General features: G+C 35.1%; 3 protein-coding genes across 6 annotated transcripts; 2 read left to right on the forward strand and 1 right to left on the reverse strand.

The window, feature by feature from the left end:
• The first annotated feature begins 12,493 nt into the window (after positions 1-12,493).
• On the forward strand, positions 12,494-22,495 carry LOC11428787 (copper-transporting ATPase PAA2, chloroplastic). Of its 2 annotated transcripts, XM_003603170.4 has the most exons (17): positions 12,496-13,265; positions 13,611-13,688; positions 14,072-14,169; positions 14,281-14,334; positions 14,544-14,630; positions 15,385-15,549; positions 15,832-15,942; positions 16,085-16,153; positions 16,771-16,880; positions 17,724-17,829; positions 18,279-18,345; positions 18,584-18,663; positions 19,405-19,856; positions 20,623-20,797; positions 21,544-21,675; positions 21,854-22,004; positions 22,205-22,495. In XM_003603170.4, exons 1-17 carry the CDS (start codon positions 12,617-12,619, stop codon positions 22,297-22,299), a joined length of 2,679 nt encoding a protein of 892 aa, XP_003603218.1. In that variant the 5' UTR covers positions 12,496-12,616; the 3' UTR covers positions 22,300-22,495. The 2 variants fall into 2 exon arrangements, 1 of the variants encoding a protein (XP_003603218.1); XR_003010408.2 differs by lacking the exon at positions 22,205-22,495 and having other exon boundaries at positions 12,494-13,265; positions 21,548-21,675; positions 21,854-21,994.
• Positions 22,496-25,761: 3,266 nt separating this feature from the next.
• On the forward strand, positions 25,762-47,004 carry LOC11432428 (myosin-15). Of its 3 annotated transcripts, none has more exons than XM_024778334.2 (38): positions 25,762-26,115; positions 26,195-26,344; positions 27,044-27,189; positions 27,273-27,429; positions 27,520-27,578; positions 28,247-28,403; positions 28,559-28,708; positions 28,811-28,947; positions 29,676-29,822; positions 29,921-30,022; positions 30,969-31,026; positions 31,157-31,258; positions 31,701-31,738; positions 31,827-31,953; positions 32,033-32,206; positions 32,358-32,489; positions 33,160-33,269; positions 35,061-35,121; positions 35,232-35,409; positions 35,741-35,946; positions 36,229-36,348; positions 36,440-36,538; positions 37,006-37,227; positions 37,305-37,444; positions 37,648-37,759; positions 37,992-38,042; positions 38,129-38,218; positions 39,229-39,399; positions 39,583-39,735; positions 41,811-41,987; positions 43,026-43,163; positions 44,260-44,330; positions 44,427-44,526; positions 44,669-44,725; positions 44,816-44,872; positions 45,777-45,857; positions 45,938-46,020; positions 46,447-47,004. In XM_024778334.2, the coding sequence occupies exons 1-38, from the start codon at positions 25,996-25,998 to the stop codon at positions 46,565-46,567; spliced, it is 4,554 nt and encodes a 1,517-aa protein (XP_024634102.1). In that variant the 5' UTR covers positions 25,762-25,995; the 3' UTR covers positions 46,568-47,004. The 3 variants fall into 3 exon arrangements, with proteins under 3 accessions (XP_024634102.1, XP_013461848.1, XP_024634103.1); XM_013606394.3 differs by having other exon boundaries at positions 25,996-26,115; positions 37,995-38,042; XM_024778335.2 differs by lacking the exon at positions 25,762-26,115 and having other exon boundaries at positions 26,205-26,344; positions 27,290-27,429.
• Positions 47,005-47,615: 611 nt separating this feature from the next.
• LOC11428788 (uncharacterized) lies at positions 47,616-48,956 on the reverse strand. Its single transcript, XM_003603173.4, has 2 exons — positions 48,560-48,956; positions 47,616-48,252 (listed from the first exon to the last, which is right to left on the reverse strand). The coding sequence occupies exons 1-2, from the start codon at positions 48,793-48,795 to the stop codon at positions 47,856-47,858; spliced, it is 633 nt and encodes a 210-aa protein (XP_003603221.3). The 5' UTR covers positions 48,796-48,956; the 3' UTR covers positions 47,616-47,855.
• Between the last annotated feature and the right edge of the window lie 6,303 nt (positions 48,957-55,259).

Here is a 55,259-nt window from a genome sequence, read left to right on the forward strand (position 1 = left end):
AATGTCCCACACGTCCTCGACAATCCTCTCCCAAATCATGCCGCTGTGAATATGATCGAAGTGTGTGAGGAAGCTCCTAGACTTGATGTCCGCAACGTCGCAACTCCTCTGGTACCTCTACACATCAAGCTGTGCAAAGCTTCTCTGTTCAGCCATGATCATGCCAAGTGTCTAGGATGCCTCCGTAATCCTTTGGGTTGCCATACTGTTCAAGACGACATCCAAAGCTTGATGAATGATAATCTTCTGACTGTCAGTGATGTTTGCGTGATTGTGCCAGTTTTTCACGATCCGCCTGTCAAGAGTGTACCTTTGAAGAAGAATGCTGAGCCTTTGGTGATAAGGTTGCCAGGACCAATTCCTTATGTTTCGGACAAGGCAGTCCCATACAAATACAATGCTACTATGGTAGAAAATGGAGTAGAGGTGCCTCTAGCTTCCTTTGCCACAGTAAGCAATATTGCCGAAGGGACTTCTGCAGCGCTGAGAAGCGGGAAAGTCCGTCCGCCGTTATTTCAGAAGAAGGTAGCTACGCCAATCACTCCACCAGTTGAAGAAGCAACTCCAACCGTTGTTTCGCCCATTGCTACAGATGTGAACCAGTCCGGCAAATCTATAGAGGATTCGAACTTAGATGAGATTCTGAGGATAATAAAGAGGAGCGACTACAAGATTGTTGATCAATTGCTGCAGACTCCTTCGAAGATATCTGTCTTGTCATTACTCTTGAGTTCCGAGGCTCACAGGAATACCTTGTTGAAAGTGCTGGAGCAGGCTTATGTTGACCACGAAGTTACGGTAGATCGTTTCGGTGGCATAGTGGGAAATATTACTGCTTGCAACAACCTCTGGTTTAGTGAAGAAGAGTTGCCGGAAGTGGGAAAGAGTCACAATCTGGCTTTGCACATCTCGGTGAATTGTAAATCAGACATGATATCAAATGTGTTGGTGGATACCGGTTCCTCACTCAATGTAATGCCCAAGATAACTCTAGATCAGCTGAGCTACCGAGGAACCCCTTTGAGGAGGAGTACTTTCTTGGTCAAAGCTTTTGACGGATCTCGAAAGAATGTGCTGGGGGAAATAGACTTGCCAATAACCATTGGCCCTGAGAATTTCTTGGTTACTTTCCAAGTGATGGACATTAATGCATCCTACAGTTGTCTGCTGGGAAGACCGTGGATACACGATGCGGGTGCGGTTACTTCCACCTTACATCAGAAGTTGAAGTTTGTGAAGAATGGAAAACTCGTCACAATCCATGGTGAAGAAGCATACTTAGTCAGCCAGCTGTCTTCCTTTTCTTGTATTGAAGCAGGGTCTGCTGAAGGGACTGCTTTCCAAGGTTTGACCATTGAAGGTGCAGAGCCTAAGAAAGCTGGGACTGCTATGGCTTCTTTGAAGGATGCACAGAGAGCCGTCCAAGAGGGTCAAGCTGCCGGTTGGGGCAAGGTGATACAGCTCTATGAGAACAAGCGTAAAGAAGGTCTCGGGTTCTCCCCGTCATCAAGGGTTTCCTCGGGAGTCTTCCACAGTGCTGGGTTTGTTAATGCTATCTCTGAAGAAGCCACTGGATCTGGTCTCAGGCCTGTATTTGTTACACCAGGAGGCATTGCAACAGATTGGGATGCCATTGACATTCCTTCAATCATGCATGTTTCTGAGTAATGTGTCTTGTTGCTTTAATGCTTTGTTTTCAAAATAACAATCCTCTCGCTCTGCCCAAAGCGAGAGTGATATTTTCTGTAAGGGCATGTTTGTTTCGGCATTGCCGTTGATTAATAAAATTTTGTCGTTTCTTCCACGACTACTTTTTTTAAGTGCTTTTTCCCTTGGAAACAATGGTAATGCCAGAAAAAAACCAAAACGTTTGTATTTTCTTATTAATTTCAAAAATCCGCATGAAAAAAAAAACTCTTTCTAAAATCATCCAATCATTATATGCAGGTTGAACCATAATAAACCCGTTGAACACAGTAATCCTACGGTTCCTCCAAGTTTTGATTTCCCTGTGTATGAAGCCGAAGATGAGGAAGGTGATGACATACCATATGAGATCACTCGGTTACTTGAGCAAGAAAAGAAAGCCATTCAGCCTCACCAGGAAGAGATTGAGCTTATCAACATAGGTACCGAGGAGAACAAGCGAGAAATCAAGATCGGTGCTGCTCTAGAGGAAGGGGTTAAAAAGAAGATCATCCAACTCCTCCGGGAATATCCGGATATTTTTGCATGGTCGTATGAAGATATGCCAGGTCTAGATCCTATGATTGTGGAGCATCGGATCCCCACCAAGCCTGAATGTCCTCCCGTCAGGCAGAAATTGAGAAGGACTCATCCAGATATGGCTCTCAAGATTAAGAGCGAGGTTCAAAAACAGATTGATGCGGGTTTCCTCATGACAGTTGAGTACCCTGAATGGGTTGCCAATATTGTACCTGTGCCAAAGAAGGATGGTAAAGTCCGGATGTGTGTTGACTTCAGAGACCTGAATAAAGCCAGTCCAAAAGACAACTTTCCATTACCTCATATTGATGTGCTTGTTGATAATACTGCTCAGTCTAAGGTGTTCTCCTTCATGGACGGTTTCTCCGGTTATAATCAGATCAAAATGTCTCCTGAAGATAGAGAAAAGACATCTTTTATCACTCCATGGGGTACCTTCTGCTACAAAGTGATGCCATTCGGTCTAATTAATGTTGGTGCTACCTACCAAAGGGGAATGACTACTCTGTTTCATGACATGATTCACAAAGAAGTCGAAGTATATGTGGATGACATGATTGTGAAGTCAACAGATGAGGAGCAACATGTTGAATATTTAACGAAGATGTTTGAAAGGTTGAGAAAATACAAGCTTCGACTGAATCCCAACAAATGTACATTCGGCGTCAGATCCGGGAAGTTATTAGGCTTCGTTGTCAGCCAAAAGGGCATTGAAGTCGATCCTGATAAAGTCCGGGCCATCCGAGAAATGCCAGCTCCACAGACAGAGAAACAAGTCATAGGTTTCCTCGGGCGTTTGAATTACATCTCCCGATTCATATCTCATATGACCGCAACCTGCGGGCCGATCTTCAAGCTGCTTAGAAAGAACCAGCCTGTTGTATGGAATAATGAATGCCAAGAAGCTTTTGATAGCATCAAGAATTACCTGCTGGAACCACCTATCCTTGTCCCACCCGTGGAAGGAAGGCCGTTGATCATGTATTTGGCAGTATTTGATGAATCCATGGGATGCGTGCTTGGTCAACAAGATGAAACTGGAAAGAAAGAGCATGCTATCTACTATCTAAGCAAGAAGTTCACCGACTGCGAAACTCGGTATACAATGCTTGAGAAGACTTGTTGTGCTTTGGCCTGGGCCGCTAAACGCCTGCGTCATTATTTGGTGAACCATACAACTTGGCTGATATCCAGAATGGATCCGATAAAGTATATCTTTGAGAAAGCGGCCGTTACTGGAAAGATTGCGCGCTGGCAGATGCTTTTGTCTGAATATGATATTGTGTTCAAAACTCAAAAGGCAATCAAAGGTAGCATTCTTGCCAATCATCTTGCTTACCAACCTCTTGATGATTATCAACCAATTGAGTTCGATTTCCCCGATGAAGAGATCATGTATTTGAAATCAAAAGACTGCGAAGAACCGTTGATTGATGAAGGTCCAGATCCCAATAGCAAGTGGGGTTTAGTCTTTGATGGTGCTGTCAATGCTTATGGTAAAGGAATTGGGGCAGTCATTGTATCCCCACAGGGGCATCACATTCCTTTTACCGCCAGAATCCTGTTCGAATGTACCAACAATATGGCTGAGTATGAAGCATGTATCTTCGGGATCGAGGAAGCAATTGACATGAGAATCAAACACCTCGACATCTATGGAGATTCTGCGCTCGTCATCAATCAGATAAAGGGTGAATGGGAGACCCACCATGCTAAGTTGATTCCTTATCGTGATTATGCGAGACGTTTGCTGACATATTTCACAAAGGTTGAGCTGCACCATATTCCTCGTGATGAGAACCAAATGGCTGATGCTCTTGCTACTCTATCCTCCATGTTTCGAGTAAACCATTGGAATGATGTGCCAGTAATCAAAGTGCAGCGCCTTGAAAGACCTTCGCATGTGTTTGCTATTGGGGATGTGATCGATCAGGCTGGTGAAAATGTGGTTGACTATAAACCCTGGTACTATGACATCAAACAGTTCTTGCTAAGCCGTGAGTATCCGCCGGGTACTTCCAAACAAGATAAGAAGACCCTGAGAAGATTGGCCAGTAGATTCCTGTTAGATGGAGATATTCTGTACAAGAGAAACTATGACATGGTATTGCTAAGATGTGTTGATGAACATGAAGCGGAGCAGTTAATGCATGATGTACATGACGGCACCTTCGGGACCCATGCTACAGGGCATACTATGTCAAGGAAGTTGTTACGAGCAGGTTACTACTGGATGGCCATGGAGCATGATTGCTACCAGTACGCCAGAAAGTGCCACAAATGTCAAATCTATGCTGATAAGATTCATGTGCCTCCGCACGCTCTCAATGTTATTTCATCCCCATGGCCGTTCTCAATGCGGGGCATCGACATGATTGGAAGAATTGAACCGAAGGCTTCAAATGGTCATCGTTTCATCTTAGTGGCAATTGACTACTTCACCAAGTGGGTTGAAGCAGCATCTTATACCAATGTGACCAAGCAAGTGGTAGCTAAGTTTATCAAGAACAACATCATCTGTCGATATGGTGTTCCCAGCAAGATTATTACTGACAATGGTACCAACCTGAACAACAATGTGGTGCAAGCTCTTTGTGAAGAATTCAAAATTGAGCATCATAACTCTTCTCCCTATAGACCTCAGATGAATGGTGCAGTTGAGGCCGCCAACAAGAATATCAAGAGAATTGTCCAGAAGATGGTAACCACTTACAAGGACTGGCATGAGATGTTACCCTATGCTCTGCATGGCTACCGTACTACTGTGCGCAGTTCAACAGGGGCAACCCCTTTCTCTCTTGTATATGGTATGGAAGCAGTTCTTCCTTTGGAAGTGGAGATCCCGTCTCTCCGTGTGATCATGGAAGCAAAGTTATCAGAGGCTGAATGGTGCCAAAGCCGATATGATCAGTTGAATTTGATTGAGGAAAAACGTATGGATGCCATGGCTCGTGGACAGTCATATCAAGCAAGAATGAAGACTGCCTTTGACAAGAAAGTCCATCCTCGAGAATTCAAGGTAGGGGAACTTGTATTGAAAAGGAGGGTAAGCCAGCAACCCGACCCAAGGGGCAAGTGGACGCCTAACTATGAAGGTCCTTATGTTGTCAAGAAGGCCTTCTCCGGTGGTGCTTTAATCCTTACACACATGGATGGTGTAGAACTTCCAAATCCAGTGAATGCCGATATAGTCAAGAAATACTTTGCCTAGAAATATGAAAAGAACAGCGTGGTAGGTCGAAAACCCGAAAGGGCGGCCTAGGCAAAAATGCGCTTCCCGGTGGATCGAAAACCCGAAAGGGCGGTCCAGGCAAAAATAAGGGACAAAAAAAAAACAAATATGAAAAGCTCGCTGAGATTGTAAACAACTCAGGCAAGAATGAGCGTCTCGATGAGCCGAAAACCCGGAAGGGCGGTTCATGCAAGAATGAGATTGAAACAAAAGGCAAGTAACTATATCTGGCTAACCACCGTCCCCCTTGGGGCATCTGCAGCTGTTAATGACTATCTTCATCAAAAGTTCCTACGCTTGCGAATTCAAAGTTTCCAGGAAATGTAATGATTGATGTGTTCAATGTACCACCAACCAATAAAATTACCATTTTCCAAGCTTTGTAAATCCATGGAGTCACGCCCTCGGCTGACCACCACTCTCATACATCAATTTGAGCTTGTGCTTTTGTTTGAAACTCTATTTTTCTTCTACTTTCAAAGCTATATACAAAACATTTTCTTTCTATTTTGATAATGACAATGCTTGAAACAAACATTTTTTTTTAAAAATTGAAAACTTTCTGTCTATTTTGAAAAGCAAACCTGAGCAACAGGGTACATTCAAATGAAACATGCATGAGCGAGAGTATGTTGATGTCTATTTCAATATATGTTACAAGCAGGTTCTCCTCCAGGATAGTCTGTGGTCAATGGCAAGAATGAAAAAACAGAATGAAAATGCATGAAATTGAATAGGCTCGCTAAGTTGAAAACCCGAAAGGGCGGCTTAGGCAAAAATGAGCACCCCGCTGGATTGACAACCCGAAAGGGCAGTTCAGGCAAAAATGGGGCATTGAAAAGAATTTATTTCCCCGGTGGATCGAAAACCCGAAAGGGCGATCCAGGCAAAAATGGGATGCAAAAAATGAATGAATGAAAGTTGAGAAAATAACATGCAAAAAGCATTGACCACAGATGCGACATCCACGGTACATCCGGCATTATTTCCAGTAGAGTCTCCCAAGATTCTATCCCCAGCAAGTTGCATAGCTACCGGCCCTCAGCCTAGGTCCCGAAACGTCTCCCAACGACGTCATCTCCAAAGAGGATTTCCAAGAATGTGTAATATAGCACGAGCCACTACGTGCCCAATACTCTGATGTCTTGTCTTCCCCGTGAAGTCGTGCCTACAAAATGCCAACAGTCATGCATTACAAGCATTCATACATGCATAATCATGCATATTACGTGCCCATGCATTTAATGAAACTGTTATATCATCCGTGCATATTGCATTTCCAATGTCAACATCAGTCTCAATTCGATACTCATGTCAGGTTCTCTGTCAAAACCTTGTGAGCCAATAATATCGGTCAATTTCTGCCTTTCAATTCAAATCGACGTCAAGTCAATCTCAATCTATATTTTGTCAAAAAAAAACCAATCCCCAGTGAATATGTTTCTGTTTGGTCAAGTGGCTAGTTCAAGTCCAAGAACAGCTTGTACCTATCAATTTGCTTATGTTATCGGTCGAGTGCCCAGCTCAATCCAAGAGCAGCTTGTACCTGTCAATATGTTTCCGTTTGGTCAAGTGGCTAGCTCAATCCAAGAGCAGCTTGTACCTGTCTATCTGTTTCTGTCCGGTGGAGTAACCAGTTCGCATCCAAGAACAAGCTCACACCTGTTTATTTGCCTTTGCTTTCGGTCGAGTGACCAGTTCGAAGCCAAGAACAACTCGTACCTATCTACTTTTCCATGACCCCGGTCGAGTTACCAGTTCGAATCCAAGAACAGCTCGTACCTGTCTATGTGTCTATGATTTTGGGTCAAGTGGCTAGTTCAAGTCCAAGAACAGCTTGTACCCGTCTATCTGTTTCTGTTCGCTCAAGTGGCTAGCTCGATCCAAGAGCAGCTTGCGCCTGTCTATTTTGTCTTTGTCTCCGGTGGAGTAACCAGTTCGCATCCAAGAACAAGCTCGCACCTGTCTATTTGCCTTGCTTTCAGTCGAGTAACCAGTTCGAATCCTTAAGAACAACTCGTACCTGCCAATTTTACATGTTTTCAGTCGAGTCACCAGTTCGAATCCATAAGAACAACTCGTACTTGTCAATTTTCTCTTTTTCCAGTCGAGTCACCAGTTCGAATCCGTAAGAACAACTCGTACTTGCCAATTTTCTCTTTTTCCCAGTCGAGTCACCAGTTCGAATCCATAAGAACAACTCGTACTTGCCAATTTTCTCTTTTTCCCAGTCGGGTCACCAGTTCGAATCCATAAGAACAACTCGCACTTTCCAATATCCCCAAGTGAGTTACCAGTTCGAATCCATAAGAACAACTCATGTTTGTCCAGTAACCTCTATCCCCTGTGAAGTGACCAGTTCGAATCCATAAGAACAACTCGCAGTTGTCTGTTTGTTTCATCCCCGGTCAAGTGGCTAGTTTGAATCCAAGAACAGCTTGTACCTGTCCAACTTGTTTCTAGTTTCCCGTTACTCTGCTATTCACTATCTTTGTCAATGTCTACCAATCCCGCAATGGATACGACATATTTTGTTAATTCCAATCCCCATGAGGTCTTGCATTCATAATCCAAATGATGCATGGCATGCATATTATTTGAAAATGGGTAGGCGTATTTTTACGTCCAAACACAGTGCAAATGCTAATATTTAAGTATCTTCGTCCTGTCAAGCCAAAGACTCCGTCTCTTGACTCTCCAGACAAAGAAACTTAAATAGGGGCAGCTGTTATACCCTGTTTTTGGACCTAAAAATACTGGGCCCAATTTCATTTCAAACTTTGTCAATTATCAAATTTCAACTGCACAGTTCAAATTGTCTCTGCCTCGCAGTATTTTCAATCACAATTTTACTTATGTTTTCCTTGCATAAAACTTTTCAAAATGTCTTTACTTGTCTTGTAAGTCATTCAAAAGTGTCTCTGGATCGTTACATTGCTTTTTCTACAGTTTATTTCAAAATTTGCAAAAAGTCATACAGAAGGGTATTTTGGTCATTTCCTGCAGTGGGACCCATTTTCATCCTTGTGACTGTCTCCGAGTCTTTTCAGTTTGTTTTTAAACATTTCATCAGTAAGCCTTATCAAATTCATTTCAAACTTGCATCCGAGTCAGCGTCAAGTCAATTTGAGTCTGTTTAGGTCAATTTTAGCCCTAGGGGCATTTTGGTCATTTCACACAAAATTTTGGCATAGCGAGGTTACTTTGAAGTACCTCATTTAGGCCATTGGTTCGTTTTAGTCCGTTTTGTCAATTTTATTTGTGTTTCGCTTTACGTTTGGTCAAATTACCAATTTTATTTTTATTTTTATTGTTTTTATTATTTTTGCATTTTTGGTCCTCGAAGAGGTCCAAAATTGCATTTCAGTCCAGTTTCTTTTCCAATTTTCATTTCAGTCCTTTTTGTCAATTGCAGTTTAGTCCTCAAGTTCTTATTTTTGCAGAAAGGTCCAAAGTTCATTTTTTAAGTCCAAAGCCGTGCCTCTTTCATACAAGTTCAGATGCCACATGTCAGTTTCCTATTGGTTCCAATGCACACATGTCAGCTATAAAAGCATTAAGTCAGATTTCAGAAGCAATGATTACACGCCACATCACAAACACTTTCCAATTTTCTTTCCCATTCTCAAAGATCAAAAACTTAACAATTTTCCAGAATCATCAAGAACATTCAAACCCTAACCGTTTCTGAACCAACTCCAAATCAATCCAAATCAACTCAAATCAACAGAAATCAACACAGAATATTACAAATCAGTACAGAATCAACAAGATTTCTTGCAATTCTCAGAGATTTCGCATCGAATCTTCATCATCGAATTGAGTTTCTTCGCAATCCAAGGTGAGAATTCGCCATTGACGAACTCCAGCACCGATCACGAAGAATTCGAGAGCGTGAAAAGAAGAAGGAAAGAAGCAGAATCTGGACCGGTGAAGAAGAAGAAGAATCACTGATTTATTTTCAGTTTCAAAACCGGAAATCAATAAGCAAAAGCCAAATCCAAGCGTTTCCGAAGAAACTCAACAGAATCTCCATAAAAAAAAACTCAGGTAAAACTCAGAACCTCTTTTCAACAAATGAAATCATAGTTTAAACCTGTAAAAATCACGCAAGCAAACGGATCTAAAAATTTCCAGAATTCAAAGATAAAACCGTAACCGTAAACACAAAACCTAGATCCATAAGGATCTAAGTTTTGAAAGCAAGAACAAACATCAAAGGAGTAATACACAACGAAACGATGTAGATCTTCAAGGATCTAAACGTTTTATTTCAAAAAGATCAAAATCAATTTCAAAGCCGTACGACAAATTTCCAGATCTACATCGTTTCAAACTGAATTTAAAAAAATGACTGCTGGATTCGTGTTTAGGGTTAAAGGACGGATCATTTGATATAGAAATCTTTAAGTTCTGGAAATTTTTCACCGGAAACTGCTTGAACTCGCCGGAGAAGATGAAGTTTCCGGCGGACCTTCAAGGTCTCCGCCGTAGCTTCATCCTCGCCGGCGGCGAGGTTAGAGAGAGAGTTGGGAGATGAGAGAAGAGAGAAGAACTTAGAGAGAGAAAGGAAAGTGGAAAATGATTTAAACCGGTCCCCCTTCACTTTTATAGCCAGTGAACCGGACCGGTCCAGAACCGGTCCATTCCCCTTTGATCCCTGGCCGTTTGATCTAGGGTTCCAGGATCCTGGATCAATCGTGTGGCTCTTGTGCATCCGGACCTTGTAGGATTGGGCTTTGGTTTGGGCTTATTTTTCCTTTACGTTTTTTTGTTTTTTTGCTATTTGCACTGCCTTTCTTGCTATCTGAACCTGCTACTTGCCTACTCTTTTTTATAAATTTCCTAGAAAATCCATGCTTACTTCTTGATATTTTCTTGATGTTTTATGGTATTTTTGCATATTGGAATTGGCAAAATTCTTGTATGATTAATCCATGGCATTTTAATTCTTTCTTGGATTATTTCTTATGATTGTTTTTTGTCAATTTTATCATTGATTTGTGAATATGTGATAAAGGCCATTTGATATGTTAATGTGAGGTGCTCATGCCTACAATCCTATGTTGATTTTGCTGTTTTAGATTGATTCATGAAACCTTGATTGTATGAGCAATGCATGCATATTCTAGAAAATAATAAAATGCTAATTCTATCTCAAAATTGGTATGAAACTAAGCTTGCTTGTTTCTAATGATCATATGATTATAGCTTGAGATAAAAGAAACTATTTCAAACTTGCTATAGCATGAGAATTAGAAGCTACAAATGCCTTAGGTTTCATATCAAAATTTTAGGGTTTATTATCATTTTATTACTATCTTTGTGGCATTTTATGCGTTTTTGCCTCTTGCTACTCTTTATGCTTTATTTCACTAACAAGTTTATTTCCATGTTTCATGCATCTCATTTAGCATTCCCTCCACTTTCTTTAGCTTAGCATTTATTTTTGCAAGTTTTAGTTCATTTAGTGGTGTAATTTGTCATCATTGGTTTGTAGCTTGGCAAAGGGGCCATAGAATGTATTTAGGCAATTTTTGTAATATGGACTATGGACACTATGACGCACCGGCACGCACACACTCACTCTAGATGTATGCATAGGATTGAATGGTTAGATGAATGCTTAGGTTTAGACACTTAGATAAAATCCAACTTTTTTCCAAAAAACATGCAAATAATCTCACTTGAAAATCTTTTTTTTGAAAATAAAATAGGAGTCAAAACTCCTTATTTCCCTTTATTTTCTTAAATAAAATTTTCAATAAATCTTAATCCTCCTTGGACTCTACTTTTGCAAAATGACTAATTCCACCTCACACTTTCTAAATCTTATGCCCTTGAGGCCTCTCATCTCCTTTCTTCAAAATCTCTTTTCAAACTTAAAATCAACCAACAAAAACAAAAACCATTTTTGAGAATGAACTACGAACGGTTTTGATCCCTTAAAAGGGTACGTAGGCAATGAGTCAAAACTCATCCAAGCCGAAATAAAAATCAAATTCTACTTCTTCTCACCCCCCATTCTTGACTAATCACACCTTCCCTTTTTTACAAATAAGCAATAAAACTGAAGCGTAGAAATGAACTTAGGAGAGCGGTTCTTATGGAATACCATAATCGCTCCGGGTGCCTAACACCTTCCCGTAGCGAAAACGACCCCCGAATCTAGAAACTTTTTAAGGGTTTTTCTCCTTTTACCCTTCCCAAGAAAAAAGAGAGACATCAACGGTCGAAAGGTTCAAGCCTAATTTATGACTTGACACCCGAAAATCGCGATAACATGTATTATATTCATAAAGGTTAGTGAATTTCATGAATTTCATTTTCAATGAGTTTCTATTTGTTTATTGTTTGTTTTGGTATGAGATATGTTCAATTTAGGTTAGTGTAAATTAAGTTTACTTATGTTCAATTTAGGTTAATGTAAATTTAGTTTACTTATGTCAATGTAAATTAAGTTTACTTATTATGTTCAATCTAGGTTAATGTAAATTTAGTTTACTTTACCTTCAATCTAGGTTAGTGTAAATTCAGTTTACATGTATATAAGAGGTTAGTGTAAACTCAGTTTACTCAATCGAGGTTAATGTAAATTAAGTTTACTTATGTTCAATCTAGGTTAATGTAAATTCAGTTTACTTATGTTCAATTTAGGTTAATGTAAATTTAGTTTACTTATGTCAATGTAAATTAAGTTTACTTATGTTCAATTTAAGTTAATGTAAATTTAGTTTAGTTATGTTCAATCTAGGTTAATGTAAATTTAGTTTAATCAATCTAGGTTAATGTAAATTAAGTTTACTTATGTTGAGTTAATGTAAATTCAGTTTACTTATTCAATTTAGATTAATGTAAATTAAGTTTACTTATGTTCAATTTAGGGGTATATTAGTCATTCTGAGGTGTAACTTGTTTTTTTTTTTGGGTGTGACTAGCACCAGTCTTATCATAATTTGCAAATTAAGCGGAAAACAAAATGATTTATTTAAAAAGGAATAAAAAAAAACAGAGAAGTCACGTGATAGCACGGTGCTACCACTAGATTACCAGCATCTAACGAACACCACTTCTATCTTCTTCTTAGTCAGAATATCACAACATCATGTAACATGAAAGAATTTTAGTGGTTCACGTTTACAATTACAACCTCCGATAATGGCGTCTAATCTGCTAACTCTTTCTCTCTCCTCTCCACCTAACTTCCGTTTCAATTACGCATTCAATCTCAACCATGACCGCCACTTCATTTCTCTGCTTCCCACTAAACGCCGTCGCAACCGCAACAACCACCGCCGTAAAATTCTCCGGCCACTTTTATCCGTATCAAACACCTTCAGCACCGAAATTCGTTCACCGGAATCAGAATCGGAATCATTTCTTCTTCAAGCTCAAACACAGACCAAAGACTCTCCAGTTCTGCTTGACGTCACCGGAATGATGTGCGGCGGGTGCGTCTCCCGAGTCAAAACCATTCTCTCCTCCGACGATCGAGTTGACTCTGTAGTTGTCAACATGTTGACTGAAACCGCTGCTGTTAAGCTTAAAAAGCTCGAAGAGGAATCTACCAGCGTTGCGGATGGACTTGCTCGGAGATTGACGGGATGCGGGTTTCCGACGAAGAGGAGAGAATCGGGTTTAGGAGTTTCGGAGAATGTGAGGAAGTGGAAGGAGTTGGTGAAGAAGAAAGAGGAACTTCTTGCTAAGAGTCGTAACCGTGTTGCTTTTGCTTGGACTTTGGTTGCACTGTGCTGTGGTTCGCATGCTTCACACATTTTTCATTCTTTAGGAATTCACATTGCTCATGGTAATTTTCAACTTCAAATTTAGGATGTGTTTGGATTGAGTTTTTTGAGCTTATATATTTACTGAAGTAAGAACGTATGAGACAACTTATGACATGTTACTTAAGCTTATTTTCATAAGCCTTGCAGGAGAGCAGAGAGCTTATGAAAACAACTTATATAAAAAATTGTTTGACTTTGTTTTATCTTGTTATAGAAATTGTTTAACGCAAATAAGCGCTTATGCATAAGTGTTTAATTTAGCTGTTTCTCCAAGCATGATCTTACCTGAAACACAAGTAAATACAGCAAGTTCATTTTGTAACGAAATTCAGAGACTTGAACATAACTTGCTTTTCCTTTTGTAGGACCGTTTTGGGAATTTCTTCATAATTCATATGTGAAAGGTGGTTTAGCTTTGGGTGCTCTATTGGGACCAGGAAAAGGTTAGTTTGTTTCTCTCCCTTGTTTAAATATACATCTTTTGAACAACCATGTTTTAAGTATTAACTAATACATTTTTCTTTTCAGTTAAGGGTTTATTAATATCTTGATAGAGAAAATAACATTTATTAATGATTTTTGTTTAATAACCGTTTTAATTACTTCTATACAAATGAAATTTTATATATTAAAAGTTGCTATTTTTGGTTTTTTAGGGTACTAGTTAGCAAACAAACTCTTTAAATTCTTAATGTATTTAAAAATTTGAAGACAATTTTATTTCAGATTGTAGTCTTGCCCATACTGGGATATATTCCTTAATAATTTGAAGTTAATCACAGTGTTACAATTTTTTAACCGCAATAAACTGGCGGAAATGTTGCAGATTTACTCTTTGATGGCCTACTTGCTTTTAAGAAAGGATCGCCAAATATGAACTCTCTCGTGGGATTTGGTTCAATAGCTGCTTTCATCATCAGCTCGGTGAGATTCTATGTGGGATTTGAGTGTTACAATAAGTTACAAGTCAGTGAAATTTCGGTTTTATTTTTTATTTTTTATGTGTTGTTAATTCGAACTTCATCTGTGTTATAGATCTCACTACTTAACCCAGAGCTGGCATGGGATGCGTCATTCTTTGATGAACCGGTGACTTTCTTTACTTTCAAATGTCTCATTATTTTCCATTCGAGAATTTGCTTTTTTAAGTCAAGCAAGAGCAAACTACTACTCAACTTGGCTAGGGATTTTGCCTGTTTAGATATAATAACCATTAACTTCACCATCTTTACTGCCATTTCAAATATTTATGTTGATAACAAGCTCCTCATATAAGGATTTTGTCTTTTAGCATGCAGGTCATGCTTCTTGGTTTCGTGCTTCTAGGACGTTCTCTAGAAGAAAAGGCAAGGATTCAGGCATCTAGTGATATGAATGAACTTCTTGTAAGTAGCAATGCGGTTCATCTCTTTCGTTTGATAATATTTCACGAAATAAGTTTTCAAGAAAATCGTTGCCTTTTATGTATTCTTAGTCCTTCTTAGAACATTTTTTTAAATCTTCTTCCATCTTTTGGCATCCTTATTTTAATCGAAAAGTCTATTTATTGAATATCATAATTGATCTCTTTTCCTAAATGTAAAACTTTTTTTTTTTGTATTTGTGATCTCTGTAAGATTATATTCCTTAAAAAATATCCCTGTGTCGACTTCTATACCTGATCATTTGTGATCTGGAACCAATTTTGTGTTTACAAGAACAAATTGTTGCACATTTCGTAGGCACAGTTTGATAGTACATCATTAGGCTGGTTGATGAGACTTGAGTCTTTGGAAGGCTAACTGCTCAAACAATGTTGGGATAGACTGTTGTTCTAATAAGACATTCCCCTTTGATGATTATACGACCTTTGGAAGCCGCAGCATAAATAAGAGATTGTGATGGTGTTCCATTTAAAAAAAATCAATCTCATTTCAACTTTCATTTCTTCCATTTTCTGATAAATCGTTATTTCTCAGAAAAACTAGTAACCCAAGAACTGGAATATTGGTTAAAGGAAAAAAAAAAGGTTTCTATGAGTATTAAGCATCATATTATGGTTTGAATTTAAAGACTAGCAGTGTTTTTTGCGGTCATATTTTATAAGTTGGTTTAATTATTTTGTCTTACATGAATTTGCTGGGGTGAATGTTTTTCCAGTCGCTAATATCTACTCAGTCAAGACTTGTCATTACATCATCAGAAGGTTCCCCATCTACTGACAGTGTGCTTAGCTCAGACGCAATTTGTGTGGAAGTTCCAACTGATGATATTCGAGTAGGAGATTCGGTGTTGGTGTTGCCTGGAGAAACTATCCCTATAGATGTGAGCCTTTCAGACTGTTGGTGAAACTCTGTTTATGTTAATTTATTTAAAGCTATATGTGTGGTACCTGAAATAAGGTTTAAACTTTAAATGCATCTGAAGTACCTACAGTGGGCTCAATCTTCCACCGGTGACCTATAATATTAGCATTGCCTTAGAAAACAGTAATGCAAACGTTTAACTTTGAACATGAGGCATCCCATCATGATTTAAGATGGAATAAATGATGAATCTTGTTGGTTCACACGGTATTGCTCGCTAACATTATAAACATCTGGACAGGGAAGGGTCATTGCAGGAAGAAGCGTTGTGGACGAATCCATGCTTACAGGAGAATCACTTCCTGTTTTTAAGGAGGAAGGCCTTACAGTTTCAGCAGGAACTATAAACTGGGTATGACTTTGAAATCAATATTGAATTTTATGCTGTCTCACTAAATTTACAGGTGGTGCACATCTGACATTTTGATTTTTGTCCCTTTGACCGGGAAGGCAATCATTAATCTATTTCATTTGCCAACAAATTTCTATTTCAGGATGGTCCCTTAAGGATTGAATCTTCTTCGACTGGCTCCAACACAATGATATCCAAGATTGTACGCATGGTTAGTATCCCATCTTCTGTAATGGCTTAGCAACCAACCGTAAATTAAGAAGGCTGGCAACAAGAGAAATAAGGATGGAACCAAGAAATCAACTTATCCCAAGTTAGTTAGGACTTGTTAGTTAAGAGCAGACCTTTAAAGTTATTAGAGTAGTTAATTAGTTAGGTTGTTATAAATAGAGGCCTGGAGGTAGATGGAGGCATGATGGCCTTTTCGGAAATAGGTTGCCATTTACCACCCTTCCAAACTGCAGCAGTGTGAATACCAATGGCCACTCAACAAATAAGTAACAAAAGGAGGTCCTCGAAATAGAGGTTGGAAGCGCCAATTCAAATACACACTTAGTTGGTCAGTCAGTTTAGGGTGGGAGAGACCAGTCTCCAATTTCCGGGGAAGAAATCATTGTATTTTAATCTTGCTCCCCCTAACTTCGGATACCCCTGGTCCATTGTTAGAGAAGGATGTTCAAATAAATTTCCTAATTTTCATTCTGTTGATCTCTATGTTCTCAACTAACATTTTTCAGGATTGTGATGATTATGTTGATATTTTGAGACATGAAAATCAAACATTTGTAAAGTTTCTACAATATTACAGCATTATCTGGTGAAATATAGGTCGAGGATGCTCAATCGCGTGAAGCACCTGTACAAAGGCTTGCAGATTCAATAGCAGGGCCATTTGTATTTAGCATAATGGCTCTGTCAGCAGCAACATTTGCATTTTGGTAAGCACTTATATTTACATACAAATTGTTTTAGCTGATCTGGTTATGATTTTTTAAAGTTGGTCCCAAATGCTGTTGTTTATTTGATATACCCCTAGCTAATACTAATTTACTATGACATTATTGATGTAATCCAACTTACGTAGCCCCGCCACTTGAAATGACAATTAGCTGTGTCCCATGCCTATGTTAGTGGCCAAGCTTCTTAGATTCTTGCTGGAATTTATGATTATAATTTTCCCAAGTAGAAAAGTAGAAGATTTACTTGGAAGAAAAAGGATGAAATCTGATTATTATTTCTAATTATTGAAGAAGTACAAATAACAGTTACAATTTTGAGGACGATAAATTTTATTAACTATTCGAGAATTATGTAAATAAAATCTGTCTTAAAACCATAAAATTAAGAAACACAGTTTTGTACATATAACAAGGAAATAAAGAAACGGTACAAATTAATGAGTGAAAACCCTGGAAAGAAAATCAGGTAATAATACAATATTTTTCCTCTAGTTGGTCGATGGATATCTTTCATTCCCATCTTACAAATAAGATCTCAAAGTTGTTTTTAGGGAAGACCCTTAGTTAAATACATCTGCCAACTGACATATACAAGAACATTTTCCAGGTTGCTATCAAAGCACTTGGAGGAATTAGGTGTTCATTGACAATATTAATTATTATAGTTGAATTATAAAATATGCTGCAAAACCAAAAAATTAAAATAAGGAAATATGGAAACTGTACAAATCAATGAAAGAAAATCAAGTAATAAAGCAGGCATCATGGATGGTTCATCTTACCTATTAACGTTAACAAACTTATTATTGCATTCGTCTCTAGGTATTTTGCTGGAACACACATATTTCCTGATGTTTTGCTCAATGATATTGCGGGCCCGGAAGGAGATCCTCTGCTTTTGAGTTTAAAACTCTCTGTAGATGTTTTGGTAAGTAATTCTAAACTTGGATCCCCTGACTTGTTTTTTGTGCTTCAAGTTCGTGGTTAATACTACATGGGTGTGTCCTTCCTTTGCCATTTCTTGAGCATGGAGCACTCCTATTTTACTGGATTTCAGCTTCTGTTGTTGTTCAGGACATGCTGGACAAAACCTTGCATACCATTTTTCTTAGAAATCTTGAGCTAATGTAAACAGCTATCAATTTGGACTTTCAAATCGGTAAAATCTCAGATATTGTGATCTATATGAAACTGACTTTACCAGTCGATCACAAAATGCATAAATGAAAGAGGAAAAGAACATTTGGGGTCACAAATGAATGCATGAAAGAAGGTCAAGTTTTTAAGAAAGGAAAGTTCATGCAGGATAAAGCCGGATTTTGGTTTTGTACTTTAGTTTCGAGTTAATTTTTTTACAACTAGTGTTTCCTTTTGTAGGTTGTTTCTTGTCCTTGTGCATTGGGTCTTGCCACACCAACAGCAATCCTAGTTGGCACCTCACTTGGTACTTTATTTATGCCTTCTGCATTTAGTAAATTTAGATGAGTTTTACTTGAACTGTGAATACATACATTAAATGTATCACATCACTCTTATGGCGACAAACCTGCTCATTCCTCAAATATCGAATTATTATATCCAATTTACAGTTTTCCAGATTCCCTTCCTTGAAAAATTGAATGACATTAAGATATTTTCTCATTTCATTTTCCATTTAACTTAACCGTCTTTGCAATGACCAGGGGCAAAAAAGGGACTTCTTATCAGAGGAGGGGATGTACTAGAACGCTTGGCTGGTGTAAATTATATTGCTCTAGACAAGGTAAATTTGACGTTCATGGACTGGTATCTTTTTCTCTCCTCTTCATACAGAATCACAAATATTTACATATATATGTATGTATATGTATGTATGCTGTGTATGTGTCTGTAATAGAATCTGGATACATTGGCACGAATGTCAGTTAATCAAAATCAATCTTACACCTATTTTATGAATTTAGTAGCTTGTATTTCTTAAAGAAAACACTGTTCAAAGTTTGTAGTATATTCATACATATCATAATTAAAAAATATTTACATTAATCTTTGATGATTTATTCCTTCATTAAAATTTTTTCAGACTAAATAAATATATACTTTTCAAATAACAGAAAATATTGTCAGTCTGATCCATGTTTATTTTCCTTTAAAATAAGTTGGAGTTTACGTTCAACATACTAATTACTTATGATTCAGCAATATCATTGAGCCAGAACATTTTTTTTTAAGATTAGGGTTGTGTAGTATGTCAAGATTTGAACCAATGACAATTGATAACATTCAGAATTTGAGAGAAGAAATGTAAGTATGTAAGTCAGTGACTCACTTCTCATGTTTGCCTTATTGATTCAATCTATATGGGATCCTGTAGTATAGTGTAATATATAGCTTATAGGATACATAATAAATGAACACGATTAATTATTTAAAGATAATCCGAATGCTCTTCCAACTTTGAACATTGACCATCATTTATCTCAAAAACGAAAAGGATGAAAATTTTCTAACACCAAACTTTCAGACAGGAACCCTTACCAGGGGAAAACCAGTTGTTTCTGCCATTGGCTCTATTCATTATGGAGAGTCAGAAATTCTTCACATTGCTGCGGCAGTGGAGAAAACTGCATCTCATCCAATAGCAAAGGCTATTATTAATAAAGCTGAGTCATTAGAGTTGGTCCTTCCACCCACAAAAGGACAGATAGTTGAACCAGGTTTTGGAACCTTGGCAGAGATAGATGGGCGTTTGGTTGCGGTGGGGTCTTTAGAATGGGTCCATGAGCGTTTCAATACTAGAATGAACCCATCTGATTTGATGAATCTTGAACGTGCTTTGATGAATCATTCGTCGAGTACATCATCTTCGAAGTATTCGAAAACAGTTGTCTACGTTGGACGTGAAGGAGAAGGCATCATTGGTGCTATTGCCATATCTGACATCGTGCGTGAAGATGCTGAATCTACTGTAATGAGGTGCTTATATTTTTCTTTATGTGCTCCTCAGAATTACAACTCATTTTAGGTAAGTAATACACTGCTTCCTCTTTCTGGCCATATGTGAAATTGGTTCTCTTTTCCAGAAAGAGGAGCAGTGCATTTTTTAGTAGCCTTTACTTCAAGCTCAAATTTAATGATGCACCCTTTTCTTACCCATTTGTTAATCCCTTGTAAATTGCAAGAGAGAAATCTGATAAAAATATTTTGACTATCTTGGAACCACCCAACTGGTTATTGGTTAATGATGTTCAATATATGGTTAATGAGTAACTACTGTTGGAGTTAATAAACTAATAATTATCCCTAAACTGGAATTTTTTTATCAGTGCTTTTTTGTATCTTCCTCTTGTTATATGCGCACGCAGTTTTTTCTGACTGCCCATTCTCCTCGGAGAAAGTTTATAAAGTTTTTTTTTGCTTCGAGCCGAGTTTACCATTCACATCACTATATTCATTTGTAATAAGTATATGTAGATATTTTAGTTGAACTAGGCCACCTAACAAAACCGTTTTACATTTCTCCTTGTGACATGGGCATTGCATTAAATTGTATGTACTTGCTATCATTATTTCCTTTTAAGATTTAGGACTATTTGCTAAAGTTTGACCATTCAAATCTACACTTCGCTCTGGATTTCATACCACGTTTATTTGAAGTACTTGCTAACATCAAGTGTGTTTTGTTGTTTTCTAATGCTTGGTGGGTGCATTTTCCGGCTGACTTTGTTGTCTTTATTGCAAGGCTCAAGAAGAAGGGAATTAAAACGGTCCTCTTATCAGGAGACAGGGAAGAGGCAGTTGCAACAATCGCAGAGACTGTTGGGATTGAAAATGATTTTGTCAAAGCATCCTTGTCTCCGCAGCAGAAATCTGCATTCATTTCATCTCTAAAAGCTGCTGGACATCATGTTGCGATGGTATGATGAAGCTATACCCCCAACGCCTCCACATAAAAAGAAACTATCTTTGTAACTCTCTCTAGCTAAGTAGAGAATCTTGTTATGATAAAAAGGTTCTAATGTAGGGTAGGTTTAGTAGACAGGTTAGAACAAGACAGAGTAGCACATATAAGTTGCATATTAAAAGTAGAACATAAATGTCCATGATATAAAAAAGACAGTACACTTTTTTGTCGGTCTAGACCATTGGTATCTGAAAGTCATATTGGACCCCAACTAATCCAAGTTGTGCCGGGTAGACCCATACAAGGGTGAAAGCTCTCCCAATGCCTATTTTTTCATTCACAAAACTGAACACTTGGCGTCATGGAAACCAAGCTCCTCTTCACTCGGACCAACATGCATTATAAATGTCGTACATTTTGGTTTCACTGATTAAAGTGGAACCAGATAGAGCAAAACAGATTGTCATTCTATCTGTAATATATGCCAATACTACCATAAAGTGATAATGAATCTGGTCTTAAACATTGCTTGCATCTGTTACACTAAATAATTGGATTTCTTTCTATTTTTATTTTTGATGTTATGATGCTTATGGTTGCTCTTCTTTGAATAGCACGACAATGGATCAGCTGCACTTTGAAATGCTTTTGCTATAAGCATAAGCATCACACAGGATTTTTATTAAAGTGCATCTATCAATGAATATTGAATGGAAAATGGTGTTTTACTAAGAAATGTTTTCTCTCTCCTTCTCTAAGGTAGGTGATGGGATAAATGATGCACCCTCTTTGGCTGCAGCTGATGTTGGGATCGCTCTGCAGAATGAAGCTCAAGAGAATGCTGCCTCAGATGCAGCATCCATCATACTTCTGGGCAACAAAATTTCACAGGTATGTCATTATGATGTCTGGGATTCATTAAGTGTCATTAAGTTTCTTTTTCATTCTTTAGTTTATAGTGTGGTACTTCTACATAAACCCTCGTGGTTCTGTTAAGACTGCATACTTGGAACACCAGCCACCATATATGGCTTTCCGTCCTTTTGTTTCCTGACTTTTTAACGGACAGGTTATTGACGCATTGGACCTAGCACAGGCAACGATGGCAAAAGTTTACCAAAATTTGTCCTGGGCAGTAGCATACAATGTTATTGCCATTCCCATTGCTGCTGGAGTGTTACTTCCCCAATTTGACTTTGCTATGACACCTTCACTTTCAGGTGAGCAACCTTGTACCACTAATTTATTTTTATGTTACAGCGGGGCATATAAAGCTCTATTTTCGTACCGTACTTTCAGTTTTTCTTCATATATTTTCTGCACACACCCTACCATATCGTTTTTCGAATATATTTTCTCTGTCAGCGGACAAATGGTTATTTCTTGTTTGTTACCTTTGATATTTATTTAATCATCACAGGAGGACTAATGGCTATGAGCTCCATCTTGGTGGTTAGCAACTCACTGCTTTTAAAGCTTCATGGGTCTCCGACCTCGGGAAAGGGCTCACTCTAGTGACATGTTATCTTGTCTCTAAAGTATAGGATTCAAATTTTCATCTGTATCAATTATTTTTTTACTACGAAAATATCAATAATTATTGTATATCTTCTTCTGTAACTAACAATAAACATTATGGTAGATTGTCAAAAAAACAAATATTATGGTAGATATAATGTAATTCTCTCAGAGGATAAGTTTGAAAAAATAATAGAAATAATAAATTTAATACTACTGTAAATTTTCATTTTTTAGTAAAAAATAAGAAATGATATAACTTTTACAAAATACTATAAGAGATTACTTTTGATCAACAAGGGCAATTTTAATATAACTTTTTCCTTCAAAAATATAACTTTTATCAATTGAGAAATGATTTTGAAACAAAAAACAAAAGAATGGTAATATTTGTATAACCATTCCTTCAAAAAAATATTTGTATAACCATAAAAAATAATGGGTCATTTTAGAAAGAAAAGAAAATTGGGATCGCGTTTATAAAATAATAATGGATCATTGATTTTGTAAAAATATTTTTATTTTCATTTTCTATAATTTGTGTTAGTTTTATTTGTTAATAAAAAGAAGGGTTAATTGTGCTTTACCCCCTGTAATATAGGTCGTTTTTTATTTTCCCCCTGTAAAATAATTTTTTTGATTTACCCCCTATAAATTTTTTTTTTTTTACGAAAAAATTCTGCAAAAAAAAATAAAGTCGTTTTTTTATGATCTATTAGGGGGGTATTCCAAAAAAATAAAAATTTACAGGGGGTATTCCAAAAAAAAAAAAAATTACAGGGGAAAAAATAAAAATAAAAAATTTGAGGGGGAAAAACCAAAAATGAACTATATTACAGGGGGTTAAAGCACCATTAACCCTAAAAAGAAAAGAGACTATGTCCTCGTAACTTAGCTGCATAATACGTGCAAGGTCCGGGGTTCAATCATCGGCCTCAACAAAAAAAAAAAGAGACTATTGGAGTAAACAGTTGCATTGCATTTTATTTTGTACATAGAAGAAATGACAAAGTCATCATAAACTCACACACATAGAGTGGAGGTGTTGAAGTTTGAACCCCAATCAAAAAGTCGGGCTTAACAATTTCGACATTTTACCGATTGAGCTAAAACTAATGGAACGTTGCATTGCATTTTTTAAACAATGAAAATGTCATCTTCATTGTCTCATGAAATGCATAATCTTTAAATATTATTTTTTCCCTTTCGGCAACAGTTAATCGCTTTAAAAGTCCGTGTTCTTCTCGTCAGCAAGTTAAAACAAACACATTTTAATAAATAAAACAAAGTATTTTCACAAAGAAAACAAACCTTCCCAATATCACCTTTTATAGGTGATAAATTTTGAATCCATGAAACAAACAGCTACTAAAAATTTGGATGAGAATGACTAATTTGAACTAATAGATTAACACTTTTGTTTAGCCCCTATGAGTTTAGCTCAGTAGGGACAAATGTATAATATATGTAGGGGTCGTGGTTCGAACCTCGAACATCCCATTTCTCTACATTTAAAATGTGTAAGCTTCAACCACTAGGCTACAAGTCAAAAATAAAATAAAATTAACACTTTGTTTGAGTGTCAAATAGAGAAACAATGAAGAGAAAAATAAGAGAGAAGGGAAATAAAAGAGAAGTTGAGTAGAAACTTTGTAATCTTTGATGAATAGAATAGAGACGAGATAAATATAAAACCTTCTTTTAGATAAATGAAACGAGTAGATTGAAATTAATACCGATGACAAAACCCCTAAAAAAAAGTAATGGTAACAGTTAAATTTATAAAATTATAATCTGAATATAATTTATTATGTTTATTTGGATCATGCTTATTAGTATCGTGGAGAACCAGTCAACGAAGTAAAAAAAAAAAATTAAGTTAAAAATGAAATTTTTTTAAACTTTTGAGAAATTAACTGCACTACTTAACATATTCCTTACAATTTTCACACTCTTAACTTTTGAGTAGTGTTATTTGAACAACTCTTTTAATACAACTTTTGTGACAATCTTGTTATTTTTTCTTCTCATTGGTCAATAACAATGGATAGAGAAAAAGGAAGAGAGAGAATAAAAAGATAATGTGAGTATGAGAGAGAAAGTTGTACAAAAGTGGTTGTACAAATATCATTTCTCTAACTTTTTCACTCAACCGTTTTTTTCTTCGGACAAAAAACATTCTTAACTTCAACTGCTCATTAGTTTTGTATTTTGTTAATAGTAAGTAAATAAATGGTATATAGGCCTAAAGTAAAGAAATCGTGGTATTCCTACATCATATGAACGTACTTTCAGTACATAAAACATGAGACATGTTACAACTTGCTAGGCAAAAAAAAATAAAAAATGTTATGAAAAATCTCTTTTCAACGCTCTCTTTTTTATTAGATAAAATTAATGTATGTCCACCACTTTAAGCGGAATCTATTTCTACCCACCTTAATTTAAGCCAAATAAAAAGTGAGTGTTTGAGAGAGTATTAAAAAGAGAGCGTTGCTAGCAGTTTTAAAACAAATAGGAGAGACAATAACAGGAAAAAATAATTACCTATCACGCCTACATTATCAAGAGAAAATTAAAGTAATGGAGGGACAATATATATGTTAATCCCTTACGTTTCTTCACCAGTCTAGCCTAAGATGGAGATATTATTTGTTGGCTATTGCATTATTTATCTCTCTCCTTGTTCTTTTCTCTTTGGAATAATAGAAATATATTCAATTTCTTTTTCATCTCTATTTCTTTCTTACTTCTCTCATCTATAAATCTACTCAAACAAATATTGTTTTAGAGATCAAATTGCCATTTTTAGAGTTAAAAGACTAAGTTGAACACTAAATTTAAGTAAAGTGACCAAGAAGAAGAAAAAGGTAATGAAGGTTTTATAAAACTTCAAAAACAACATGATGTCAATGCGAGGAAAGTTGGTAACATGACTTATCTTAGAAAAAGAGTACGAATTTGATTTTTGAAACACATATTTGTGACAGAGATTAAGCTTGTATCAAAGTACATTTATTTAGGGTGTCCATTCAAGGTTTAGAAAATATTAAATTGAATGCTGATTCAAAAATAAGAGACTAAAATATATTTTACAATATTTTCATAATATTTATGCTCATGTTCAACTATCATTTCTCCCTCAGGTTTTCTTTTCATTTTTAGATTAACAAAAGTCTGTACTCAAATTCAGCATAAACATACAAAATCGTTAAAATTCCTAGCAAAAGTTTAACGTCCATTTGAGTCGTACAAAACTCGAGAATTAGTCTTCATTGATTACGCACGAAGGTTATTAGTTAAAAAAGGCTAATTTACACAATTGATGCATGTCTAGATGTCCTATTATCTAAAAAAAAAAAATCAACAAAATAAATAAATAGGGTAAATCGTCCCGTAAAGATTGGGAAAAAACAAAAAATGGATACGGTGAAGCGAAGGTGAAGGCGTAAAGAGAAATCGAAAAGGTGAAGTAACCGATAAAGATGGTGACGTGTCGAAAAGGATATAAATATCGTGCAGTTTCGTCATTCAAGTTTTTGACTCATAGTTGTACCCGTTAGAGCGGGAACCCCCCAAATTTCATTTCATTTCACTTCAACCCGTAAGTCTCACTCTTTCTTTCTCTTTCTCTCTCTAACAACTCTTCTGTTAGGGTTTCACTTTTCATCCATTCTTCTCGTCTTCTTCACCATGACTCTCCGCAAGGGTTCCAAGGTTTGGGTTCCTGACAGGGATTCCGCTTGGCTTCCTGCTGAAGTCCTCGAATCTTCCAATAAACAACTTCGCGTTCAAACCGATTTCAGCAACAAGGTGATAATTTCGTTTTTGAATTGATTTGACTTGCGAGTAATTCAATTGAATGCTGATTTTGTCAAGTTCGTTGTAGCAGATTGTTGTTGTTGCTCCGGAGAAACTGTTTCCGAGAGATGCGGATGAAGATGAACACGGTGGAGTTGAAGATATGACGAGATTGATTTATTTGAATGAACCAGGGGTTTTGTATAATATTCGGAGAAGATATTTGAATAATGATATTTATGTAAGTCTTTGCTATCTACTTCAGTTTACTCTTCAGTTTTTATAATCTCTATTTATTGGAGTGATGTACTTGATTATGGAATTGTGTTATTGTACTTAATGAATCTGGAAAGGTAATTAGGTAATTAGGGATTGGTACATTCGTGTAATGATAGCTCGATTGCATTACTAGATTATCATATGTAGATAGTAGATACTGTTATTTTATGGAAAGTCTTGTTCTCTCTGCCACAATTTCACTGAAGCATATCATATACGAGAAGAAAACATATGGTTTATTGTCACTCTCTGTTTCTGAACTTAAATTAATGCGTTCATTTATGAAGACCTTTTATAGTGGGTTATCAGTACTATATCACACCACATTCAAGTGTGCATTACTTACCTTACTTCACTTGTTCGCTGATACTGACAAGTCCACTACAATTGCCTAAACTAGTGCATAATAAATAGCTATAAGCACTTCCTTTTCCTTTTTCGTAATTTCACACAATGAAATTTATTGTAAGATATTTTCTGTGGGTACTTTTTTTGTTTTAAATGGCAAATCTAGCAATAAAATATATGAGAAAGCTGAAACAAAGTACAAGTCGTACTTAGGTCCAGGGGAGAATTTTGTGGGCACTGTTTATGACACTCCTTAACAAAATGCATCATGCACTATTTTATGCATTTTGTCTGACTTGTCTGTCTTTGTTAGACATACACGGGGAGCATTTTAATAGCTGTCAATCCATTCACAAAGCTTCCTCATTTGTACAATAACCATATGATGGAGCAGTATAAGGGAGCTCCATTTGGTGAGCTCAGTCCACATGTATTTGCCGTTGCTGATGCATCATATAGGTTGGTGTGCTTTTGGTTTTGGTGTTGTTTAATACTTGCCATTTCATTTTCAAGTTAGTAAGTTTCTGTTGGTCATGATTTAGAGCAATGGTGAATGAAGGTCAAAGCCAATCTATCTTGGTCAGTGGTGAAAGTGGTGCTGGGAAAACTGAGACAACAAAATTGATTATGCAGTATCTTACCTTTGTTGGTGGGCGTGCTGTTTGTGATGATAGAACAGTTGAACAACAAGTTCTTGAAGTAAGCTATCATTGTTAGGTGATTAATTCACTTAGAATTTTTATTTATGCATCAATATCGGGTGCTAATTTCACCTTTTTCTTTACTCAGTCGAATCCGCTTTTAGAGGCATTTGGCAATGCAAGGACCGTCAGGAATGACAATTCAAGGTGAACTTAGTTCTTTGTAGTTTACATCTTATGCCAATCTCTAGTTTTTTTTTTCCCCACTTACCTCTTAGATTATAAGAAGAATAATATTGCATTGAGTCCTTTTCCATGTTATGATCCGGTCTTATCTTTTTATTCATCCAAAGCTTGCTATCTACATAACTATATCTATAATTGTCACAATCTCAGTCATGTCTATATCAGATCCATCTAGAACCAGAGTTGAATGTTTTGAAAACACTGTTATGTAACAATAAAAAGAAAATCTTATGGGTTGTCAGCCATTTTAGGTGTTCAAGTTTGCTAGTAAAATGGTTAGTGACTGCACCATTTATAATCTAAAAGTATGTAAATTAGAAGAGAGTTCTGGGATGTTATCGAAAACTAACGCCCATATGTACGTATCAGGGACTAAATTCAAGTATTGACGGTAGGAATATGTGTTGAAGTTTGAAAGTTTGATGTTTGATGTTTAAGTAGGTGGAGTGGAAAAATATTACATAGGTTTTACTTGCTTTATTAGATAATTATAATTTTCGGATGTGTTATGAGTTAACATTTTACATATTTGTAGAAACCTTAAAGCGAGCATGTCAAATACCCTTTCCCTGAAATTGTAATTGCTAACAGTGAAAGACCAATGCTATGAATATTTTTGTTTGTTGCAGCCGTTTTGGGAAGTTTGCTGAAATTCAGTTTGATTCAAGTGGTAAAATATCTGGTGCTGCAATTAGAACTTACTTATTGGAAAGATCACGAGTAGTGCAGACTACGGATCCAGAAAGAAATTATCACTGCTTTTATCAGTTGTGTGCATCTGAAAGGGTACTTGACCTCCGGTGTAGTATATATTTGATTATATATTTTGGTGTTAGTTTGCATCATAATACTATTTTTTACAAATTCAGGTTACTATTCTCATTTTGTTACAGTTGATGTACTAATTGTTGTTCTTTGCAATTGGAATGCCTCGATTTTAGGATGTAGAGAAGTACAAGTTAGGACATCCAAGCCACTTCCACTATTTAAATCAAAGTAAAGTTTATGAACTAGATGGGGTAAGCAGCGCAGAAGAATACATAAAGACGAGAAGATCAATGGATATTGTTGGCATCAGTCACGAGGATCAGGTGTAATGATGTCATCCACTAGCACATTTATTGATTTATTGTATGTTGTCATGAATTTGTTTACAACCTTCCCTTATAGTTATCCTTTCTTCCTATTAACAGGACGCCATATTTCGCACCTTAGCCGCAATCTTACATCTGGGAAATGTTGAATTTTTTCCTGGGAAAGAACACGACTCGTCAATAATAAAGGATGAGAAATCAATATTTCACTTGCAGATGGCTGCTAACCTTTTCAAGTAGGCAATTTATGTTATTTTCAGAGCATTATTTAGTTTGTATGAATCATATTTTAATTTGGGTGTGTTATTGTTTATAAGGGTATCCGCTGTTATTTGTTTTTCCTATTACATATTTTTTTTTATAAATTAGGAATAGGAATCAATCTATTATATATTTCTAGTTCCATTTAATACTAATCCAAAACCTAAATAAGTTGTAATTAATAGTGGTGAAAGAGTTTGTACTATTTATGGAGGAATATAGAATCAAAGAAGAAACCAATATTTCTTGACCTGGTATCAGATCCTTCTAGTTAGAACTATGATTTCTTTCCCGTGACATACTATTGGGACGTCAATGGGGCGGGTATGGAGAGTACTTCCCCGCTACTCAAATCCTCCCCATCCCCATCCCTGCAGATCCCCATCAACATGAAAAAAACAACTAAATTTCTGCTATTTTCAACCAGTTAGTTGGTAAAAGAAAAAAGTTTAACTATAAAGCAAATATAGCATTAAGACATTACTGCAAACATTACATATAAACTAAAATTCTACACATTCTGTGAAAAGACAAATAAATATAACATGTCAAATATGTGTATATACAAATATAAAAATACTTGAACATGTTGGATGCTTGGTTGTTTCTCCTTAATATTTAATAACTGATCATAATTTCACAAAAGTTTTCATCCTTTGGTAGATCTAATTGAATGACTACGCTACAACTGTTCTCTCTTTAGGTGTGATCTGAACCTACTGCGAGCAACATTATGCACTCGTTCAATACAAACCCGTGAAGGAAATATTGTCAAAGCTCTGGATTGTAATGCCGCTGTTGCTGGCAGGGATGTTTTGGCGAAAACCGTCTATGCTCGTTTGTTTGATTGGTATGCTCATTATCAATGTGGAATTGTTGAAGATTTTTTTTCTTTTTATCATGCACAAATTGGGGGAAAGTTCTATTTATTTTTTGTTGTTCTACCAGGCTTGTTGATAAGATTAATAAAGCGGTTGGGCAAGATATCAATTCCAGGATGCAAATTGGAATATTGGATATATATGGTTTTGAGTCTTTTAAGGATAACAGGTAAGATGTTTTCAAGTACATGCTTTTCTCTTGGAGGTGAAGGAATTTTCTTTTGGTCATGTGTACCATTTACAGTTGAAGTGTGTGGGTTAACTGTGTATTTGAAGTATTAGAATATCCTGGTGCGTGGATCAGGCATGCGTATCTACTTTCCATTTCTCTAGTGTTCGTTTAAGTTATAATACTTTCAGTAATAGAAAAAACTCCATAGCGCTCAGCCATTTGATTATTAGTTTATTACTATTTTTAGATTTTTTTTTTGTATTTCTATTATTAGATTTGATTTTTCTGTTGCTGTTATTTTGAATTTTTTTAAATGACCAATGCTAGTATGTTCACATACATTATTGTTATGTTGTGGGTGGGCCGGTGGGGATAGAACCCTCAATCTCCATATCACTCGACTCCTTAAGTACCCTATCCCAACTGCCAACCCAACCCCCTTGCTGTTATTTTGAATCAGTAGAACTAAAATGGGGTAATGGAATAGAATCTAATTGTCTAGGTTTGGTAGGGAGCCAAAAATTGGATCATATAACCATATCAATGGTCAGACAGTTTGAGGCCCTAGGATCCATTATAGAAAATGATGAGAAAATAGAGGGAGATGTCAATTAAGGATTAAAGCAAGGTGTCCGAAATTGATAAATACTAATTACACCAAAAATCACCACTGAAGCTTAAAATAAAATCTTCGTGTACAACTATAACACCTACAGTATTGTATAATGCTTAATTTGACAGTGAAGAGCCAACAAGAAAATAAATTTAGTGTTGAAGTCTTAGAGAAGTGAGAATCTTATGATAGCATGCTGTGGTGTTGTTGTTTGATCTATGTAGCTGACGCCACTAAGTGGGGAAAAGCTTTGGTGATTGTTGTAGTTTTAAACTGGCAACTAGGTTAAAGCAATTGCCTTTCTCAACTCGGAAACATTTTCTTGAACAGTTTTGAGCAATTCTGCATCAATTTTGCAAATGAAAAGCTTCAGCAACATTTTAATGAGGTATGGAATTATGTTATGTATTTTAATTGCATTCACCATGCTAGTTGCCTGGTGTTTTGATCTGGAACTTGATATTGTTCATACTTTGTCATCATCTTATAGCTTCTTTGTCTCTTGTCATTTTTCCCAGCATGTGTTCAAGATGGAGCAAGAAGAGTATAAAAAAGAAGAAATTGAGTGGAGTTACATTGAATTTATAGACAACCAAGATGTTTTAGATTTGATTGAAAAGGTTTTTTTGCTTGATTTCTTCTTTAGCTGTTTCAGAAGATTATGAATTTTGTCAATTTATTACAGTAGGCCACAGCTAGTGAAATTGAAAAAGGAAGTTATGAATCAGAATGGTAACTGCTTAGCTATACACAAAGCTTCAAAACCTTTTTTTTTCTTCCCGTTATTCTGTGTTTTATGTCTACTGTTTCAATCTCTCTCAATTTATATGACTTCCTCGGAATGGTGGGATGTGCATAACTATTGGTTGGGTTCATTCAAATTTCAAACAATAAGCTGGTTAAACCGGCATATCTAGAATTTACTTGACGAAAATCATGCCAAAAATATATCATGTTGCTTCGTTTGGAAATGAAGTTCCGAGTTTGCATCATACAGACGAGTATGTCACTTTTTTCTCTTGATTAAGTTTCTTATTGGTTTCTTGTGTATTCTTTTTGCAGAAGCCCATTGGTATCATTGCCCTGTTAGATGAAGCTTGGTACAATTTATTTGCTTTATGGATTGGTGTGCATTTATATATTGCTCTCTTGCAAATTATATCCAGTCCTGAATTTGTCTTCTTTCAGCATGTTTCCAAAATCAACGCACGAAACATTCTCAACCAAGTTGTTTCAGCACTTCTTGTCCCACGCTAGGTTTGGAAAGGAGAAGTTTTCAGAAACAGATTTTACTGTTTCTCATTATGCTGGAAAGGTTATTCAGTGTTGCTGTACTTTCTCTTGTTTGGCAAAGTGTATCCTGTAATGTAATATCTTCCGATATTTTTATGCAGGTCACATACCATACAGACACTTTTTTAGACAAAAATCGTGATTATGTAGTTCTAGAGCATTGCAATGTATTATCTTCCTCAAAATGCCCCTTCGTGTCGAGTCTCTTTCCTTCTTTACCAGAAGAATCCTCAAGGTCATCCTACAAGTTTTCTTCTGTGGCTTCCAGATTTAAGGTGTACATATCTATTACCTTTAGGGTGTTATTGAATTTAAGGTGATTCATTATTGCGAAAAAATTTGCGTAAGAGATTAAATAATTTGAATTTAAGTTGCTGATAATTTCTGTTTCTTGTCTGTGTTGGATTTGGTGGATGTGCACCTCAGCAACAACTTCAAGCACTTATGGAAACACTTAAGACAACAGAGCCTCATTATATTCGATGTGTCAAGCCAAATTCTTCGAACCTACCACAAAAGTTTGAAAATACAAGTGTCTTGCATCAATTACGCTGTGGGGTCAGTAATTTAGATATTTTAGCTCCTTCACTGTTATCATTCTCTGAAACACAAATTGCCATTATGTCGGAAGTTGTTTCCTTGACTGTTGTCTTGGTAATTACTGTCGATCTGTGCAGTTGTTATTCCTGTGTGTTTTGCACCGATTTGACTGTACAAATAGTATGTTACTTTGATGGTTTTATCATTTGATTTCTGAGAATTTCTTTTTTATGTGTTAGCCCATTGAATTGAGCAATATGGAAACAAGGACTTTTTTTATGAAGTAATTTGAAGGGTTTTTTTTTAATGACTTTCAAAATTTGAGTTAATGTTTTATATTGTTAATTTCTTTCCTTTTTCAAATGGAAATTGATATGGTTTGACTGATAAGTTTACATGCATACAAAACATGATGTGGGATTTATTCAGTTTTCTTGGAAATAAGGTGTCCCCTCAGTAGCAAGATCTTGACTTTGTAACCTCAAGGGAGAGTTCGAATCCCTCCAAGGACAGTTGTAAAATGGCTATTAGTGCCACCATTATTTATAAAAAATCCCCCTTCCCCAATTTTTTAAAAATAAAGGTGAACATAACAATCATGTTTGTCACCAAGATATTCTCCGAAGCAGATTCACATTTTCACTGAACATTTATTTTATTTTTTTTGCACGGACTATATTTTATTTAGGGTGTACTTGAGGCTGTTCGGATAAGTCTGGCAGGTTACCCAACTCGAAGGACTTACTCGGAGTTTGTAGATCGATTTGGATTAATAGCTCCTGAATTTATGGATGGAAGGTGAATATACTAAAACTGTAAACAGTTGAACCGTAATATTGTTTGTTTTTGTTAACGGTATCACTGCATGTGTAATTTTAATGGGATTGATGTTTACCTAATAGTCTATCAAATCGGAAAATGATTTGGCTATTGTTTGGATTAATTAATGTTTATGAAAGTTTAACAGTAAAAGGGTGAGATTGAAGGCTCAAAGGCTTGACCAAGTTTGAGCTAGTCGTAACTTGAATAAGGTTTACATTACTCACAGAGCATCAAAATATACTAAAGTTTATCACACTCTGTAGATAAAAGGTTGAATTTTATTAGGTTTTGATATGTCAAGTCCTCAAGTGGAGGAGGAACTGTATAAATATCTCAGTAAATTTAGGGATCATAGTTACCAGGTTTGGTCTTTAGTCCACTCTACCCTTGTAATTGCTTTTGGTTTTTAAGTAGGGTTGGAGCATAATTACCAGTTTTGCAATTCGCTGGTTACATGGTACGGGTATGTGGTTCGCAATCTACCAAGAATTTGGTACATGAGGGGTATACAGGGTCGGTACGCTTGGGTTCGTAATATATACATATTGATATACTAATAATTATACTATCATCAAATTTTGGTCCAGTTAAAAAAATGAAATTACATACCGTGTTCTTTTTAACATAAGTATGAAATAAAAAATGATTAGTTAACAAAAAATTATGAAATGAAACATGAAAAAGAACTAGAAAGGGTCAAAGGAGAGGGCTGACTGTATCACATTACCCAGTCAAAAGGTTACATGGGGGAGATAAATTTGATTTACCAAAGCATCTGAAAACCACTTCATTTTCCCATACAGCTTCATCTTTATTGCCAAAATAAAAGATATTGCGTCATTCTATCTCACTTTCTATTGGTTTTTTGGCTGGCTACTTCCATCTTCACTTGTTCGCCACTTCCAGGAAATTACAAAACGAATTTGCACGAATTGGTACGGAGAAGTACCGTGAACCAGTACGTGTGGTTCGTATGTCTCATGGGGGAGCAGCAAATTTTGTGACTATGAGTGGGAGGGAGCCTTTGATTTATTCAACATAACAATTAAAATTTTGCACTGGTTTCTGGTTTACTCCTTGACCAAGCCTGTTCATTTGGTTATTAAAAAATTAAACCAAAAGTAGTTATAAGAGTTGTTAAGAGTCCCATATTGGATGGGATAAGGTATGGAAATGATTTTATAAGAGGAGGCTGTCCTCACCTCCAAACCGGTTTTGTAAGGGTTGAGTTAGACCAAACCAAATTGTAAGATGGTATGGGAGCCTATCCAAGATACATTGGGCCACCCGATACTGGGTCACACTCCAAATATCCAGTCCTAGGCGCGAGGGTTGTGTGTTAAGGGGCAATCCTCACCTTACAAGCCGATTTTGTAAGGGTTGACTTGGAAAGGTAATGGGCCAGCTCTCCTATTATCTAGTTGAAATAGCTAGCTTGATCTAGTCATGATGTATAAGACCATCGGTTAGGATACTTGCAACCTCATTTGTGGTTTTATTTTGCTGAACCAAAAGACAAAGATACAAAGCAAGTAGGCTTTAAATCTGCTTATTTGAAATTATGATTCTTCATTTACTAAAGGAAATTGTTCTAGTTAGTTTATTTTTTTTCTTGTAGCATGGACTGCATTATCTTGAAGTGATTGTATATGCATTTTAGCTACAATAATGTCGGGACAACAATACAACAAGCTCTTTTTTAGTATTTAATTAAGAGATCAGTGCTTTCAGTTCTCATTAATGTTGATCTAAACTTTTTGTTGACAGTTATGATGATAGAGCTACAACTCAGAAAATATTGCAAAAGCTAAAGCTTGAGAATTTTCAGGTGTGTTTCTTATGAGCCATGTGTTCTGCTGTTGTTCCCGAACAAACTTGGAATATAAGAGTACAAATGACTTTATGATAGTTATGTTTATGATTTTTCTTCTTATTCAGCTGGGTAGGACTAAAGTGTTTCTCAGGGCTGGTCAAATTGGTATTTTAGACTCTAGGCGGTCTGAAGTTTTGGACAATGCTGCGAAGTTTATTCAGCGTCGACTGCGTACATTTATTGCACACAGGGATTTCATCTCAATCCGAGCTGCTGCTGTTTCTCTTCAAGCATGCTGCAGGGGTCAGTGTTGTTGATGTTTAATAAAATAACTTCCCTTAAGTTCTCCATTAGAATATTTTTTTCTTTCTCTTTTACGTTGCTTTTTAAAACTCGTTGTCAATAAATATATATTGGAGCACTTTATCTCCTTGAAGATTCTGTCAGTAATATAACAATACATAGCTTCCATTTTTTGCTTTGGATAGTACTTGATTTGTACTTTTGGCTGTCAGCCTTTCAGAACCCTTTGAACTCAATTATACTTGTTATTTGAGGCATATCACATGTAAATGTAGGGGTCTCCATTTCCACCAATGATTGTCCTGGTTTTTATCAATTCTTGTTTTTGTAGGTTGCCTTGCACGGAAGATATATGCTTCTAAACGGGAGACTGCAGCAGCTATCTCTATTCAGAAGTATATTCGTATGTGTCAGATGAGGTGTGCTTACATGACACTGTATTCTTCTGCTATCATCATACAATCAAATGTTCGTGGTTTCACAATTCGCCAAAGGTTTTTGCATAGAAAAGAACACAAAGCTGCTACTATTATTCAGGTGTGTCATCATGAGATGTATGTATTATGGTGTTGGTGTGATCTTTAAAATGTCAAAGCAATAGCCTTTCACCGTCATCATTTTGATAGATTTAATTTATTTTACTTATTCTGGATAGTGCTTTGAATTCTTATGCATACAATTATGATTGATCGTGTGAAACTTATATCTCACGTATGCTTTCCTATGGGGCATGATCAATAATGCCTCACTTTCAATTGCTTGACATTTCCTGTTGGTATGGTCGATTCTGATTTGTTATTTTATCACATTCACACATAGGCGTATTGGAGGATGTGCAAGGTTCGGTATGCTTTCAAACAACTTCAATTTTCAATTGTGGCAATACAATGCCTTTGGCGCTGTAAACAAGCAAAAAGACAGCTCCGCAGACTGAAACAAGTATTTCCTTTTTACTTTTTTCTTATTTTGAAAGTGGGAAATGCATCAAAAGTGGTTCTAACTTATTTTCATTTTAATTTACCTATGCCAGGAGGCTCGTGAAGCTGGTGCCTTGCGTTTAGCTAAGACTAATCTGGAGAAACAATTGGAAGAGCTCACATGGCGTTTGCATCTTGAAAAAAAAAAAAGGGTATTGCTTCTACAAAAAGTTGTCATGGATATGCTATCTGTGCTTATCTTTGAGTACCTGTATATGTGAAAGTGTTTTGACACGTTATATTTTGTTGCTTCTTCCACATTCTATTATGAGTTTCTCTCATGCTTATTCCATGATTATTTTATTTTGGTATTCAAATGACTTAAATTAGAAACTGTTGATATTAGCCAATTTAGTGTAATAATGCTTATGCTAAACATATTGATATTACCATATCAATCTCATAAGTAGAAAATTGTCCTAATGTGATGTTTTTTGGTTTATTTTTGGAAGGTATGCTCATATTTTCAAGTTTGTTTCTTTTGCCTATAAAAGTTGTCTGATTTAAAATTGTACATATGATTTCTCTTCGCTGGTCAACACATGGTTTATTTCAGGATATTGGTATTTCAGATGTTCAAAGGGATCAGACATCTCTTTCACATTGACTATTTGTGCAGGTTTCTAATGAAGAGGCTAAGCAAATTGAGATTTCCAAACTTCAAAAGATGCTGGAAGCTCTGAATTGTGAATTGGATGGAGCTAAATTGGCAACTATTAATGAGTCGAATAAGAATGCAATTTTACAAAATCAATTACAATTATCAGCACAGGAAAAATCTGCTTTAGAAAGAGAACTAGTTGCAATGAATGAAGTGCAAAAGGAAAATGCTCTGCTGAAGGTGCTTTGAGTAATGTTGAATGGTTGTGTTTCTATTAAAATTGAGGTGTGTTATATTTATTTGTTTGATATTTATAGGGCTCTTTGGATGCCATGGAAAAGAAGAGCACAGCTTTGGAGCTTGAGCTTTTGAATGCTAAAAAAGACCATAATGAAACCATTCAGAAAATGAGGGAATTTGAACAGAAGAGTGCTCAACTAGCACAAAATATGAAAAGGTGCATTTTTTCTGCTCAGGTTTATTTTATAAATTGATTTAGTTTCTAAGTGCTAGTCATGTTTGCTCTTTCAATTGTACTGCACCTTTTTGAACTGTTATAATTTTGAACTGTTATAAACTTAATTAATTCATGTTGTGATTTCCTTAAAAATCTAGAGTTTTTGTTTGCTATTGTTCACTTTTCTACTTGTTTTAATCTAGTCTTGAAGAAAAGCTATCGAGTTTGGAGAATGAAAATCAGGTGCTTCGTCAGAAAGCCTTAAGTGTATCTCCTAAGAGTAATCATCCAGGTTTTGCAAAGTCATCATCCGAAGTAAGTTTCCTCCTGCATATTGACATTCTCTTCTACAAATATTTATAAAAACTTTATTTTGCATTATTCCTTATTAATTTGTATCTTCGTGCTCCGATTCCTAAATCGCTTGTATATATTGAAGTGATTTTGGTGTGTTGAAAACATCAAAATTATTGCATTGCATCATATATAGTTTTGTTTCTAAAAATAATGTTTTACTTTTTATTTTATTTTATTTTTCTTTCTGAAGCAGATAAAGTCAAGGGCAATAGCCCCACACATTGAGCAAAACCCAGTATTTGTAAGATGGTTCCTTCTTTTCTTCCAATGTTGAAAATATAACTTATGCGACTATAACTGTTATTCATTTGCTATAATTTGATGCAGGAATCACCTACACCCACAAAACTTATGTCCTCTTTGACACGTGGCTTGTCAGATTCTCGTCGATCTAAATTAACAGCAGAAAAGCATCAGGCATTACTCTTGTTTCCCTTGTTCCGAAATCCTACACTTTTAGTTTTTGGCATTCTGCCGTATTTAAATTACAGTTTTGTTTGTTTGTTTAGTTTTCATCTTTATGTGTTGAACTTGAATAATTTAGATAAAAATATTAGAGAATTGATAGACTTTGAATATTATTGATTATAACTAGATACTAACTCGATACAGAATACTAAACACTAATCCTTCTAAACAGGGAAATTGGGAAATAAATCTTGATAATTACTCAGCAATATGGTGATTCATAAACTACATAAGTCACCATCACAATAACCATCAACAGGAAAAGAAGACACCAGTAATATGATTCATCTGTGGGAAAAGAGTCACTATCGGAATAATTGCTGATGGTGATAGAAGCCACTGATATGATCCATTGATTTTATCTTAATGTTAACAACTATGGCAACATTTGCAGATGGTTGTCCTTTGGAATTAATTTACGAATACCAAACATCTTTTATATATCCTCCAATCCAGTATTCTACAAAACTTATAAATGTCGATAGTCACTTCCTTAGTAAGACTTTCTCTAGCATCCTCAAAACTTACGTTTGTTCCAGGAATCAACTTGCTGATATCTTCATAAAATCTTTATAGGTTCCTTGGATTGCTTGTATGTGCTTCAACCTTATTGGTAAAAATCTGAGACAAAAATAAGGCCTGAAATGAGTTTATAAAGAGTGGCACCTTACTAGCCGGTTTTGTAAGGATGAGTTAGACCCAATATAAAAACTTAATAAACTTGAGGGGGGCGTTAAGATATGTTTCAAAATTGTTCATGATTTGGGAGATCAGTTTATGTATTTATTGTTTTCTTTCTTCGTATACTTATTTATTTAATTCTAATGTCTTACCTTTAGGGATTAATTTGGTTAGTATCTTGTATAGATAACTAGATATTGTACAAATTATTCATGATTTAATATAAAGTGATTTTCTTGTCGGTCTCAGCTGGCTAATAGTTGCCATGTGTTGTCCAGGATAACTATGAATTCCTCACTAGGTGTATCAAAGAGGATTTGGGGTTCAAAAATGGTAAACCTGTGGCAGCTAGTATCATATACAAATGTCTTCTTCATTGGCATGCATTTGAATCTGAGCGCACAGCCATATTTGATTACATAATTGATGGAATCAATGAAGTCATAAAAGTAAGCGATTTGCTCATATTTTATGTGCTACCCTTTGTATTCTTATTATGTTCCTAGTCTTATTATCAAAGTTTCTTTTGCATAGGAAATAATTGTTCATTTATAGTGCTGTACTGTATCTCAATTTTAGGATGCTCTTATAATTTTTTTGAGATTTATTTATTTCTGTGGCATATGTTTCAGGTCAGAGACGATGACATTGTCTTGCCATATTGGCTGTCCAATACCTCCGCACTTGTTTGCCTTTTACAGAGAAATGTTCGTTCAAATGGTTTTTTAACTACCACAGCTCAACGTTATGCTGGATCATCTGGCTTGACCAGCCGGATTGGGCATGTAAGTTATCTTGCTGAATATTGATGTTGGATTTTTTCACATGCACATTACACCAATTTTTTTTTTTTTTTTTTTTTTGCTTCAATGTGGTAGTTGTTGACTTGGTCTAAGCATTTACATTATATTCCTTTTTAAATTTAGGTTTGTTATTTCCTAGGTGATAAAGATAAACATTACCTTCCTTCAGATTATTTTTTTACATGGTATGGAAGGTGAATATAGGTTTTTATATTGGGTATAACTCATCCTTACATTATCTGGTATGAAAGTTGAAATATTAGCTTTTCTATTTCAATGGACAACAATACACTATTTTGGCTAGTAAATTTTCATGAGCAAATTATAGATTTGTGAAACGAAATATTACTGAGAACTATTGCTAGAAAAGGTGCAGGATATGGTATCCTTTTGAGCGAAGGTAAAAAATTGTTGAAGGGCGTAGCCATGATCCTAAATTATGTTTTTGTTTTTTTATACACTTGATGATAGTCATAAATGTTAAAATAATATTATAATTTTTAATATAGTTAATCTAAAATTAGGGCTAGGCAGTATTTATATATATGAGACATGATCCGTTGACACTGGTGTCAACGAATTCGTTGACACCAAATCTCAACCGTCTATATTTTTAATCCAAAGGTCCATAATTGTTTGTTAAATTTACTCACCTGGTATTTTCTCACTTGATTCCCACTCGTTTTAATTCTGCCAAGAACGAAGGGATGTGTATTCTACTCCTCACCGATCTCAATCAACAATCACAACAAAATTTCTTCTGTAAGGAGAATCGGCAGCAAAACTATTCAATCATTGATTTATGGTTAAACATATAAAATTCCAGCAAACTCATCCAATCCAAATTATTCTTATATCACTATCTTCATCTTCAATTGAGATCTTTATCATAAATTTTGAATAAATTGTTTTAATTCACTACAATCCATACAAGAAATTAAGCAAGAGGGGAAGGAGATACATACAAGAATTGTATCAAAGTGTGTGTGGGGATAATTAATCTACAAGCTGTCCAGAAGAAAACGATGAATATCAGGAGGCCATGCTTTCAATTTGAGTTTTACAAGTATGCGACTCAAAAAAAGGATCTCAAGAAATGGAAATGTAGATTAATTATGGACCTTTGGATTAAAAATATAGACGGTTGAGATTTGGTGTCAACGAATTCATTGACACCTGGTGTCAACGGATCCTGTCTCTCTCTCTCTCTCTCTCTCTATATATATATATATATATATATATATATATATATATATATATATATATATATATTTGCGTAATTGCAGAAAAATATTTCTGAGTAATATACGAATTGTGTAAAGAGTACATACACTAATATGCTTATATAGAATATGCTATAGGTAACAGACTCAATTAATGTGCTGAATACAACGAACGGTTACACATAATTACAACATATACACCTAATAATGTTAGGTTATAGAATCATGGCTAACTAAAGTAGCTGAAGTAGATAAGAGTTGTTAGTAGTTAGTTAGTTGAGGTTATTACAAGGTTATTTGTAAAGTTTGGTTAATAGAGCAGTGTTTCTATTGTGAAAGGGAAACCCTTGGAGGAGAGATTCTCTCCTATTCTCTTTTAAGTTTTATCCTTTCTCAAACTTTCAATTGAATTATTCCTCAATCTATTCAACTCTGGCCAGTTTTGGGAATTCTTTCTTATAAGAATTATTCCTCAATTTATTCAATGCTGCCCTGTTTTGGGAATTCTTTCTTATTATACCAAAGGAAAGGTTCCTGACAAATAACTACAGATATGGCCATATGCTCAGTACAGTAATGATACTAAGAAACCTTTTACACAAGAGCCGTTGAAGAAAGACTTACCCAATCAAGGCATAGATAGAGACAACAGTTAAAAGTAAAAGCAGAATATAATGCTGGCAAAAAAATGTATTTATTTGTGTCCTTCACTTTCACACTGTAGTTTGTTATTATTTATACAGATTTTACACATGACAACAGTAGTCGTGCCCGCGGGTCTCCAGCCCCTGCTTTCTTTATCTTCCTCCTTATTTAGTTTGGTGCCATTTCCAGGGACTGAAGTCTCCATTAAAGTTAATTGGATATAATGATGGTATGTCGCACGTGGAGGCAAGATATCCAGCTATACTTTTTAAACAACAACTAACTGCTTGTGTAGAGAAGATTTTTGGCCATTTACGTGATAATTTGAAAAAGGAACTTTCTCCACTTTTGGCATTATGTATTCAGGTTGGCTTTCTTACTTCTGGCATTTAAGTGACTAAATTTCCAAGTCACATATGTGAGTCAATGTGCTACTATTCATGGTTCATGTATTATCTAATAGTTGTTGAACACTTATTTTGTGCTGCAAAGTAGGTATTCAATAGGCTTAGATGGTTTGGGCATGTAGAGAGAAGACCCGTAGATGTTGTCGTAAGAAGAGTAGATCAGATGGAGGAGAGTCAGGTCAAAAGAGGTAGAGGAAGACCTAGGAAAACTATAAGAGAAACCATTAGAAAGGATTTAGAGGTCAATGAGTTGGATTCAAATATGGTTTATGATAGAACACTATGGCGTAATTTGATCCATGTAGCCGACCCCACTTAGTGGGATAAGGCTTGGTTGTTGTTGTTGTTGTAAAGTAGGTATTCAATGAAGTCACAAACTATAGAAGTTTATCATGCACTGAACTAGTTTCATAGCTTTAGGTTTTGCTTCATAAGCTTTATAGTAGCTCTCAACATCAATCAGCTTTTGTTGGTTAGCAACTTAGCATCATCGTATGTCAGCCATGTAACTTGATTTGGTTACTTAAGTTGGACTTTAGTTCCATAGTGGTGTATTTTCTGTGGAATGCTATCGATTAGAGTTTATAGTGTGAGTTCAAAGAAATGGTTGTGTTTATTATTGATTTTTTTTTTTATTGCACGTACAAGGAATCATCAAGGTTTCATTTCATTAATTTATATTCTTGTAGTGACCATTTGATGCTTTGAAAGCTGAGGGGTCTTTTATTAGGGGATAAAAATATCAGGGATGGTTTGGTTGAATGGGGAGAGAGCCTTTGATTTGCCTTGGGCAACCCTCATTTTGGAACGCATTTTACCTATATCCTTATTTCCGTCTGTGATTTTAGTGTTCTGGAAATTTTGGTCTTTCAATGGTTGCATTGTACTTTTGGAGAAACTGCTGAACCTATCTAGTTTGTTTTGTCTTAGCTTTAGTTTCATAGTTTTCTAAATGAAATTTTCTAAAGATTGAAATTTCTCTTATGATACCCGTTAGGCACCCAAAACAGGACGAGTGCAAAGTGGGAAATCATCTAGATCTCCTGGGGGGCTTCCTCAACAATCACCTGGTGGCCAATGGGACAGCATCATCAATTTTTTGAATTCACTCTTGAACCGATTATGTGCAAATCATGTATGTTCTTCATTGTTTTAATCACATGTTTGTTACTGTGTTTTATCTGCGTTCATCCCTTTTTATTGTTCAATTTCCTTGTGATCATGTGCTTGGACCGGGGTTGGCCTTTTTCGTTATAAAAGAAGAAATTAACTAAGACAGAGAAGGTAGCTGCAAAGAGTTTGAATAATAAAAGAAAACATGAACAAGGTAGATAAACATGAAGTTTAGCGACCAATCTCTGAACGTATATTTAAGGGAAACCCTTGGAAAGGACCACCTACTTTAACACCAAATAGAAGCTACATACCTAATCTTACCTTCTCTTATCAGCTGCTATTTCAATTGACACCTCCTTAAAGACAAAAGTTATACTCCATTCAAATGCCAAAAAATGTGGTACTGACTGCACTTTGCCACAAAATTTCATTTTCTATATATACATAATAAATTTGCAAATGTCAACCAACCTGCCGATTCTGGATAAAATGCTAGGTGCCAAAAGAGTGCTAAAGCTTCAGTCCTACAAGTTCAGGCAAGAGGCCAGCTTGTGGTAATTATATCAGCATTAGCAACTGGTTTAGAAAGATATAGTATCCGGACTCTAACTGTTCTCTTTCACTGCTCAAGTGGGGTCGCCTAGGTTGTAGATGTGTAAATTCCAAATAACTGGAGTGAGGACGGGGCGTCAATTGTAATATGGACCTCAACTTTTTTTTCAGAACAAAATTACAAAATAAATGTGATATCATGTCAGGGAAAGTTGTCTGAAATTGGGCATGGTTATTTATATAATCTGTATTCTGGGAGATTATATTTTCGGAGTTATTGTTCTGTATCTTTTGTGATATCCTTTAACTCCATTCCTCAATATTTACCTCAAAAGTTGGTGCCACAAGACTGTTTCCTGTTTGTTCAGCAGTAGTGTTACTTATTGAAAGTTTTGGTTACAAAGCTTTGGTGTGGAACAACTGTGCTGTTATCTTAAGAAAAATGTAAATCAGTTGTAGGCTAAAATTTTATAGTTCACTGCAGAACTAACTTTTCTTACCTGCAATCTTTTTTATTTATTTTTATTTTTATCATCTTTTCTTACCTGAAACTGCGTATTCAGATACCATCCTTCTTCATCCGCAAGCTAGTTACACAGGTGTTTTCCTTCATCAATATGACGCTATTCAACAGGTAAAAGTAAAAGGCGATAATTATTAGACATGGTTTTTGTGGCCTCAAATCTCTAACATTCTCTATTTATTTTAATCTTCTCATAATCTCTTTCAGTCTTCTTTTGCGGCGTGAATGTTGTACTTTCTCAAATGGTGAATATGTAAAGTCTGGTCTTGCAGAACTAGAGAAATGGATAGTTAATGCAAATGAAGAGGTAAACTAAGCTTGGTAATGCTATTATTGATTATTTTAGTTTCAAATTTAAACTGTGCTTCTAACAATATAAAATCATGTGATCCATGTAATTGACCTCACCAAGTGAGTAAAGACTTTAACAAGGTAGTTCTGAATTGCAGTATGCAGGAACATCCTGGCATGAGCTGAATTATATAAGACAAGCTGTTGGGTTTCTGGTATAAGCACTACTTTAGTTGTACTTTTGATTATCTCAATTAACACTGCTATCTCATATTTATGCTTTTGTTTGTTTGAAAAATTCACAGGTAATACATCAGAAGAGGAAAAAATCTTTGGAAGAAATTATGCAGGATCTTTGTCCGGTATGTTATCATCGTATCATATAATCTGTTGCAACATCATCTGTATCACACATCTATACTGAATATCTTTCCTGTGTCAAATAATTTGAAGTTCCACCATGTTATGAAGATGCTTGAAAAATTGAACCTAATATTTTTTTTGGCATAACACGGTCCAAGTGGAAAATCTCTGGGAGATGTGTGAGGAAAGTTTCATGATATAAAACATGTATTTAAATGTCAATATTTACAGTCCTCGTGAGCTCAGTTGGTAGGGACAATGCATAATATATGCAAGGTCCGGGGGCCACCACAAAAAAAATGTCAATATTTACATAGTCATATAGCACATTATTTGTTAAATTAAGGAAATTTCATTTGTAGTCCCTCTTGTGCCTCATGTCACGAATATTGAGGCCTAACTCATCTAGACAAAACCGGCTTGTACGGTGAGGAATGCCTCCTCTTTATAAACTCTTCTCAAGATTCCTATCTATCCGATGTGGGACTAAATCCCACCCGAGAGTTGGCCGCTAACACACACCCCCTCACGCTTCAGCCCGGCCCAATGGGCCTGAAGCGTGGAGATGCAGGAAGCCCAACGATGGACCCGATAGGCTCTGATACCATGTCACGAATATTGAGGCCTAACTCATCCATACAAAACCGGCTTGTACGGTGAGGAGTGCCTCCTCTTTATAAACTCTTCTCAAGATTCCTATCTATCCGATGTGGGACTAAATCCCACCCGAGAGTTGGGGGATACAAGAGAAACTGTTGTACTAAGATTTGGGGAGGGGAATCGGATTGCATGTTTGGTCCTTGGTCACAATAGTGATCTTTTCACCTATTTATTTTCTCTCCTTATATTGTCTAAGGTGTTTTATTTTTCTCCTAACACGTTTCTAGCACAATTTGTTAACAGGCATTAACTGTGAGGCAAATCTATCGAATTAGTACCATGTACTGGGATGACAAGTATGGAACCCAGAGTGTATCCAACGAGGCAAGTGATGTCATAAATTTATTTAAAATACTATTGTGATTGTAGTTTCCATCTAGTTTTAAACTGCATATGATGGACAGGTAGTTGGTGAAATGAGGGAAATTGTGAGCAAAGACAATCAGAGTTTGACCTCAAATTCATTCTTGATGGACGATGACATGAGGTACTCTTCTTTCCCCCATCTAATTTCTTTTCAGTTTCTTTTATTTTTAGCAAGTTATTAGTGTTATTGCCATATCTTAAGGCTTTGTTTGGAAGTTAGAAGATAAAGGAAGGGGAGAACATTAGAGGGGAAGAGTGGAAGGAGAATACTATCCAAAGTCACCTTCAACGGAGTTTTTGAGTTCTCCAATCTTGGAGGGTTTTGGCTATATACAGAAAAATAAACTCTCATGTGTAGATTATTTTATGTTGTTTTTTAATGTAATTCTGAAAGAGAGCTAAATCTAGTGGCTTGATTTGGCTTTGCCACTGTCATGTGTAGATTATTTTATGGATGTATGTAAAATGTTTTCACAGGACATATATATGGGGTTTACATTTGCTTTTGACCTTGGTCTTAACCCTTAACCTTCATTGTTTTGTGCAGTATTCCTTTCTCGGCTGAAGACATAGATATGGCGATCCCTGCTGTGAATACTGATGATATTGAGCTCCCAGCTTTCTTGAATGAATATCCTTGTGCCCAGTTTCTTGTTTCACACGAGTAATAATGGATTTATAATTGCAAGATTGTTTCCTTCATTGATTTACAACCTGGAATATGGCACACAGCCTGAAATGTTTCCCTTCGTGTCGACAGCAAATCTTGTTCTCCTCAAATTTTTCTGCTGTCAATCACTTTGTTTGCCAATCATGATATAAATTACCAAAGGAGATGGAATAAAAAAGGTTATCATGGTTTGATTGTAATTTTTCCGTAAATTACATTATTAGGCCAACAATTTGTAATTAACCAAGAATAGATTACTCAGTCTAGGAGATTCACTTGCTGCTTCTATTATTATGCAGCTCATCTTAGGTATGTTTATTGTTGGCATTTCAGTTGTATTATTTATAGGTATGCAATTGCAAACAGACAGAGCCTTTGGCTTAAGAAACTAAATATTATCATTCATGGATGTACATACTGAACTTCTTTCTTTGAGTTACAAATTTATTTATATTGTAACTTTTTAACCTTCTGCTGGTGGTGCCCTTTTTGTTTGAAAACTTGGAAGATCAGCTAGACACAACTTCGTCATAAGAACCTTTTTGCAGTCTACGCAAGTTTTTTTTTTTTGTTTGTTTTGTCAATGCCAATGTCTACGCAAGTATGTAACCTTGGATGATATGATCATGATTTTAATTGTCAGAATTTATTGCCGACAGTTAGATGACAGACAGCGACACTTTTTTGGTTGGGAAATTGGCAATACCATTACCCACACTGCTTGTCCAAAATTGAATTATGATATCCGTGGTCGATAGGCCATTAGTAATTTCCAAAGCACTGGTTAGGACAGAAATCCAACAAAAGTGAACAATTTCAGGCCAAGTATGATGCGGGTTAACAAACTTCATTGCCTTGATGTATTTTTTTCTAAAAAAAATTGAGCAACTCAATTGTCAAGTTAGTTTCATTGGATGAATCTAAAATTAGTGAGCCCCTGGAAGGGGAGCCAGGTGTGTGAAGGTTGATACAATGATTCAATAAATACAAATTCTACATCTGTGTGAAGGTTGATGACCAATTACAAACAACAAAAACAATTACAGTGACATTAATAATACGTGTTATTGAGTTAGTGCTTACATGGTCTGCCACATCCAATGATAATTGCCTTAAAATAAAAGATTTGGTCATCTATCATTGGTTTCTTTTGCAATTACAGCTCACTTATAGATAAATATAACGCAAGCAAAGATATTCAACCAAAGAATTCCAGTCATTGTTGAGTTATTTAGTTCAGTCTCAGGTTGGCTGCTTCATTCTTGGAGATCAGCCAGTGAGAATGATTACCAATCTGAAAAATTATGTTGATTAGGAGAGATTGGACTGGAACTTGTACTAGGCACTTGATTTCTTTGAAGAGGTGTAGTAGAACTCGAATTTGAGCTTGAAGTTGATTCCTCGCTGGAACAACTAGTACTGCTGTCATAATTCATTGCAAATGCAAGAGCCACAGCACTTTGATTCGAGCTTATGGTTCTCTTAGAAATGCCACCATTGTTACTTCTTAAAAGGAAATTTTTATTCTTCTCCCAAACATGATTCAAGGCCATCAAATTTCTACGTCTCCTTGTGTAAGCATTCTCCGGTTTTGCAATGTCTTTGGCAGATGGTGAAGAGACTGCGTCCGCTAAACTCATGAAGGACTTAGACTTGCCATCATAGAACTTTGAGATGCCCCTCCTATCAATCAACATGATAACTCCAACCATCAAACACTAATATGCACATACTGTTATTTAATTTGAAAAGTTGCATGATCAGAAAATTTCACACAAACGTGAAATGTTGACAAAATGGAAACAAATATATAGTTTCAGTTAAGCTCCCAAAATTTACATCACGTTAGTTTAATTTCAGAGTAAAAACAGAAACATAAATAACTTCAATTTAAACTCAATATTAACTAAATAATATTACGAAATCGTTTTTATGATCCAAACAGACACTTAAGGATGTGTGATCTGAGAAAGGTAGTTAGATAGTGTACCTGATGGGCAGAAACTGTTGGAGTGAGTCCATCATGTTCAATGGTTCATCATAATTATACGTACTCTCAGCCTCATTATCATCGTCGTTGTCCCTGCATTCGGACGCATCGCTATCCTTCCCAATGGACGATGTCGTTGAAGATGAACACTGATCATCCTCATCTTCACTCTCTAACAACGCTGATATTTTTTCTTCCGTTCTCATCTTATCCAAAACGCAGAAATGAACAACCATTTAGACCAACTCATAAAAAAATCACACCAAGAACTAGTTTTATAAATGAGAAAGAGTAATAGAGAAATGGATGAAGAAACGGATAGAGAGACAACACAACATTGAGGACTTTCTTTGTATGTTTCCCTATATACAATTCCAAATATTAATTTTCTAACAAAAATATTTATGTTAGGCTTAATTTAAAAATTGCTCAAAAAAAAAAAAAGGCTTAATTTAAATGCCTTGTATAGACCACAATATAACTATATAATTTTGATGAGCTAGCAACACTCTTTCTATCTATCTTTCTCGAATACTCCTTTATATATCACTTCTTTTGAAATTATGAAATTTGCATAGATAAATATAATAACACTTATTTGGATATACTCCCTTTAAACTTTTTTTTTTGTCTAGTAGCCTAGTGGCTAGAGTTCACACATTTAAATGTGGAGAAGTGTGGTGTCCGGGGTTCGAACCTCGACCCCTGCATAAATTATGGAATATCCCTACCAACTGAGTTAAGCTCACAGGGACTACTCCCTTAAGTTTTAATGGTAAGCAAAAATATCTAATCTCAAATCTCCCCTAAAAAAAGAAATCTAACCTCAAACCTATTTAAAAAAGATTTAGTTGAGTGCAGTTAATTTTCTGTTTTACGAAAAAAAGATGTGCATTTTTAAAAGTGTCATATTCACAAAGACTTGTTTCATGAGAACCAAAAAAGACACCGAAAAATAAAAGATATCTCAATTCAAGAGTGATGTGATTAAATATAATAAAAGTAATAAAATATGTTTTTTTTTAGCAATTCCATTATCCCCTGTAAAAACCTTAAACGATTAAAGGTTTGAGCATATTCTTGACAAAAAAACAAAATATATTTATTATTTTTGTTTGTACATGAGTATTGAGGGAATAGAAATACAAGGGATGCGGATATACCGAATGTCACTGAGGAACCGCGCAATCAATTAATGAAATGAAATTGAAGGATACCGGTGAGAGAGAGCCTAGCAGTAGCAACGTGTATCTCTTCACAACCTATATCCCACTCAACCACATTTTCTAGATTAATTAATTAAGGTACCCTGTCCTTATCAAAATTGAAATTTGTTGTACGAACCTGCTTACTATATTTTTTTTAGATAATCTAAGGACTAGAATTCACTTTATAAAGTGAATAAATGGGGTGTATGGGGTTCGAATTTCAGCCCCTACATATAATAATGTATTGTCCTATCAATTGAGTTATGCTCACGGATGGAATATTGGATCGAATGGTAAATTATTTATTTCTTCATTCAAATTGTACTTCCTTTTATGAAAAAAAAAAATTTACTTTTTTTTAAAGAAATATAACATGTGAGCTCCACTAAATGACAAATAGTCGAAGACTGTATTTATCTTACGTCGATTACCATAAAAAAAAATTCTAAGAACCGAAGGATTGACAAAAAAAAATAGAAAAAAAAAGAAACATGTAGTATTTTGAATTATTTCAATGTAAATTAATTTTCTAACACTTATCTAACTTTTTTTTTTTGAAGTAACATTTATCTAACATGAAAGGACGATATGCTAGACTATATATAATGCTGTTCTTATTTAAAATTTTAAGCTCAAGTTTAATATGATATGCTAGATGACATAAGTTTTTTTTAGCATTTTAAAGGATGCTTTTATGGATTAGGTAAAGGTCAAATATGTCGTTTTTCGTCACAACTGAAGGTTTAAAGTATATGATCAATATCCCCTAAAAACTAGTGTTTCTTGCAAACCCTAGCTCCAATGTGCACTCTCCATGTGCCACTCTTCAGAAATAAAGACGTTACACTCTCCATACCCATACCCATACCTATACTATAAATATCATTGTCTACTCTAGACAGGATTGAAGGTACACCATTTGTAAAACATCTACTCTCGCTCTAACAATTATCTGAGTGTTAGAATAGTTGCACGCACCATCTTCACCTTCGAGGAGACGAAGTGTTGCTTGACTAGTCCACTAATTCGACCATCCTTCTTGTTCAAATTTAAGACATGAGAGTACATCAGCTTATAAAAACATATCCATCGATTAATAATGAATAAATATGGTATCGAAGAAATATAATAATTCCATGGACCAACAACTAATGATCTAACAGACCAATAATTAAAGTTAAGTTTCTTAGTCTATCCTATTAAGAATCAAAATGTCTTAATATTTATAACTTAAAAGACCAAAATGTTCATCACTCAAAATTGAAGGGACAAAAAAATAAACCAAAAACAAATTTAAGGGACCAAATTATATATAGTTTTTAACTTAAGAGGCTAAAATTAAAGAAAAAAGACTTAAGGGACCAAAGCAAAATCTAAAAATAATTTAAAAGACCAAAAATATAATTTAACCTATATAAAATTATTAAATATAAACAAATTGAAATGATTTTTAATTTAAAAAAGTATAGAGAGCTGCCCTTAAGTATTATTCATGGCTCCGCCGCTGTCCGCTATTGAATATAAGCAAAAAATATTAATATTTTTTCGGTCTTGTATATACAAATAATTTTTGTATCATGTGCAAACTTGAATAAATTAAAAAGTTAAAAGTAGTAAATTTATCTTCAAACTTATACATTTTATATTAAATATATAATTTTATAATAAATAATTATTGTTTTAAATAAAAAAATTACCAATTTTAATTGTCTCAACGTATGCAATATTATACGGTATGGAAAAACCCATAAACGTCGTCGTGAGTTTAACTCAGTTGATAGGAACAATGCATAATATATACAAGGTTCGGAGTTCAAACTCCGACAAAAAAACACCATAAACAAAATAACTGTCTTTAAATCTTTAACTCTATTAGTGATGCGTAATCAAATATCTTTAAAATTATTATAAGTTTTATTTTCCAGTAACTCTTTAATTCTCATGAAACAATTTTCTATGGGGAACACTTTTGTGATTGTTCTATTTATTTATTTTTGGCCAAATACCTCCCAGGTCCTCTAAGTTTCATGTTTGTTTTAGATAGATCCTTTAAGTTTCTAAGGTTTTAGATAGGTCCTTTAAGTTTCGAGTTTGTTTCGGATAGGTCCTTTAAATTTCTAAGGTTTCAGATAGCTCTTTAAGTTTCGAGTTTGTTTCAGATAGGTCATTTCTATCAACCTCCGTTAAGCCAAAGTTGATTTGTCCGTTAAGCCAAAGTTGATCTGGTTGGGGAAAAAATTGATGTCAAGTGTCAGAGAGAACCACCTCACCCACTTAACGGACATATCAACTTTGGCTTAACGGACAGAACAACTTTGGCTTAACGGAGGTTGACAAAAATGGTCTATCCGAAACAAACTCAAAATTTAAAGGACATATCTGAAACCTTAAAAACTTAAAGAACTTATCTGAAACAAACGTGAAACTTAAAAGGCCTAGGGAAGTATTTGACCTTTATTTTTCTGAGAGGAAATTGCTCTAATATTTTGTTATGAGATCAAGACGATTAAATGCATTTGACTAAAATATTTATTTGAAAAACAACTTATTTTTTTAATAGATATAAAGTTGGTAATGTTTACTATTTTATAAGAAAAGTAAGTACTTAAAAAAGAGACCGATGAAGTAGATAAGATGACGATGGTGAAGCTTATCCATAAACAAAAAGAAGAAGGTTTCCTCAAAAAAAAAAAAAAAAAAAAACACAAGAAGAATGTGTTTGTGTTACTAGTTTGGAAAATTGAGGATAAAATGTTGCAACGTCCCCATTCCGAGACACTAAACAGGTTTATGTCTCTCTCTTGCTCCCTAATTTCCCCACTTTTACCGTCTGTTTGGAACGTGAGAAATAGGAAAGAGAGAAAGACACGCGGGAGAGATAGGGAAGAAATATGTCATTTCTTATGTTTGACAGTGCAGAGAAACATAGAAGAGAGACTAAATTTATGTGGGGTCCACCCAATTTATCTTCTCTCCATAGATGCGAAGAAAGAGGAGAGAATGGCTGAACATTTTGCTTTTTCCCTATTTACCCTTGTATTTTCATCACATTATCTACACTTTTTTTTCTTATGGATATAGCACACATTTTTTTTACGGAAACTTGATGCACTTGTTTCTTATTTACATATATACCATAATGTTTTACAAATTTTTAGCCTTTGCAATCTTACTCGTTTTCAAATATTTTTTATATTAAAAATAAGAATGACTTTTTTTACTTGTGCTTGTTTTGTGCTATTAATTAAATTAAGTAATTTAATAAATTAATTGAATAATTTGTTTGAAGGAGTTTAAATTATTTTTAAACTTTATGTATTAAAATTATTTAACTTATTATATTAAATTAATGTAGTTAATTATTTTTTAGAATAAATTAAAGTTTAATATGTACCTTTTTTAGCTTAAGGGTGTTTTTGTCCTTTCAAAAAATAAACACACTTCTCTCTCTTCTATTTCTCTTCTCATTCTCTTACACTAAACAACACATCAAATCTACTGTATTTCACATCTCTTTCTCTCTTCTCATACTCTCTCTTATCTACTTCTCTCTTCTCATCTTCTCTCACGAACCAAACACACAATTAATGTTAACCTAACCATATCATACGTGCCTTGTTATTTTTTCTTTTTTAACCTTTGATTTTTATGCTTTTTAGGTAGGTGGGTCCTTTTTTTTTTGTTACAATTATTTTAAAACATAAAAAACACTCTTTTTAAGTAATCAATTGTTTTTATCTTTAAACTAGTTACAAACCCGTGCGAAGCACGGGTTGAATAACGTATTTTTTAAAAATTTAGCTCCGAAGGAGAAATCTTATAAATTACGGAAAATTGTTGTCCTTTATAAATGTGAAAATCAAAGTTGCGTAAACCAAAATTTTGCAACACAGAGCCTAAAGCACTACATAAAAAATAACATAACAACTATTGTAATCTCTTATTCCTTAAAGTTAACCCGAACATAAAATTTTGCCCTAGATTTAACCTAACTTCTTTGCTTAATTTTACTGTATTAACCCTATTTAATTTAATCAAAATGTTAACGTTAATTGTTAGGGAAGTCAAAATAAACAAATCGCTCCTAATTTTTCTCTTTAATTTTACTAAACAAATTATATTAACCTTAATTTAATTATGCAAAATGGCATCTCTTATTTCTAAATGTTAACCCGTGACGCAATATTAACCTTATATTTAACCTAATTTTTTCGTGTGACTTTACTATATTAAACCTAGATTTAATTTATGCAAAATGTCATCTCTTATTTCTAATTGTTAACCCGTGACGCAATATTAACCATAGATTTAAACTATTTTTTCACGTGACTTTACTATATTAACCCTAGATTTAATTTATGCAAAATGTCAGCTCTAATTTTAACCTAATTTTTCCCTTCACACTTTTACATTTAATATTTATCTAAGGTAAAATAATAATCTTAGATAATTACGGCATAAAAAAAATTCTTCGAAAGAAAAGATGTTAAAACGACAGAACATTGTGATTGATCATAAAATATGTATGGGCTGATTTAGAGATCATATAATCAGTTTATGAGATTAGGAATTGACATAATATTTAGAATGAAAACAATTGGAACCAAAAAGTAACCAATGATGTGTGAATTATGATTACATATTATCCAAAATTATAAAAAAGAGTGTTGTTGTTGTAGAGTTACCAAAAAAGGATTGATACCCATATTTACATCAGATGAAATCAAACAAAGAAGTAGCATTGGTGAGTGAAGATAATCTTGTCTTGGATTAGAGTTAAGGTGATCTGTTGAAAGTGCGGATCATGAACACCAAATCTTTATTTGGGAACAACTTGAACGTGCATATTTTTAGGTGGCTTCTCTAGATCAAAAATTAGCTTATCACCTACCTCTAACATATGTTCTCGGCAAAAGTTGAACCATTGACCGCTTAAGTATTTTTCGTAACTTGCTCTCTTTGCCGTTATTAAGCGACACTTATACCTTTTTTGAGTTTGTTTGTCGATGAGTGTGATTTTTTTCCCTGTTCCTTTTACTTGGGAAGTGTTAGGTACAAAACAAATTGCAGTGTTAATTAGATGTTATATATATAGTACAATTTCTAAAACATTTACCAAAGCATTATAAAGATTTGTTGTAGGAAAAGAACATCTTCTATTTTGTTCAAGAGATTAGGAAAACAACATTATAATTAACTTGATACTAATTGGAATCAATGAATGAACCAACAATATGCAGATTAACGTTACATAATAGTTAGGTTTCTAAAAAAGACTGCAAGTGTCATATACTAACCAAAAAAAGAATTTTGCCAATATTTACATCAGACAAAATGAAAAGAACAAATGGCATCCCAAAGTCAAGATAGTTTACGATTACAGTCCAAAGCGATGCGTCAAAATAGTAGAAGTTCAAATAGTTCAGTAGTAAAGATCTACTTTGGAACAACTCGAACATGCAAGTTCTTCGGTGACTTTTCGAGATCAAAGA

Source organism: Medicago truncatula, chromosome 3 (assembly GCF_003473485.1).
Source record: "Medicago truncatula cultivar Jemalong A17 chromosome 3, MtrunA17r5.0-ANR, whole genome shotgun sequence".
In the NCBI taxonomy this organism is placed as follows: domain Eukaryota; kingdom Viridiplantae; phylum Streptophyta; class Magnoliopsida; order Fabales; family Fabaceae; genus Medicago; species Medicago truncatula.

What these genes read in the sequence shown, in the direction of transcription:
- LOC11428787 (XM_003603170.4), top strand. Translation starts at nt 12,617, where the DNA reads ATGGCGTCTAATCTGCTAACTCTTTCTCTCTCCTCTCCACCTAACTTC. An exon ending in GTGATATGAATGAACTTCTT is followed by an intron (nt 14,631 to 15,384) that starts GTAAGTAGCAAT and finishes ATGTTTTTCCAG; the next exon opens with TCGCTAATATCTACTCAGTC. An exon ending in CAGCAGGAACTATAAACTGG is followed by an intron (nt 15,943 to 16,084) that starts GTATGACTTTGA and finishes TTTCTATTTCAG; the next exon opens with GATGGTCCCTTAAGGATTGA.
- LOC11432428 (XM_024778334.2), top strand. Translation starts at nt 25,996, where the DNA reads ATGACTCTCCGCAAGGGTTCCAAGGTTTGGGTTCCTGACAGGGATTCC. An exon ending in TAAAGCTTGAGAATTTTCAG is followed by an intron (nt 35,122 to 35,231) that starts GTGTGTTTCTTA and finishes CTTCTTATTCAG; the next exon opens with CTGGGTAGGACTAAAGTGTT. An exon ending in ATCTTGAAAAAAAAAAAAGG is followed by an intron (nt 36,539 to 37,005) that starts GTATTGCTTCTA and finishes CTATTTGTGCAG; the next exon opens with GTTTCTAATGAAGAGGCTAA.
- LOC11428788 (XM_003603173.4), bottom strand. Translation starts at nt 48,795, where the DNA reads ATGGTTGTTCATTTCTGCGTTTTGGATAAGATGAGAACGGAAGAAAAA. An exon ending in CAACAGTTTCTGCCCATCAG is followed by an intron (nt 48,253 to 48,559) that starts GTACACTATCTA and finishes GTTGATTGATAG; the next exon opens with GAGGGGCATCTCAAAGTTCT.